Source organism: Centruroides sculpturatus, unplaced genomic scaffold (genome assembly GCF_000671375.1).
Source record: "Centruroides sculpturatus isolate CEXI.00-Female unplaced genomic scaffold, Cexi_2.0 scaffold736, whole genome shotgun sequence".
In the NCBI taxonomy this organism is placed as follows: Eukaryota; Metazoa; Arthropoda; class Arachnida; order Scorpiones; family Buthidae; genus Centruroides; species Centruroides sculpturatus.
The window spans coordinates 661-72,749 of record NW_019385055.1 but is presented as its reverse complement, the minus strand read 5'-3'; the positions used below and the strand labels follow the sequence as shown (position 1 = coordinate 72,749).

Here is a 72,089-nt window from a genome sequence, read left to right as displayed (position 1 = left end):
TTTTCCATTCCTGCTTTTCCAGGATTTCCTAAAAGATTAGGTTTTCTGTGAAGACCTAATCTTTTCAAATGCTGTGATCCATTTTTATCGTTTGTCGATTACTCGAGCATAGTGTTAGTGGGTCTTCATGAGTTTTGCAAAAAGAGTAGAGAAGCTTTCCCTTTGGAAATACTTATAAAATATTCGGAGTGTCCACTGATTTCTACTCGTTATGAAGTAAAATTTTAGTATTTTACTGCATATAAGATGCATCTTCATTTCATTACAGAACATTTTGAAAAAAACTATCTGCAGTGTTAAGTCTATTACGCGCCTTTGATATTCGACCTCAATTTTTTTTTGCCGTATTCTGGTCTTAAAAAATGTTAAATTATAATTCACAGTTATTTATCAGATTTAAAAAAAGAAGTTTTAAATATGTCATTTACAATTAAAATATTCAGCATTAATTCAGCATTAATACATGCAAATAAACTGCTTAGCTATAGCAAAAAATAATAATACGTTCAATTAAACAACATTTTTATTCAACAGTTTAACTTGTTAGAAGTTATCTGTTGCCTAATAAAGGCCGTTTGAAGAATTCACTTGTCTATGGGAGATTGCAGCTTCACATATAAGAAAGCAGGGAGATTTTTGAGCCCGTTTTTTCGGACAAAAGTCACGTATTATATGACGTATAACACAGCATCACTTACGGTAAGAGTCATATCAATATAATTTGGCCAATTACGAAGGTTAATTCACAATAAAATCAGAAGGGGAATAGAAAATGAACTTATGGCCAAAGGCTATCAATAGTTTTTCGTTTAAATATTTTCTAACAAGGCCTAATCGCTTAAAATTTTGTGATTTTATACGGAAGACGGCTACTGTAACTAAAATGCAAGAAATTCTCCGAATTAAAAGAATGAACAGAATTGTTTAAATAGGAAAAAACAGCAGAACAGTTATTAAGTTTGTATTGTTCTGTTTTCCGTTTATGTCAATAAAATTTTTAAATTATATACCGAATTAGGAAAGTCCTAAATGAGGAAAATTTTGTTTTTTTATATTAAACTTATAACCTATGTGTTTATCAATGTGGAAAAACCTAAATACATACATATATATATATATATATATACATTTTTTAAAATGAAATTTTACTTGTTCTACATAATCTAATTTCGAAGCTTTCCTAAATATTCTTTATTAATTAAACTATTTTATTTTTATAGTATTGGTATGTAAACCAGTAATTTTCTTTTGTATGATTTCTTTATGTTATGTAATTATAATTAAGAGTTAAAAATAGTTAAAAGTCATACAATTTTTTTCGAGTAATTATATAATCTACTAGTAGATTATATAATAGTAGATTATATAATCTACTAGTAGATTATATAATAGTAGATTATATAATCTACTAGTAGATTATATAATTACTCGAACACATAGTAACACATACTGGATTATATTGTGGCTACTACGTGTTACTTTATGTGAGTTTTTATAATACTGGTACATTTAATTGCGCTTTTAAACGACTTATTGTTCATTATACATAAATTATACTGTATCTTTATGTAATATTATTAATTTAATGGTCATATAAAACGCAAATTAATAACTTCGCGTTACTGATTACGATTAACAATTGTTAGTAGTATAAAAATATTAATGTTAATTCTTTTAATTACATTTTGAATTAAATTCTTTCATTCGGAAAAAACAAAACTATTAATTTTTTTTATTTATTTTTTTATTTTTATTGCAATTTTCAAATTGCAGATCTTTACATTCCCACTGTCGTCCGTCCGTTGTTCGTCCTTTGTTAATTTCGAAAACGGAGTCAGATAGGTGAAAATCAAGAATTGATATGGAAAGTTTAGTGACTAGAGGTGCCGATTGACTATANATGGCGATGTCGAATGGTGACACTCGGTAAGTAATCCTACAATTTTTTGTTTATAGCGTAGTTTATACGGATTATTCCCAAAAAATATATACGTATTTTGGAAATGTTGAGTCGGATTAGTCTAGAATCGATTAATTTTATGGAAGAAAATCTTTCAAACAGCCGTAGTCCGTAAACTTGACACGTGTCGGGTTGTGATTGGAAGGATTCGTAAGAAATCGGATTCCTAAAGAATGGAACGTATCTCTATCTTATAGGGGGGTCGACTGTATGTAATAGAGGGAAAGTATGGCGATCAGCCAAAAATAACACCAAGATTTTTACATTTTTGGACTCGGAGTACCTTGAAACATCGAGAAATGCAATAATAATAAATAATAATCAGGTATTTTCCTGTACGTATGGATGTTAGTGAGTATGGGAGACACGACTTTTTTCACCTTTTTTGAGGCTTAATAACTGCTGTATTTTTGTAGAAAATTTCTGAAATTATTCAGGGAGGTTTGTGTATTAGGAAGATTGATACTATTAAATTTTGATGGTTAAAGATCGACGGAGGGAGATAGAGGGGGTCGTGTGTCATATCGCGAGTACGGTCGGACTTAATGACAATTTACTCGTTATTAGCATTTATAATTTTTTACAAAACCCATTCCTGCTTTCAGAATTAAGCCTTTTGCCATTTTATAATAATTAAAAATATAAAAATGTTTAAAATAAAATATCATAACAGATGGCGCCACGAAAATTTTAAATGTTGCCGGGTATGTTAAGCAACTGGTCGCTGGATTTTTGTTATTGTTAACCTGAAACCGAGCAGTGAGCATATGACTATTGAAACATGGATCACAGTACTAAAATTTGTAAAAATTTTTTATCGTAAAACAATAAAATTATTTACGATAAAAATAGTATAAAAACGTTTTAAAATGCGCATATGAACTAAAGTGAGTCTTTCCCGAGCGTGCCACAAACCATCCTCCAAGATGGGAGCGTGTCATTTCCCATGCTGTCATTCTGATGCAAATGGGAATTCTAATAATAGTAAAAGTCACAGCAAGGTAATAATTTGTCGTGAAGTGTAAGGTAAAGAATGGATTTTTCCTCTGTTAGAAAGAATATTACAAGTTTTATGAGGTTAATGGAATCCTTATACGTGACACCTGAATATAAATCACGCAAGAGAATAAAGATACAAAATGGTGCAAGAAATTACTTGTTTCTATTCTTTCACGCGTTATAATTTCCATTGTATTCATTCATGTGTATATTTAAATTTTAATTTTCTCGCGTGTTATATAATCCTTCCATGTACTATACAATAAAATACAAAAATCTTAATCAATACAATTAATAAAATAGCATAAAAGCAAAGTTTGCTAATTATTGTAGTTTTATTGTTTTATTTAATAAGTATTATATATTATATAATATATAATAAACAATCGTGTGTATTTAATATGATACTTAACGATTGCTTAAGTTATAAAAATAAAAAATAAAATCTGGCAAGTGCTTCTGCACGACTTTCACCACACTCAAACAGCAGGTTACGGTCAAGGTCTATATAAGAAGGTCAAGACACGCGTGACCTACTTCTTGAGCCGCCATTTTGGGGTTTTCGAGTCGCATGTTTTAAGCAAACTTGCACGAGCAGTCAATTTTATACGACATGATAAACTAAGCTTGCATAAAACTGATGCAATTACGTATATAGGCACTTCGTAAAGTGATGCAATAACATCAGAAAAAAAATTAAAGTATAATAAAGAATATAATAATATAATATAACAAATTTATAATAATTTTTTTAAAGCATGATTGGCTATAAAATTAAGATGACATTCAATAGTATTATTAATAAATGTTGTCAATGTAATACTCATTTTATAATAAGTAATAGATGTGTAGATATATTTTTAATTTATAAATAGCTTTCAAAAAATTCCAAAAATAAAATTTTAAATTAAATTATTTGACAATAAACTGACAAATAATACTTGAATAGAATACAATGTATTCAAACAAAATATGAATATTTGTTGCCATAGCAAAATAATGCTAAAATTTTCTTTTTTACAATTAAGTAGTCAATTTTACTTTAAATAAAACAAAAAATATCAATTCAATGTTGTTTGTGCATAATTGTTTTGTTTACACGTTCTGCATTAATAATAAAATTTAAAGTTTACTACTAAAAACTACTGTAAAAATATTAAGTCTTTTGCATTATATTTGATATATTTAAATGTGAGAAAAACATTAAATCATTACACTTTAAATCCATACCAGAAATATGTATCAAATGCACAATTCGGCTAAATTATTTTTACTAGTACAAGTATTTTGAAAATGGATGTACGAACACAGAAACATTTTAAACGCATCTGATCTTTACATTTTTTCTCTCCAGAAAAAACAATTTATGTTATTCAATTAAAATCTGTTTTTAAATGTTCAGGATAAAAGATATGAATGATCAGTGGCAAATAATTATTGAAATGCAAACGAAAAAATTAAATATAAATAAAATCAATTAAATATTATGGAATCTCTAGATTATAAGAATTGGATATATTTAGATTTCCATCACGTCTTTTAAAATAAAAATTCTAACAATAAAATTAATGTAAATTTTATTTAATATCATAAAGTACTCAGCAAATCACTATACATATAACTAACACCTTATTCTTGCCGAGAAATATAATTTATTTGAAACAAACGTTTTCAGCCTGATTCACAGGCCATCCTCAGGTTTAGAACAAATTTTGAATTAAAAGATTCCATCAATGGAATACAAAATTCAAAATTAAAAAATTAAATAAGATAAAATTAAAATAAATTAAAGTATTAAATAACAGAAATAAAAATAAAAACAAAAAATATAAAAATGTAAAAAATGTACATAGAAGTATTAATAAATGCAATTACTAACACATGCAATAAAACTACTATTTTGATTGGTTAGAGCTCTTATTAAACTTCTTAACTATAAATTTCCATGCAGAGGGAAGACTTTCTGCATCTCTCGCATTTAAACAGCCTTCTTGTATTTTACTCCTATAAATCTGCAACTTTTCCGCTGTCAACGCCAAAGATGGAGAAGATAAAGGTTTTATGATGGCTGCCTCATTCCATTTGACTACAGATCCTGGTGCTTGCGCCATTTGGGATAAAATTGTTGCATTAGACCCCTTTCTGATATTATAACTATGCTCCTTGATTCTAAGCCCTAAACTCCTAGTGGTTACTCCAATATAGTCTTTTTTAACGCCCAATTGCATGTTCTCATATGGAATTCTATAAACCCCTGCTTTCTCTTCCGACATTATATCATCCTTATCATTCCTGAGGATTTTGTATAAATTAGGGGCCCTTTTTATAAGCATCCTCGAACCTTTTCTGTGAGCAATCTCTTTCATGACTCTATTCATACTTTCATTATATGTAAATTTTACGATTCTATTGGGAGCATTTTTAAAAGATTCTTTTTGATGTTCGCTTCATACTTCCTAACCATTCCCAGAATTGCGCTTTTTTGGTAACTTAGGGTCTTGGCCACGTTTATTATTCTATTTACTTCTTTCCTCCTGTCTTGTACTCTTTCCCAATACAAAAATGCCCTTCTTATTAAAGCTCTGAAAGCTGCAAATTTTGTATTTATACGGATCCTTGGATTGGGAGGGAATATACAATGGGCTGTGGGATGGTTTAATAAAAACGCTAGTGGACAGGGGGCCTTTTTTGAATTTAATACCGATGTCTAGAAAATGCAGATCCAAGGAACTCTTCTGCTCCAATCTTACAGTAAGGCCATCATTGTTATCATTGATCTTATCCAAAAAATCCTTAATCCTGCTGTTATTTCTTCATAATATAAGTAGGTCATCAACGTATCTGCTAAAATACATGATATCCTCCTTAAAACCATGAAAAATTCTTCTTTCCAGTCTTCTAACTACCAATTCGCATAGGATCCCTGAGAGCGGGCTTCCCGTAGGGATCCCTCTTCTCTGTCTGTAGATCTGCCCATTAAAAGCGAAACAAGATTCACAGCACACCAAACTAGTCATACTCTCTACTTCCTCGGTATAACTAAGCAACTCCGAGTTATTGCAGTATAAGAAATACAAAAGCGCCTCCTCGCACGATTCTATCTTTACTGATGGATACATGTTCTCATAGTCGAAAACAGTTGCAACTTCATCTTCCATTAATGCTATATTTTGCAGATCTTTAACCACCTTCATAGGATCACGTGCAACTAGAGTATCCGTGTCTAGCTGGGAGGATAAATACTCATGCAACTTCTTTTCTAATACAAACGTGGGACCTCTGCATTTCTCTACAACCGATCTTATTTCTTTACCGGTTTTATGTACCTTAGCGAAAGCAAATAACATAGGTGTTCCAGGTCTAGGGTTCCTGCATTTTTTGAGAAAAGGCAAAGCTCGTAAAATTTACATATAATGAAAGTATGAATAGAGTCATGAAAGAGATTGCTCACAGAAAAGGTTCGAGGATGCTTATAAAAAGGGCCCCTAATTTATACAAAATCCTCAGGAATGATAAGGATGATATAATGTCGGAAGAGAAAGCAGGGGTTTATAGAATTCCATATGAGAACATGCAATTGGACGTTAAAAAAGACTATATTGGAGTAACCACTAGGAGTTTAGGGCTTAGAATCAAGGAGCATAGTTATAATATCAGAAAGGGGTCTAATGCAACAATTTTATCCCAAATGGCGCAAGCACCAGGATCTGTAGTCAAATGGAATGAGGCAGCCATCATAAAACCTTTATCTTCTCCATCTTTGGCGTTGACAGCGGAAAAGTTGCAGATTTATAGGAGTAAAATACAAGAAGGCTGTTTAAATGCGAGAGATGCAGAAAGTCTTCCCTCTGCATGGAAATTTATAGTTAAGAAGTTTAATAAGAGCTCTAACCAATCAAAATAGTAGTTTTATTGCATGTGTTAGTAATTGCATTTATTAATACTTCTATGTACATTTTTTACATTTTTATATTTTTTGTTTTTATTTTTATTTCTGTTATTTAATACTTTAATTTATTTTAATTTTATCTTATTTAATTTTTTAATTTTGAATTTTGTATTCCATTGATGGAATCTTTTAATTCAAAATTTGTTCTAAACCTGAGGATGGCCTGTGAATCAGGCTGAAAACGTTTGTTTCAAATAAATTATATTTCTCGGCAAGAATAAGGTGTTAGTTATATGTATAATTTTATTTAAATTGAATTAAGTATAAATTACTATTAAACTAAATTTTTTTGCAATCTTCACACATATAAACTCTTTGAACTTTATCATGAACTATCCGTTGATGTCTACGCTACATTTTGCTTTCCTCTGCTTATTTGCAGGAAATCTAAACAATCGAACGTCTGTAGATTTACTTTTACAATTTGGTGCCACACAATAAACCATTGTTTAAAGGTTTGAGTACTTATATAGTAATAATAGTCGACTCACGCAGGACCTACGTGTGGAGTGTAGTCTATCGATGAGTCCCAAAATGTCCGCTGCCGCGTAGAATCACGGAAGCATGTCCTGACCTTCTTATATAGATCTTGGTTACGGTGATTGTGCGTGGCTCCATCTGTTGAGAGATTTCATTAAAAAATAATTTTTATGTTACTTATTATAATAGGAAAATGCTTTATTTTTTGAAGTAGGAGAGGGTAACATGTTAAAGTCTGGCCATGTTCGAAATATGACTGATCATCCCCTGTATCTTTCCTCTCTCTTGACTTATAATCTCCAAAATGTAATACCATAAATGTTCCATAAAACATTCCTGCCAAATTTCAAAATTTTAGTCTATGGATCCTGTGATACAAAGCAGATTTTCTTATGAGAAAAATGTGATAATTATTTCAGTTTGACGTAAATAGTGCACACTGTTTAGACCAGCGATCTCCAACTTATTTTTTAATCGCGAAAACCTTTTCAATTTAGTAAAAAATGTTGGAACTCTGACAATTTTAATTTAATTAATATAGATAAAACAGCAAATAGAAACACCAAAAAACAATTTATTGAAAAAAACACCAGAAAGTGAATATTATTACTGTACTTAATTCAAACTGATCATTGATATGAAGAATTAAACTTCTTTTCTTTTAATATTTTAAACAATAAGAAGACTGATACCTCATAAAATTGTAATTATTTCAATACAAATTATCATTATATTTACTTTCCCGTCTCTGTTATATATAACAGAAGGAAAGTATGGCGATAGGTCAAAATATTATGGATTCGGATCATCTTGAAACTTTGAGAAATGTAAAGAAATTCAGGTTTTTTTCTGTATGTATGGATATTAGTGTGGAGACGTGACTTTTTTCACCCTTTTTGAAGCTTAATAACTCCTGTGCTTTTTTTCGAAAATTTAAAAAAATTGCAGGTAGGTTTTTATATTACGGGACTTAATACTATTAAATTTTGGTAGTTAAAGGTCAAGGGAGTGGGGAGATAAAAGATGATCATTTGTCATATCTCGAGTGGAGTAGGCTTTTACTTGTTATTAGCATTTATAATTATTTTATAAAACCCGTCTCTACTCTCAAAATTAAGCTTTTTTTCTATTTTATAATAATAAAAAATATTTTTAAAAATTTTAAAAATAACATATAATAACAGATGGTGCCACATACGCAGTTTTAAATGTTGACGGGATAGTCAGACAACTCGTTGCTGGATTTTTTATTATTATTATTATGTTTCAGACAATAAATGTTACCGTATTTCCACGCAAGTAGCATGCATATGTGAAAATCGCTTGTTTTCCAGGCACAGAAGTTCTGCTTTACTTATAAGAGCATACCGTTTTTATACAGAGTATGAGGCATAAGAACACTGCACTTCTGTATCAAACGTACTGTGCATGTACTGTACTGACACAATAACTATTCAGTCACATTATTAAAAATAAAAAGCCAAAATAAACAATGTTGTATAAAAGCTTAAAATAGTAAATTTTTAAAGTACTTTTCGGAATATAGTCCCAATTTTGGCCTTTGTATAAGTGCATGTCCTTATTTGAGCGAAAATACGGTAACATAATTTGGACAGAAGAAAAACTAACGATAATTTATATTGATATGTAAATAATTGCAATTTTCGCCAACAGATGGGGTAAATAATTGCAATATATCAGTAAATGACTTTTATGTCATAAAGTATCTGAAATTTCATTTCTTTGCTATGTTTTTAATCTTAAATATAATATCTCAATTATATCAATAGCATAGAGACATATTGAAGCCTCTGAACTAATAAAAAAAAATAAAAAATAAAAAAATGGAAAAAATCCCGTGTGTGTTGCCGTCTATTTCGTTTAATATCTGAAGATGGAATAAAGATTAAGAAACGAAATTTGGCAAGAAAACTTTTATATAAGAGAAATTGATGCGATTAAATTTTGAAGTATGTAACTCAAGGGGGTGGAGAGAAAAAGGGGATCATGTGTTACATCTGGCGTGTTGTCCGGATTAATAAAAATTTTATTCGTTATTGGCATTTATAATATTTTAAAAAATGCATCTCTACCCTCAAAATTAAGCCTTTTTATAATAATTAAAAATATACGGTAAGAATTGTTTTAATAATATCTCATAATGGATGATTATTTTTCTACACAATTTTAACTTCGAACTAGAGTCATAGCGTTTTTTAAACTTAAATATTTTTCTAAACTAAGATTTTTATCATAATTCAGCAAAATTTACACCTTTAAGATTGTGTTTATTGCTTAAATTTTATATCCTAGTAGGTTATAATTGAAAATTTATGGAACTTCCTTTAACCTGAGTGCGGAGAAAGTTGCTCAAGATCCTTTACCATTATTTACCTATTTTTAAAAAATATTTATGCTATTATTTTTGTTATTTTTCCGATAGAATATCAAATATGTCATCTCATTATAACTTATATGATATAGTAATGCATATGTTATAACATTTCTATATCCGTTTTTATATAAATCTAAGACGATACTTACACTTCTGATGTCAACGTTGTAGCACTGTGAAATATAAAAAAAAAAAAAAAAAAANACCCGACCACCCGTAACAAGGCGCGCGTAATTAATACAATACATTAATTATCGTTTTGGAAATTGCCGAACGTTACCGGAAACTTCGATATAACGATCGCGACGTAACTCGTATATAAATGCCCTCATCTATTATTTAATTAAAACGAATTAGCTAATTCGCTAATGAAAATAGATAAGCGTGGGAAACCGTTCGATTTATATCGGGGGTAACAAACCTTAAACAAGGACAAATTAGTTATTTATTGTAGCTTAAGTAATCCTTAACGTGCCAAATGACGTAAATTTAAAACCGAATTAATTATGATAATCGGAGTGGGCGAATGATTTTTCCATAGGTGCCGCGCGAGAAGGGAATCAATCCGTTTACGTAACGGCTCGCCGTGTTACGTCAACAAATCGGATTTCAAATACAGACTAGGATTCTGTAATTTTCTACGAGAGGGCATATTTATGATTAATTCATTAAAAATGTAAGGAGAACGTGCCAGAGAAATTGTTTTTTATTTAAAGAAACTGCGCTCGAATCTAACTTAATTTAGTGGTAATACCGTCGACGAGCATATATTCCGTTCGTCACGCACTCGAATTTAAATTCCAAAACTTGGAAAGAGAATTGCGAAGACGGAAATTATTCATTCGATCATATTTCGGGCTTACACAAACGAAAATTCAATGGAAATTTTCGAGTTCTAAGCCGTTACTTCTATTATCTACGTGTTACATCGATCGATTTCGTTCGTCGTTAATCTTTTACATTCGATTTTCGACGCCGATATTTGAATTTAAAATAATAAATATACAAAAATCTACAATATAATCGTGGAGTGTGAAATAATTTAAAAATAACCCGGCACGTAATTAGCAGTTACGATTCATTGTGTGGAAAAAAAACAATACGAGAGAATTTGCAATTAATTTCCACGTGACCACAATTTAAAAGCCATTAGCGGGAAGCGTATACGTCACGTGTTTAGCGTATCTACGGTTAATTCGATAGAAAAATTTTAAATTGGCAGCGGAGTCACGTGACTGCCCGGCATATTCGAATCCGCGAAATGTCGGGGGGGGCGAAGAATCGCGCGGATTACCTCATCCGAAAAGACACAAACCTCGACAAAAGACGGTTAACCGAAGCGTAAGGAAAAGGGAAAAAATTAATTTACGCCGAGTTATTTTTAATCAAAATAAGAGAAGGCGAAATTTAATGGAGAAAATTAATACTTTCTCTACCCTGTAATGTTATTCTTTTTAATATAAACAGAAATTCTCTATTTAAATTATTATCCGGCACGTTCTGCCATCATCTACTTTACACTGGCTTTTACCTTTATTATACCGTAATAGGCAATAATCGAAGGCGAATTAATACGACTTCCGCGCTCCAACACACATTTTTTCGGTGCAGAAGCGTTATTTTGCAATTTTTTTCCTTAAATTACCGACATTCGATCTAAACAATGTAAAAAAATGCATTTAATTTTCGTAACGAAACGGTAATACAGCATCGAACTCCATCGATACCGCGCATTCCGTCACACTCCCGATAAGCATAAATGTATTTTTTAACGAAAAAATCAGAATTAAAGTTAATAACTTCATCGAAAAATCGTCGTCATCGATCGTGGCCACCTCCTAAATATTTTTCCAAGCCAAAATATATATAAAACCTTAAAAAATCGCCTATATGACACACTTAATACCGACGCCCGCTAAGAGATGGCGTTAACGTCATCCGCACACCAAAGGCGATTTTTTAAGGGGGAAAAAATAGAACGGAATGGAAAAATATTCGTTTACGTAAATTGTAAATAATCGAAAATAATGGCGCGTAATTCGCAACGAGGCGAAGAGCGTAAGTTTAAAGCATCCGGTATCGATTAGAGAAGAGGAGCGGGAGGATAGATGCGATCGAAAATCGATGATAAGTGTGGAAGGTGTTAAAAAATGAATTAAAGTTAGAAAGTAATACGTACCGGTAGCCAGTTTCTGCGTGTATTCGCCGTTCTCGACGATGTAATCCAAACCAAGTCGCGAATCCATAACCGCCCGGACGCAATTGACACATTCAATTTGAAGAAGAGCGTTGTGGAAATCCGTGTAGGCACACAAAGAACGCAAAGAATCGAGTAGAATGGCTAGACCATGGTGACGAAGGAAATCCCGTATCCATTCACCATCCGTACAATTCGATAACCACCGGCGGAGTGTGGTGTAGCGACGCACCGATGGCGTCCTTATTGCTGCCGCGCACTCCTCTGCTTCTAAAGACGAAGGCGGTCGATCGACGCTACTGTTCGTACAAGCCAACCTTATAAGGTCCGTCCAACCGCGGCCACGATAGGGCCATGTCCGAACTTTCTTTCCTCCTCCCCTAACGTTAGGCTTAGACTGGCAAACCGTGCCAGACATTCCCTATCCGATTCCCACTTCTAACTCCCTGAAAATATACAAAAAAAACGTTTTTTTATTCGTAAAAATACATAGATTCTAATCGAATTTACAATTCCTACGCGTTTTTAACTCCTACTTTCGTTCGTATCGTACATTAATAAAGTTTAAGGAATAGAAAAAAATAAAGGTTCGAAAAAAATGTCGCTTGGACGAGATTAAAGTTCGTCTGCTTAACGCGCGACGCGCGCGCGTTATGGTTATTATCGTCTGTTTTTTTACTATTTTTTTTAAATTATTCGCGTTTTTGAGTGTTAAAAATATTTTAAATATAAAATATTTTCATTTTATGCACTTAATATATTTTTATATTAAACAAATTGAATAATTAGGGCGAATAATATTTTAAACAAACTTGCACGAGAGTACAGTATTTTGTTTTACACGTCATCGCGCGCGCTTTTATTAATATTATCGTCTGTTTTTTTTACTATTATTTTTAATTATTCGCGTTTTTGGAGTTGTATAAAATTTTTTAATGCAAAAAATTTATTTTATATACATAATATATATTATTTTATTAAATAAATTTACGTTAAAGAAATATCAATGAAAGTAATGTTTCAAACGAGTTTGCTCCAGAGTATTTTTGTTTTATACGTAATCTCACGCGCGGTGATTAATATTATTGTTTGCTTTTTTTTCTATTTTTAAATTAGTCGCGTCGACGAGACAATATAAAAATTTTTAAATACGCTACAAAGTTACGTAAATTTAGATTTATGACGCATTTTTACATTAAAAAAATTCTCGTTTTAAATAAATATTAACGAGAATAATAAATTTTAAACGAAATTGCACGAGAGTAAATTTATTTTATTTAAACTCGACGCGCGCGCAATTATCATTATTAGAATCTTTTTTTAATTATTTTTATAAATTAATTGTATCAATAATTGTATTATTGTAAAAATATAAAAATAGGTAATATTTTTTACACTCGAAAAAATTTGTACGTTGAATAAATATCAATACAATTATTTTTATAACAAAATAACGCTAGAGTAGTTTGCTTTACGCGTCATCGCGCCTCCTATTATCGTTTCTTTTTTAATATATATATATTTTTTTCTTTTAAATTAATCGCGACAACGAGACTGTATAAATACTTCAAATATAATATTACGTAATAATACATTTTTAAAATTTCATTTTAGAAAGTTTGTGTTTTAGGACAAATAATAAATTGCTAACGAAAGAACGCGCGCGCGTGAGAGAAAGTTCGTCTGCTTTTGTTTAATGCGCACGCACGCGATACGAGTTCGTCTGCTTTCTCGAACGTTCCAGAACATCCGCCATTTTTTTTTTAAGGCTAACGAATTGTTTCGTAAATCGTTTAATTTCAAGCTATATCACGAGAAGAAACAAGAGAATTTTGAACGATCTCAAACAAAATTTATAAATATTTGTTGCCAAGTAAGTAAATTGTTTTAAAAATAAGTTTATTCACTTTCTCGATTCCGTCAATAAATTTATATTATGACCTTTAATTTTCACCAAGGGGAGATTTTTATTACTCCATGATTATATGACGCGTACTTTAAAATTGATTTTAGTCAACCGTAAGATAAAAAGAAAGGAAACAAGATGTATAAAATTTTAATATCGTCACATAATTTAAAAAATAATATAAAATTTTACATGTGAAAATCTGAAAAACTTTACATTTTTGTTTATTTTGTACAATTTATTTAACTGTTGTAATGGAATCATATCTTTTAATGTGATCCAAGTTTAATTATTGTATCCTAATAAGAACGACGGTCCATTTCGGAATGAAGTTAACAGATTATGGTCGTATAGAGAATTACAAAGCCCTATTCTTCTTAATAAGTCTACAACAAGATTAGTCGCCGTATGATTTAATAGTATTAAAGCACTAAAAAGCCGAGAAGTGGACGAATTACGTTATTACAATTTTCGGAATAGATAAAAACATGTACGTGGCAAAAATGAATGCCTTAATTTTCATATCTCGGGGGTTTATTGTTTTTATTACATCTAAATATCATCATTTATAAGCAGTAAAATTCTTAACTCCATGCTCGAATTGTGCGCTGTTAGGTTATTTTAAAGACGGACTGACGGCCAGTTAAGGCAGTCTGAAGGATCAGGAATCGAAACCTCGAGCGTGCAGCCCCAGAAATTTTTCCATGGATGATCTGTACCGGATTTGTCAGGCCCTCACTACTCGGACATGCCCATTGTAGGCTTGACCCAACCCGTAATGAGTAAATGTATAATCATACATAATTTGGTCCTATTAGTGTCAACAGGGTGAAGAGTGAAAAATGAAATAATAGATTGAAAAACCCATCTATTTTTTCAGTTATAAGTATTACCTCCATTTGATTTATATTAAAAATATATATTTACTTTCTTAAAATAAACTGCAAATATACTGACAATAATTCCAGAATATTTTAAGTGCATAAGATTGAATAGAACGAATCTTATTGAAATTTTGATGCTTTGATTGCCATTTTTCTATACTGAAGATAGAACAGTCAACAATTCCTTATTACGGTTTTCTTTAGTACTTTTCGAGTAATGTTTAGTTCTGTTTTTGTTTTTACTTTTCAATGAGTACACTATATAATGCATAGAAGATAACATGACTGGAATAATAAACAACCCGTGTAGAAATGAGAATATTACTAAAAGAAATATAATTTTAAAGAAAGATAGAAATATATAAGAAGGTATAAAAACTGTGACCATTACACTGAAAAATGTCGACAGAGTTCCCTGAATGATTGGCATGGCTGAAGCAAATAAACAATGCTTAATTCGATCTTCAATGCTGAATTGTTTTGCTTCTAAATACGAGTAAGAGATATGAGCCGAATAATCTACAGATAAACCGATGGATACTATTAAAATTATAACTGATACAGGGTTTAAAGTTACGTTCCAAAATGCCATATAACCGAGGATACAAACCTGTATGGATACAATGTTAAACATTATGCAAATGACACACGCTAAGTTTGGTATGAAGAGAAAAAACACTAAAACTACAGTTGATGCTGCTATAATTATGGATTGTATAGTTAACTTTTCGGCTACCAACAATTGTTCGTAGTCTATCCACCAAAAGTTATGTACTGTTACTGGTAATGATGCAGCATCTGCTTTTGCTCTAATGTTTGCCATCATATTCTTCTCTGATATGGTATTATTTACATGTTTAGAAGGCAATATAAATCTCGAAGCAGAAATACGAATACCGTCTTCGTCAAAAACGATATCTCTTTCAAACATCTTCGTAACGGGATGGCGAAGGAACACGTTTCGAAGGCAATGAACAAAATCTTCTGGATCACTGAAATTATACGATTTTTTATAAAACCAAAACCGTGGTTCTTTGATGAAGTATAAATAATATGTTAGCCAAGACGTTATGTAATTTTCCTCTATATATGTGCTATTCTGAAACGATTGTATGACATTTAAGACTTTACTTTGCACTTCGGGCTTAGAATAATCCATAGTTTCTCTAATAACAACTTGAAGTGCGTGAGGATATTCAGTAAAATAGCGATTATAGTTGATGGCATACGAAGAAGCATACGAAGTTGTTGGAAATATATCACCGTATTCTATTCCTTCTTTTAATATCGTTATTCCATAAATTGCCGTTGTTAAAGCTGTTATATAAAGAGACAAAATAATGATCTTGGACGATTTCTTGATCATCCAGCCACCTAACTTATCTCGACACCAAATCATCAATTTTGGTGGATTTCCTGCTGAATTTGAAGTGAATCCTTCGGTAAACAACAATTTATATATATACCCTCTATTACCTGGAAAAAAGCATTTAAAAATAGNGATGGTGCCACATACGCAGTTTTAAATGTTGACGGGATAGTCAGACAACTCGTTGCTGGATTTATTATTATTATTATTATGTTTCAGACAATAAATGTTACCGTATTTCCACGCAAGTAGCATGCATATGTGAAAATCGCTTGTTTTCCAGGCACAGAAGTTCTGCTTTACTTATAAGAGCATACCGTTTTTATACAGAGTATGAGGCATAAGAACACTGCACTTCTGTATCAAACGTACTGTGCATGTACTGTACTGACACAATAACTATTCAGTCACATTATTAAAAATAAAAAGCCAAAATAAACAATGTTGTATAAAAGCTTAAAATAGTAAATTTTTAAAGTACTTTTCGGAATATAGTCCCAATTTTGGCCTTTGTATAAGTGCATGTCCTTATTTGAGCGAAAATACGGTAACATAATTTGGACAGAAGAAAAACTAACGATAATTTATATTGATATGTAAATAATTGCAATTTTCGCCAACAGATGGGGTAAATAATTGCAATATATCAGTAAATGACTTTTATGTCATAAAGTATCTGAAATTTCATTTCTTTGCTATGTTTTTAATCTTAAATATAATATCTCAATTATATCAATAGCATAGAGACATATTGAAGCCTCTGAACTAATAAAAAAAAATAAAAAATAAAAAAATGGAAAAAATCCCGTGTGTGTTGCCGTCTATTTCGTTTAATATCTGAAGATGGAATAAAGATTAAGAAACGAAATTTGGCAAGAAAACTTTTATATAAGAGAAATTGATGCGATTAAATTTTGAAGTATGTAACTCAAGGGGGTGGAGAGAAAAAGGGGATCATGTGTTACATCTGGCGTGTTGTCCGGATTAATAAAAATTTTATTCGTTATTGGCATTTATAATATTTTAAAAAATGCATCTCTACCCTCAAAATTAAGCCTTTTTATAATAATTAAAAATATACGGTAAGAATTGTTTTAATAATATCTCATAATGGATGATTATTTTTCTACACAATTTTAACTTCGAACTAGAGTCATAGCGTTTTTTAAACTTAAATATTTTTCTAAACTAAGATTTTTATCATAATTCAGCAAAATTTACACCTTTAAGATTGTGTTTATTGCTTAAATTTTATATCCTAGTAGGTTATAATTGAAAATTTATGGAACTTCCTTTAACCTGAGTGCGGAGAAAGTTGCTCAAGATCCTTTACCATTATTTACCTATTTTTAAAAAATATTTATGCTATTATTTTTGTTATTTTTCCGATAGAATATCAAATATGTCATCTCATTATAACTTATATGATATAGTAATGCATATGTTATAACATTTCTATATCCGTTTTTATATAAATCTAAGACGATACTTACACTTCTGATGTCAACGTTGTAGCACTGTGAAATATAAAAAAAAAAAAAAAAAAAGACAATACTAAACTAAACTCTGTGTTGCAATAGCCCGTGAGAGTAAGAGATTAAGGTTAATAAATATACATGATGAAAAAGGAGGACAAAAGCGAAAAAAATTATGAAAAAAGAAGGGCATGAGAGTTCGCGGGCAAAAGGTCAATTTTTATTATACCGTAGTGGCATTTTTATTATATAAATTATAGGATATAATTTACCCTATTACTATTTTTTTTATAAATCTACTAAAATTTTATTTCTTTCCCCTAACTATTGTGATTCTATAAAACTAAACATCCATTCGGCCGTGGCCCTGTGTGTCTGGATTAGAGAACGTATATATTTTTTAAAAATTGGAAGTATTGTTTGGGGTTATTTACTGACTGAAAAAATACTGAAGTAAAAAATACCACCAAATAAAAACGAAAATAAAACAATCTCTTCTTCTTTACCCCTAAAAAGAAGAGATTGGACCACTCTCTTGAGCCCCACAAATTGCAACACTGAACGAAAACTAAATAAATAGAGTAGGATAGAGAGGCATAAAACATTTAAGGGTGTTTTCTTTTGTAAAAAAAATACACTTTACTAACTTAAAATATATTTTTAATGCATAAATTTAAAAAATTAAAACAATATAACTATTCTTAATCTAATTATTGCATATTAAAAATATAGGCTGTGTTCCACTGTGTGGGGTAGTATAGCAAAGTTTTGTTAATGATGGTAGTGGATGATGAATCAACCATAAACAGCATCGTTAAGGGAAAGCTTTTATTTACTATTAAAAGCGATATGACTATATACAATTTTTTCGGCCGAATGCTCCCATGCAAACTTCATGATACCACATGCGGCGCTTCATGCATGCAAACCGTTTTTTGGCAACAGTTTGATAGATCCGGAGCCTTTCCATCCAATTTTTTTAAATTAAATTTTATAATTACCGATTCTTTCCTTTTTCCATTCTTTATTTAATCTACGTGCTTGCTCACATGTGATGAACACTGTTGGAGTTTACATTGTTTTTGTTAACCAATTTCTTCAAGTCGTCCGCTATCAGTCCTGACTAGAATAAAAAAAGGGTTTTAAATGACTACAACTTGTTTGTGTGAACTTCATTGCTTAAAATCTAAATAATCCTTGGTTTGCGTGAAATTCCTATGTTGCAAAGAGGTCCGTTATACCTTGTTCCATTTGCAGAAATTTAAAATGGTACGTTTTCATGAAAATGTGAGCTTTACGAAACCGATATTCGGGAAACTTCGGTAAACATAGATTTGAAGGGTGTAAAAATCGCTGAAAGATAAAAATGATTCATTTTTAATTAATAATTAGTGACAAGAATGTACAGGCTTCTGAAGTTTTACTGTGTTCTTTTTTTGCAATGGAACGTTATCCTAGAGCAATTGCATGGGGAACTCCACCAACAGGGGCCCAAACCAATATACAAGAAAATATTTCCCCAAGACATTCCCTCAAAGAAAAATGTCAATACTATACGTGGGGACTCCTAATTCAAATTCTCCTGGGTCCCATGAAGCTATAATTTGCGCCACACTCTTTTTGCACAATTTTTTAAATCAGTGGTTCTTAACCTTTTAGTGATGAGGGACCATTTATCAAAATTTTTGTCTTGCCATGGACCACGAGCTGTTTGGCAGTAATATACGTTCTTATAAGGTTGTTCTATAAATTAAACAATTATTCGGAACCAAGAGTATTATATTATTTGAGAAAGTGTTGCATTAATTATATTATTTTAGTGCGATTTTTGTGACTGCATACTGTTTACCAACTGTTGAATTCTTGGTTCAGTGCTACTTAAAGCAAACGCATGTCGGCACTGGCATCCAACTGATTTCGATGTTTATTTTTAATTATCAAAAGCACTGAGAATCCTTGCTCGCATAAATATGTGGTTGAAAATAAAGTTAGGTACTGTAAAGCAATTTCTCTAATTTTAGGGAAAGCAAAACCAAAAATCTTTAAGTTGCTTTATACAGACACACTACAACACGGTTTCATCAGAATAAAAAAAAATCTTTAAGATTAATTCCTGTCTCGAATGTATCCTTACAGTTACTATCATGTTGCATTTCAATTAACTCTTCTTGTATTTCATCCGGCACCTCAGAAATGTTGACTATGAAAGGATTGCAAATCAGTTTCCGAATACCTTTGTCCTTGCAGTCAGGAAATAGCGATTAAACTTTGCAAATGGAATGTAATGTTCTTTTGTATTTCTCCTTTAATCTCGGCACACTATCAATCAATAATTGGGTTCAATGTATCAAACGCAGAAAAATTCTCTCTTTCGACTTTGCTGATCCATAGGTCGATTTTAGCGATAAACGCACTGATTTTATCTTCAAATGCAAATTTATTGCTAGTGCCTTCCAATTTCATATTTCCTGACCACACACCATACCTCAGCCCAGTCCGCTATTGGCTCTAACCTTGACATACTGCGCATTGTCATCAACTCGTCGTCATTTATTTAATAATTTTGGGATAACTTCACGGACCACTTCGGGTGCTTTCAGTGGTCCATGGTTAAGAACCACAGTTTAAATAGATTTCTTTTAATTTAACTTATGCTATGTTACTATGCTAAAATTCAAACTTTTAATTGTTTTCTTAGTGTTTTTACGTAAGAATAATTATTAAATCATACGTCATAAATGACCTATAATTGGATAATTCACGCATTAGTGTGATGTAATATGACGTATGATATTTCACACTATAATTATTAAATCATGCATCATTTATGTCGTGCTGAATTCCACAGTTTTAGTGTCATTTCCAATCATACTTCAATTATGAAATAAATCGATTCGCCGATCACAATTTTCTGTTTATAATTTGCATTAAAATCATTAAATACGTCCTTCAAATTTTTTAAAAAATAATTTATAAAGAAATTCTACTTCTATAAGGTAGTTAATAAAAAAAATTAATTACACCTTTATTCTTTTACGCTAATTCTCGGAAGAAAATTTATTTAAAACATTTCAAAATAACCTTGGATTAAAATAAAAAAAATACTTGAAAATATTGTTTTTAATACTATTTTTCGCATTTAATGGAATTATAAAAATGTAATACAAGAAAAATAAAATGAAGAATTGTATTTATTTTTTCCTCCACGCAAATAAGTTTTTTTTTTTAATGTAATAATTTAAGCTTTTCTTACAATAATATTTGAAGAATTTTAAAAGCTATTAAGGAGAGTTGAGGAAATTGTCGTAGTAATAAATTAGACGAATTATTTTAATACAAGAGTAGATCAATAAATAACCAGACAAAAGCAACAGTAGGACTGGTTGTCCCGGCTGGTTATTTATCGTTCTCCCTTTATATAAATACGAATTTCTGAATAAAGTTCTTTGTTCTATTGTACATGAGAGTCCACATAGTAAAATATTTAATAAAATTATAATCGTAAAAGTGATTAAGATACCTCTTATTCCCTCGACCACGGGAACCTTTTATGCAATCCTGTCTTCTATAATCCACTTGTGAAAAAATCTCCAAAAATTAAATAATTACATAAAGATTTATTGATGTAATTGTCTCCAAGCTCTGCTCCCTCCTGGAAAATTTTCTGTGAACGCCCATGCTACTGTATCAAACCTAGTACTGTTTAGTGCGTAGGAACCTCATTATCTATATCGAATTTTTTTCTCGTTTCCGTGAAATTCGAGATAGGCAGGTTCGACTGTAAATGATTTTTGGAACAATATTGTATATCGATCAAGACTCTCCTTAATTTTTTTGAGAACAAACCCTATTCCACGCTCGTGCTAGCCGACTGTATCCTTTAAGAGTAGGCATGATCATTTCATGCCACATCTGCTCGTAAACCGTATACATTAATGTGAAAAGTAATTACTCATGTTAATCAATTAACCAGAATCAAATTTATTTTACTATTTTAATTTAAATGTTCTTATTTTTATTCTCTATCGATTACATAAATTTGATAAAAATTTATATACTGTATTCCTTTTCCAAAAGTATATTTTCTTCTGCTCATATTTATTCAAGTAAAATTTCATTTTAAATTCTAGTAAAGTAATAGATTCACGTACAAAAATATACGACGATTCACTAGAAGTGATCAATAATGATGACTTTGTCTTCATTTTATGCTTGGGATGTGATGTACTGTACTTTTAACAGGCACCAAGTATGGTTTTTAAATGGATCTAGTATTAAAAACATTAAAAAGTATTAAAACATTAAAAAATAAACAAACATATACGAAATAATATAAAAAAATTCGAACCTAGAAATTCATACGCATTTTCTAAATGGAAACTTTCTTTTCTTCTTAATGACAATTTAGTAGTTTTAAAATGACGATCAAATTCATAATGAATATCGAAGTATATGGATAATATGTTCTCGCTATTCTGTAATTAAACCAGAGGTAGTTGGGCCACATGCGTCTATTAAGCAGACTAACGAATGCTAAATAATAAAATATCTGAAGAAGAAATATTATTGTAAAATGGTAATATAAAAATAAAGAATACCTTTATATCAAAAAATAAATAAATACTCACTCGAAATATATAGCGCAATCCGAGATAATTAATTATTGGAATAAATAAATGTATTAAATATTCAGGTTTAAAATGCTTACGAAAGATATGAATACATATAATGAAAAATTGAACTTTTGTTAGCAGATAGAGAGGAGATTTTGGAAAATTATGTGGAAAGCCACCTTCGAACATGATCCAGGGATAAGGTTGATTTGAAATAAACAGAAACTCCAAAATAGTATTTTGCTGAATATTTCTATTTTCGATGAAGCTGTCCATTCTTTCTATCTAAACATTGTTCCGATGTTTGAAAACGTTCGATTTACAACGTTCGATTTGTAATGATAGCGTGCAGATTTGAAAACGTCCGTGAAAAATTATTATTCTTTTTTCTTTAGCAAATAAGATGTTGGAGAATTTACTATTTTCGTGCTGAGGATGATTTCCGATGCTACCCATTCTTTTAATAGTTAATAATACTAGTTTAAACAATGCTGCTAAAAATAATGTTTTATCTATTGTTTACTGCACGCTATTAGGGATTTTCTCTTTATTTTTAATATGCTGAGCACTATATTATATATTATTAATAATGTGAATCGTGGATTCTCATTTCAATGTATTATCATTAGAGTGTTGGCATGAAATTGCCTCATGTTGTTAATTTATTTACTCTTCGCCCTGTAGGCAATGACAGGGCGTTTATTTCAAATCCGTAATGGAATGAACGTCTTCGGGTGAGGAATGGGATATGTCTCAAGTAAATTTTCGGAGGTTTCCATTTAAACTCGAACCCATGTTCTCCAGAGCAGTGTTTCCTAACGTATTTGGATTAGAAATACACTTTGAATTTAACGCCTTGGCTCTGTGAGGAATTATGGAATTCAAAATTCCAACAAGAAACTGTTTTGTTTGGGTCCTTCTATCAGGAAAAAAGTTAAACATATGTTTTAATTCGTACAGAAATTAATTTAATTGTGTAAATATTTGCAGAATTCTCTTCCATTTCTATTGTACTACAAAAGTATAGAGACCACAAAAGTAATAATCTATGTTTAGTATAATGCTATTTAAATATGATAAACGTAAAAAGAATTAATAAATAATTTTTTGAGTGTATAAATCAAATAACGTAACCAACACCTTGTTGCTTGCTGAGGGAGTTTTATTAAAATCGAACGTTTTCGATCCACTTAACGGATCATCATCAGGCAAGAATATACGAAAATGGAATACATCATAAATGGAATAATAAGTTCAAAAATTCAAAATATCAATAAACTGATAACATATCAATTAATAAAAATAAAAAATAAAAAAATAATAAATAAAAAATAATAAATTGTAAACGATACCAAATAATAAATAATATACTACAACGACTACACATTAATACTAAGTTTCCTTTAAATCAAATAATTATCATATTTCAGTTGTTGCGCTACTTGTAAGCTTCTTAACGGCAAATTTCCAAGCCGAGGGAAGACCCTCCGCATCCCTAGCATTAATGCAACTGTCCTTAAGTTTGCTCCTATATATCTCCATTTTTTCGGCCGTCTTCGCCAAAGTTGGTGAGTGTACTTGTCTCACGACTTCCGCTTCCTCCCATCCAATCAGGGATCCTTGGGCCTGCGCCATCTGGGCCAAAATTGTTGTATTAGACCCTTTTCTAGCATCATACTTATGTTCTCTAATCCGTACCCCGAGGCTTCTGGTGGTAACTCCTATGTAATCTTTTTTTATTCCTAATAGCTGGTTCTCGTAGGGAATCTTGTAAACACCTGCCTTATCTTCTTTTTTAACAACCCCTTTATAATACAACAATTTTGGCCCAGATGGCGCAGGCCCAAGGATCCCTGATTGGATGGGAGGAAGCGGAAGTCGTGAGACAAGTACACTCACCAACTTTGGCGAAGACGGCCGAAAAAATGGAGATATATAGGAGCAAACTTAAGGACAGTTGCATTAATGCTAGGGATGCGGAGGGTCTTCCCTCGGCTTGGAAATTTGCCGTTAAGAAGCTTACAAGTAGCGCAACAACTGAAATATGATAATTATTTGATTTAAAGGAAACTTAGTATTAATGTGTAGTCGTTGTAGTATATTATTTATTATTTGGTATCGTTTACAATTTATTATTTTTTATTTATTTTTTTTATTTTTTATTTTTATTAATTGATATGTTATCAGTTTATTGATATTTTGAATTTTTGAACTTATTATTCCATTTATGATGTATTCCATTTTCGTATATTCTTGCCTGATGATGATCCGTTAAGTGGATCGAAAACGTTCGATTTTAATAAAACTCCCTCAGCAAGCAACAAGGTGTTGGTTACGTTATTTGTTTATTTTTGCTGGGTACGATTGTATTCAGTATAAATCAATATTTATTTACAAATATTACAAATTTAATGGTTACGTTAAATAAGTACTGTACATCTGACATAATACAGTAGTTATAATAATATAAAAAATTAAATGTAGACTCTTTAGATAAATTTATATAATAGAATGTGATAGATTTATTTCCTTCCATTGAATTATATTTATCCACACATAATTTAAAAAATAATATAAAATTTTACATGTGAAAATCTGAAAAACTTTACATTTTTGTTTATTTTGTACAATTTATTTAACTGTTGTAATGGAATCATATCTTTTAATGTGATCCAAGTTTAATTATTGTATCCTAATAAGAACGACGGTCCATTTCGGAATGAAGTTAACAGATTATGGTCGTATAGAGAATTACAAAGCCCTATTCTTCTTAATAAGTCTACAACAAGATTAGTCGCCGTATGATTTAATAGTATTAAAGCACTAAAAAGCCGAGAAGTGGACGAATTACGTTATTACAATTTTCGGAATAGATAAAAACATGTACGTGGCAAAAATGAATGCCTTAATTTTCATATCTCGGGGGTTTATTGTTTTTATTACATCTAAATATCATCATTTATAAGCAGTAAAATTCTTAACTCCATGCTCGAATTGTGCGCTGTTAGGTTATTTTAAAGACGGACTGACGGCCAGTTAAGGCAGTCTGAAGGATCAGGAATCGAAACCTCGAGCGTGCAGCCCCAGAAATTTTTCCATGGATGATCTGTACCGGATTTGTCAGGCCCTCACTACTCGGACATGCCCATTGTAGGCTTGACCCAACCCGTAATGAGTAAATGTATAATCATACATAATTTGGTCCTATTAGTGTCAACAGGGTGAAGAGTGAAAAATGAAATAATAGATTGAAAAACCCATCTATTTTTTCAGTTATAAGTATTACCTCCATTTGATTTATATTAAAAATATATATTTACTTTCTTAAAATAAACTGCAAATATACTGACAATAATTCCAGAATATTTTAAGTGCATAAGATTGAATAGAACGAATCTTATTGAAATTTTGATGCTTTGATTGCCATTTTTCTATACTGAAGATAGAACAGTCAACAATTCCTTATTACGGTTTTCTTTAGTACTTTTCGAGTAATGTTTAGTTCTGTTTTTGTTTTTACTTTTCAATGAGTACACTATATAATGCATAGAAGATAACATGACTGGAATAATAAACAACCCGTGTAGAAATGAGAATATTACTAAAAGAAATATAATTTTAAAGAAAGATAGAAATATATAAGAAGGTATAAAAACTGTGACCATTACACTGAAAAATGTCGACAGAGTTCCCTGAATGATTGGCATGGCTGAAGCAAATAAACAATGCTTAATTCGATCTTCAATGCTGAATTGTTTTGCTTCTAAATACGAGTAAGAGATATGAGCCGAATAATCTACAGATAAACCGATGGATACTATTAAAATTATAACTGATACAGGGTTTAAAGTTACGTTCCAAAATGCCATATAACCGAGGATACAAACCTGTATGGATACAATGTTAAACATTATGCAAATGACACACGCTAAGTTTGGTATGAAGAGAAAAAACACTAAAACTACAGTTGATGCTGCTATAATTATGGATTGTATAGTTAACTTTTCGGCTACTAACAATTGTTCGTAGTCTATCCACCAAAAGTTGTGTACTGTTACTGGTAATGATGCAGCATCTGCTTTTGCTCTAATGTTTGCCATCATATTCTTCTCTGATATGGTATTATTTACATGTTTAGAAGGCAATATAAATCTCGAAGCAGAAATACGAATACCGTCTTCGTCAAAAACGATATCTCTTTCAAACATCTTCGTAACGGGATGGCGAAGGAACACGTTTCGAAGGCAATGAACAAAATCTTCTGGATCACTGAAATTATACGATTTTTTATAAAACCAAAACCGTGGTTCTTTGATGAAGTATAAATAATATGTTAGCCAAGACGTTATGTAATTTTCCTCTATATATGTGCTATTCTGAAACGATTGTATGACATTTAAGACTTTACTTTGCACTTCGGGCTTAGAATAATCCATAGTTTCTCTAATAACAACTTGAAGTGCGTGAGGATATTCAGTAAAATAGCGATTATAGTTGATGGCATACGAAGAAGCATACGAAGTTGTTGGAAATATATCACCGTATTCTATTCCTTCTTTTAATATCGTTATTCCATAAATTGCCGTTGTTAAAGCTGTTATATAAAGAGACAAAATAATGATCTTGGACGATTTCTTGATCATCCAGCCACCTAACTTATCTCGACACCAAATCATCAATTTTGGTGGATTTCCTGCTGAATTTGAAGTGAATCCTTCGGTAAACAACAATTTATATATATACCCTCTATTACCTGGAAAAAAGCATTTAAAAATAAAATTGTTTTGTTATAATATATTAATAAATTATTCTTAGATAAATTACCTGCTTCTCTCATAGGAATTACTTTCTTAAAAGTAATTGGGTGAAGCTTCTTTTCTTCTCTGTAGCCACTCAAAGCCATGCAACCACCAAAGAAAGTGATCTGGTAGATGTAGGTGAAGATGATCGCGCTGGTAGCAAAAGTACAAACATTACGAACTATTGGAAAGGGAGTGATCAAACCGATCATGAAAGAAAGACAATTCGTTAGTGAAGTAATTGTGACGGACATAGCTGCTTCAGAATAAGTCTCTCCCATCCTAATTTGAACGTTGTCTTTTGGATTAGTTCTTCTCCATGCTGCAATTAACACGAACGTATCGTCCACACCAATACCTAAAAGATTTGTATATTTTAATAATTTTCAAAAATATGTATTATTTTAAACTGTATTATTGAAATCTTACCTAAAATCAAAAATGGAACGATAATATTGACAGGAGTGCATTTAAATCCACAAAATATTACAAATCCAAAAGAAGGTAGTGTAGCTAATGGAACTAATAGGCATCCGGCTAATCCCAGCCAAGGTTTGCTCCTTACAAATTCCATACTAATACTCGAAAGAACACTGAAAGTAACTATTATGCACACAGGAATTGGGCTTAGTTTTAAAGCTTTGATTGAAAATTGCCAGATTTCTTCATTAAAAGACGACGAAACAAATTTTGTTATAGTTAAATCATCAGATGTATGTTGTGCCATGGCCTTTAAGAATTCTTTTTCGAATAAAACATCCAAATGATCTTTAAATGGATCGCTGTTATCAAGAAAATAAAATAAACGAAAGGCCTTAGCGTCCAAAACGAAGCCATTTTTATCTACTTTAACACCTCCTAAATTAATGGCGGAAAGATTATAGTCCATTAACTGTAAATTTATCTCAGCTGGAAATTTCATATAAAATTTATTTACAGAAAAATGATGGATATTTTTTTCGTATTCTAACAAATTATTATCTTGACAAACTCCATAATTTTTGGCACATAAATGGTTAAAACTATACGTGACATTTTTCCAAGTAACATTAATTGATTGTATCAATCCGTCAAGTTTCAATATTTCTTGAAATATTTCTTCTCTTAATATACTGCCTCCATCTTTTGGAATTACTATGGCTGAAGCAAATCTTCCTTGATCGGTCATTCGAAGAAAATCAAAATAAACGGATCTATTTGGTGGGAATAATTTTTCTACAATTTCTCTTTCTTTGTAAGCTCGTGCATTAATTGGACTAAATAAATAATGAAATTCAGTTTCGAATTTAATCCAAATGTTTCCTAAAGAAATAATAGAACTAGAGATAACTGAAAGAACGATAAACCATTTTGGATATTTGCCAATAAATCTTCCAAGGTGTTTAAACGAAGAAGACAAACCACGTTGGATGCAATACAAATCCATTAATCTTAATTCTGTAAGTAAAGAATTCGTATTACTAAATAACGGCATTAAATAAAAATTCTTTGCAAATATTAATCACTTATATTATTAATTTATTTATTACATAATAAATCATATTTTTAGCTGATTTTTTATTTAGTCCAGTGTAATAGTAGTGTTTTGAAAGAACTTACAATGGCTATCCCATTACAAGAAGTTCCAATAATAGTAGTGAAATATAATAAGAATAAACGTTTCATGAAGAATAAAATATTTTTTGCAGTATGTTTTAAAGTATCAATCCTATAATCAATCCTATAATCATGGTATAACTGATGTTCAATGAATTTGGAGGGGAAATCTTTGTATAATATTGAGCGCAATGAATGACGTACAGTACTTTACATATGCCACTACTCAGATTGCGCTAATTAAAAAGGCGTAATTATGCAATTCAGATTACACAATTAAAATAAGATTTAGTTTAAACTATCGTTAAAATATTTATAAAATAATGTCGAAGTAATAAATGCAATAGAGCAGATGAGGGAGACCAAGGAGCTCACATGCAAACCTGCTATTTTCAGTATAAAGGAGGTAACAAAGTTTTTAATTAAAAGATATGTTTTGTTAAAAGCACAAATTGCAGCCTGGCATTGTGACATCGTCACAATGCCAGGATGCAATTTTTAATCAAATTTTTAATTTATTTAATTTAAAATATATGCTTTCCTCTTTAAATTAGTAGTTATTTGTCCCTATACATCATACTTTTCCTTTAATAATAAAGTTGTGTCGGTCATCTATCTAACCTTTCGGGGGGAGACATTTTTGAATTGAAATAACGTTACTTCCGGTTTGTAACGAAAGTTCCTGTATAGTTCCTTGTAAATAAATAGGTTTAGATCAGACATATACATATATATTTATAGAATATAAATATAGTTTAGAAATAGATAAAATAATATATATAATATTAAAAACTCCTTTTTCTAATTAAGATTATTTGAAAACATGTCTCAGATGGTTCCAAGTAACCATGAGTTCCATGGGAGAAGTTGAAAACTGGAAAAAGCCATAGAAGCAATTAGAAATAAGATATTGGAATAGGAAAAAGGCTTCTAAGGAGTTTGGTGTACCTCAAACTATATTAATTTATAAAATTGCTGTTTATTTTCAATTAGAAATATACACGTGATTTCTCCTTCGATAAAGATGGGATTGATGAGATAAGATGACATGATCTGCCAAAAGGATATTTCGGGGAAAGACTTTCTATAAGAAGTTGGGCCGTATTTAGATATTATACGCGTAAAGAAAAACCAGAAAACCACGTGATAGTACGTTTGTCAAGTGTATTTATAATCAATTTAATAATTACGATTCAATAAACAAGTTTAAAAAATGTAAATAATTTTTTAATTCAATACTTGTTTTTCTATACATTAACTATAAATGCCAAAATGTATCTGATATTATTAGCAGTAAAATCTTTTTAATTTTTTATTACAGATAATTCAATCTGATATTTAAAATCTGTTTAATGTATATTCGGTAATTAATTTCCTTAATTTTTTTCATCGTATAATACAATAAATCTACCTAATTAGCACTTAAATTACATTAAAAAACAAGGTTAAAACCTAATCTAAACCTATTTATTTCAGATTTTGTTTAGAAACAAAGCCACCTAACTTATCTCGACACCAAATCATCAANTGTTTTGACAACAGTTGTAAGAAATCGCTTTAAAATTATCATTCATATTACTAAAAAGAACAAAAATAAATTTTATAACTAAAATTATGTATGGGGGGACATGATGATTTTAGAAATGTTAAAGTGGGGCATGGCCTAAAAAAGTTTGGGAAACACTGCTTTAGATAGATAAACGGCACGATTCTGTTGCTAACAGGAAAAGTATGATGTACAGGGGCAAGACACCAAAAAAAATTGAAAATATTGTGAGGAAAAGTTACAGCTCGGTATTGTGACGATGTAACAATAACTAATAGCTCGTTAAAATTAGTTTGGTTTATTCGGTTATCGTAACGCGATAACTGAGCAATCTGCTAAAGGAGATACATCCCAGGAAGACTTTTATGGGAAACTGGACCCTATTTAAGTATTACTATTGTGAAGAAAACCCGGAAAACTCCACGTGGCCCAATCCCACGACTAACTACCAGAGTTCGATGGTTTTATCCACTCCGTTACTGGAGGGAACTTATTAGAATGAAGCACAGTTCGAAAATAAAAACACCCGAGTCGTTAGATGTAGAAAATTAAATACAGTACTTATAGACTTTTCGCAGGGTAACACTTTCGATTACACGCATGCAAGTGCTATGTGTTACCTGTCGTAATAATAATTTAGCGTGTCTACTTCGCGCAATATCATATTCACTCAATTGCCATAGTAATTGAATGAATATAATACATATAAATTTACATTTTGCTTTCTGATATTTTTCCAACCGTTATGTATAGATAACAAAATAGAGTATTGTAGTCGTGTCAAATTTGATATTTTAATCTTTTTGCAAATCTCCATGTCTTAAGACCTCTCGAATAAAAAACAGCAAAGAAATTCCGTGGATATGTATCTATTGGCGTCCATTTCGATAAATATCTCAAAATGGGGTAACGATTAAGAAACAAAANATGAATATAATACATATAAATTTAAATTATATCTATTTTAAGAATTAAATTTAGTTTATTATTTTCTTAAATAATTTACCAATAGATGGCACTACGTGTAAGCCCAGCAAATGGAAGGTAAACAAATTAATTGATATATAAAATAACCAATAAATATTTTGGGGTGATATTTATAACATTAACTAAGTTAGAATAATACGTGAACGTAACTGCTGAGTTCGTAGCAATTGGTCGAACGGCCTAGGAATGTATAGCTAACAAACAAACAAACATACTCATTTATATATATGAAGGTATTTGTTCGCTATACACACTGTTCGTTTTAATTAGGTTTTTATATAATATTGTAAAAATATACACTGTAAAAATAGAACTTTTAATGGGTTGGAGAAAAATTAAGATGGTGTAATTATTTAAATATAAAAATACAGAAAAAAATATGAATTATAAAATAAAATGTAATCAATATCAAATCATATTTTAATTTTCCTTTTTATACTATAGAAACAATGGTCGTTTATAAGGAAGAGGAAGTTCGGGGACAAATCCCGCTTCATATGAAAAATAATATCAAAATATGAAAACAAAATGACAATTATTTTTGTTAAAATGCGGGGATCTCCTCATCCCTCGCCGTCCTTAAGAAATTTGCTTTAAAATACTATAACTTATATACTAACGATAAGTTTATATATGATATAACTTATAAATATCTTATGTTTGGCGAAGGGATCTGAAAAGTAGTTTGCACAAAGGCGCCCTACACGTTAGCACCGGTCCTGAATCTTACAACGTACAGCATGTACTGTATTAAATTACAGTAAAACCTCCATTTAACGAACAAAATTTCCGGTCCATATGTCATGTCCATAAAATTAACATCCTGTTAATTTTAAAATGCTTTTTATATGTAATTAAATTAACAAGTTATTTATTTATTTTTGCTCTTAACTTCACAACGAGAGTGTTTCCATACATCATCATCCGAAGACGAATTATTCATTAAATCGAAGTTTTACTGTATTATTATAATGTATAAATAAAATATTATTATATTATATTATAATGTACATTGAGTATATTATATAATTCATCTGCGAATAAAATGAGGTTTTAAATTTTTCCTTTAAGATAGAAATCTTTTTGTGAGTTAAATCGAGAGTCTAATAACTTAAAATATTTCACAACTTATTGAGAAATGTTATAAACGAAAAAAGTAATATGATTTTTTTTCCTGTTACCATATTACTTTCCTCAAATTACATCATTTTATAATCTTATCACGTGAAGATTTTTCCAGATACAATAGTGTAACATGATAACTTTTTCAATTTAACTTATTGATACTTGGAAAAAATATTATTATGTATACATACAATACTATTTAAAATCATTCAGCATTTATACGGTAGATAGTGAATGAAAATAACTATAGTAAACGTAAGTCGAAAACTCGACCTATTAACAGTTTTGTATGTTACTAGGCCAATCATGACTGACTTATGGCTTCTTCGTGTGACATGCGACGTGAAAAGAGAAAGTAATCTTGCCACATGTTTACCTTGATACTTACACAAGGTGTTCCTTGCGTCTTCTTTCCACTTCCATGTACTGTATGCTTGGTATTGCCATCTTAAAGCTTCACGGGGACTAAGCGAATTTGAATTAGGGAGTTCCATGTACTCTACAGACATTTTTCTTCGGAGGAATTGTTTTGGGCAAATATTTTCTTATAAAAGGTTGCTTTGGTGCTCTTGTTGACGAGGGCCCTGGCAATTATTCTTTTCCTCCATAGGATAACACGCCATTGTCTCTCGAAAACTCCGTGTCTTTGTCGTATTATTTATCTCAGAAACGGTCGTCATCAACTTATGTTTACTCAATATGGCGTATATTATCTACTATATAAATGCCGAATGTCTTTTTTAACACCCAATTTATAAAGGTGTTCATATACATTTTTTAAAGTATAAATAATTAAAATTTAACAATTAAATTAAAAAAGGAGAAAAACAAATTCATGTAAAAATATTCAAAAAATCGAACGAAATTTATTATACTTCACAGATTTGTTTACAATAAATTGTCATTTACGTAGAAAAAAGAAACAAAGGCTGAACTGAACTACAATGGAAATTCGATTATCCGAACTTTACTAGAGGTTTTTCGGATAATCCAGAAACTCGTTTGTTTCTGTGTTTTCGGTCATCAAGCACCGCGTATTTAAAGTTTCGTGAACTATAAATAGGATACTGTAATTCAATTACTGTATTTGAAAGTAAATTAATTTACTCAAACTCTAACGTAATGTTAAGTATATGACCCAGTTTCGCTATAATCGAAAAATAACGTAATAATTTCCACTTACATGAAGAGTTCGGTCTCTGTGTATTATACTTTGTGGCATATACAAAGTTACACATTCTAGTTTTTTTTTTTTTTGGTATTTTTACAGATAATCGAGTTTTTGCTGAGTGTCTATTGAATAAACAGTAAAAGATTACTGTAAAAAGGTGTTATTAATATAGAAATCAGTAAGATTGACGTGATTTAATAGGGAGAGTTAGTCAACTTTATTTATTTAGTTTTTAAACTAAAAATCTAACATGTCCTAATAATTAAGATAGATAAAAGATAAAATTTTTATTTTTTATGGGACTTTTGATTAGATTTAACACAACGTACCAAACTAGTATAGCCGATAGTAATCCGAAGAAAAATTTGAACTAATCCGTTAAGTAACCTGAAAACAAACATGTTATAAAAGACCTTGAACCGGTTATGTCATACGAACAGACAGGAAAGATTGTTAAAGATTCAGTGAACCAAGTGGATCGTTTAAAAGCAAATTATAAGTTTTCATCATAATTTAAATCAAACAAACAAACAGACATTCCTTTGTTCTTTCTTCTCATGTTTAATATTCAAGATGTAAGCTTTATTATTACTCGAAATTTTTAATTATAAAATTATTTATTAAATTTTATAATTATTAAAAAATATTCAAATATATTCACTTTATATTAAATAATATTTCATTAATTGAATCATAGTTTGATTGTCTATTTCTTACTTATTATTATAGAAATTTATTCAATGAAGTAATGCATATAGGCCTGTATGCATCACTCATTAGTTATTAAATTCTACTTACATTGTTTTATTATAGTTTACTTCAATTAATAGACTACATATTGAAGACATAATTTCATCATTAAATTTTTATTTAATTATTTAACTTTTTGGGTTTTTCACAAGCAGATTATAGAATACAGTATTGTATCAAAGCACCCCACGGTCGAGGGTGAAAGGTTACGTATCTCGATCACTTTTACGATTGTAATTTGTGGCATTTTTATTCGATTCTAGGGCGCAATTGCCCCATTTACTCATTTGCGGATACGAAAGTCTATACCTGTAACTAGAAATACATATTTTAACTACTGTCATAATGCATTATTTTTTTGCTACAATTCGATTATATATAATTGTATACCAATTAACTATATTTACTAATCTAATATGCACTTTTTAATGCCGCACGTCTGTATCAAAATTGAGATTTAAAAACAATAAAATACTTTAGCCTCTATAAGCTTTATGCCAAAATAAAACACAATTAATATATTAAAAACTCAGCAACAAGTTGCGTAACTTTCCCGGCAAGAGTTAAAATTGTGTGTGGCGTCATCTATTATGATACTTTATTTAAAAAAAACTTTTTAAATTATTATTATAAAATGGCATGAAGTTTAATTGTGAGGATAGAGATGACTTTTATTAAAAACCAAAATAATAATAATAAGGAATAAAATCTTCATTAAGTCCACTCACTCGAGATTTGACACATTGCCCCCTCTATCTCCCTACCCCCTTAATCTTTAACCACCGAAATTTAATAGCATCAATTTTCCTAATACACAAACCTTCCTGAAAAGTTTCAGAAATTTTCGACAGAAAGCATAGGATTTATTAAGCTTCAAACAGGGTGAACAAAATCGTGTTACAAACACAAATACACACTAACATCCATACATACAGGGGGAAAAAACTCGGAAATTCTAAATAATTTATCATAAATATAAACTTAAAAACGTAATTCAATGAATATTTTTTATTTATTAAGTTCTTGTCTTTAGCAAAATAATTTACTTTAATAAATAAATTTATGGAAAGCCTTGCTTGTCATCATTGTTAGTCGCTACTGTTGCTCAGTAATAATAACATCAATAAAGTAAAACTTTGATGATAAAATACTAATCAGTAAAACTAGATTTAATAAAAATCAAAAATTATTAACTATAAAATTTCATTCTTCTATTACTTTTCCTCTGAAAACCGGCTCTTCTACTAGAAATATAATGCTTTGTGTCATGAATATACGTGATAGGTCAAATATAAGGCGTCTACTTTAAATTAATGTAATTCTTAGAAAACATTTTAACTAGAATAATATTTTATGTATTAATTAACAAGCAAATGTAATACGATTATTTTTATACGTTAAGTTATAATTCCTTCATAAACACATGTTTCCTGTCATACCATTAACTTTATTGTTATCAATGAGCCATGTCAACTCTTGTATTAAACACACACTCTTACTTTTCTGTCTAAATGCTTGATTGTTTAATTAGACCTTTAAGACCTTTTAGATTGTTTAATTAATTAATAAACTAGATAATTTGTTATATTTTATACGAGCTTCCGAAAATTTGTTATAGTATACGGTATATCCGGTATAAATACGACCGTTTAGTTATACGTCTACATAGTACAATAAGTGTATATTTATCACAATGCTTGAAGTTATTTTGTATGATATATTTCTGGTTTTGATTTTAATGTTCTTGTAAATTTTATTTAAAATTATATACACTACAATACATATTAATATATAGTATATGAAATCTAACAGTTTTAAGCTTGAGAAAAAAGTTTATTTTTGATAAAAATCATTGTAACCAGTTAAAAATTTTTTAGCTATAAATAATATAAATATTTTATATACTTATATTATACTTCAATTCTTGAATATTAATATAAAGAGCTTAATAAAAATCTATTGTTTTAATCAACTGTATTTATCAGCCATTAATTATTTCTATTAATTTTACTTAGATAATTTTAAATTATGTATTAATAAATATTAAATAAATTTTCTAACCTTATATATTAATTTACGAGTAAAATGATAAAAATATTGTTTAACTGACTCACCAGTATTTAAAATATCAATAAATGTTACAATAGATTCAAATGGCAAATTTTATAGACACAAATTATCATTTATATATACTAATTTTAATGCCTTTAACCATTATAAATTAATACAAATCACTGAAACTCTTCAATCATCGAAGAGAATTCTTTCTATATAAAGTAACACAACACTCTGTTTAAAATACTACTTATATCCTCGCCATCTGGTGTCGCTTTCTCGTATTAATGTCAATGTCATTACAATAAGTTTTACAAGGTCAGTGATTCTAATGGAATACGTTTTTTTTTTTATCATTTTCCATAAAAACTAAGGCTTTCGGCTCTAACAACTTGACACGTGTCTCTTTATAATTAAACTAGAAACAATTTTATAATAAACACTAAATATTTCTCTATAGAAAAACTACAGAACTTTATATGGAAGGGCAGAACAAGTAAAATACTGTATATATATACTGTACAGTAAAACCGCTCGTAATAAACACTTTCTCCGTGTTATAGAGATGTTTGTAAGAAGAAAAGTCTATATTTGTATACCTGTTAAAATGCTGAGGTAACCAAACTTCTTTGGAAACGACCTCGCAGACAGTTTTCTAATGAATTGTGATGGAGACATTTCAACAGTGTTTTAAAAAGTTTATTTATGGTTTATAGATGCCCGTTGTATGAAGCTCAACGGGTTTTTATCACTCGTTTATAATGATTTTTTGGTATTTTCTAATTGTATCCTGTGTCTGTATATATATAATACCTTTCACGAGAAACAAATAAAATTATTTTGCAGGCCAGTGGACCGTTATAACTTCATGGAGTCCTGGTAAATTTAAATAAGGGGTCCCACTTCAGATATTTTTCTTCGAGGGAATTTCTTGGAAGAAATATTTTCTTATAAAAGATTGGTTTGGGATATAGTGGGGATCTAGGCAATTGCCCCTTTTGCACACGCACCACTGTTGAAGGCCAGCTAAGGCCCTAGAGCCGTGGTTTGGGATCCCCATAAAAATATAATACGATATACCTCGATTTTTTCGATTTAATTGGTACTGGAAATCGTCGTTAAGCCAGCCCTCCTGTTTTCCCTTAGTTCGATGTCGTAAAATAATACTACGTTCTTAGAAAAAAAGAGATTTAAATAATAAAATACCACACAAAGAGGCCTAACTAAACACACCACATCTATGTTTTAAAAATGTTTTACGTTGTAGAAGTTCGTTAATTCGGCACAAAAGGACCACAGATTATCTGACGTCTGTGTATTTTCATGACATTCAATAATTTTTATGGAATTTGAACGTTGCAGACATTGTTGTACACTTTGTTTCAGGTACTCACTGTATGCTTCCGATTTGTTTAAGCAAGCTCTTTAATAAGATGATACGGTGCTTAACTATGCTGTATAATTGAAAACCCTCTAAAAACGGTAATGAGCATGTTTAAAAGCCGGATGGCCAAGCAGTTAAGATGTCAGCCTGCCGCTCTAGGGGACCCTGGAACGAATATAGTCGGATTGAAAAATCCCAATAATTTTTGGGAGTGCTACATCATCACTCGGCCTCCTATCGTAGGCAAGGTCGAACCCAGGATATCCTTGATTAAAAGGCCCTCTTAGTGCCACAGAAAGGAAAAAGTAAACAAATGAACACGTTATTTCACAAAATCAATATTCAAATGTCCTACTGACTACTATATCTTCTGAAACTGGTTTATTGAACTGCAATTTGAAAAATTGGAGACCTATAAATTCTCACTGTCATTCTCTATCTGTCTTTCCTTAATCTCGAGAACGGAGTCAGATCGATAAATTTCGAGACCAGATATGGAAACACCAGGAGCAGGAGAACCCGATTAACTATACAGGAACTTCCGGTGCAAACCGGAAGTTACGTTATTTCAATTCGAAAATTTTCCCCTGAAAGGATTTAGATAGGTGACCTGCGCGACTCTATTGCTAACGGAAAGGTATGATGTACAGGGGCTTATTAGTTGTCACAATAAATAATTGCTGATTCACATAATACATATAAATTTCGAGGCGTTGGTAAAATATCAATGACTCATCCTTACCTACAGACGAATAAACAATATTAATTTAGAACAATAAAATAATCAATAACGATTGTTTTCTCATTATATAAGGACATTCGATAAGATTACTTGCTCTAATAATGATATCATATAGATTATAATCTATAATATAATCGAGACGGGTTGATGATAATGATAATAATAATAAGTGCAGAGCCCAAACGGTTAGGAGTTAAAAGTTGAAATTTGATACATAGATAGGGTACGTCACGAAAACGCACACTAAGAAGGGATTTTTCGAAATTCTTCCCGGGGGGAGAGAAAGACAGGATTAAGGCTTAACACTTCCATCAACAATGGAAGTGTTAAGTAACAATGGCGGTGTTAGGTAACAATGGAAGTGTTAAGTAACAATGGAAGTTTTAAGTAACAATGGAAGTGTTACGTAACAATGGTATTGTTAAGAGAAAGCGACGTGCAAGATTTACAGGCGCAGATGCAGTTCTTTCGTTTTTGCGGGAAATCGAACATATTTTTAGAACCATCTAAAAGTTCTCTAATTAGTCTGGAAACAAGGGGACTCAATTCTTGCATTCTGTGAAAACGGGTAAGGTTGACTGTAACGTAATAATCTTTATCTTAGTTATCGTTACTTTTGCCCGAGCAACGCCGGGCCCACCTGCTAGTTTAAAACATATCTTCCTTGTACACTACAACTAAAATAAACTCTTGTTGGACAGTATTTTAAATTAATTAAATATCAAATAGCTGACACAGTACATCTACTTAGGGGAAGGAATGGCAAGATGGAAAGGGTGGGCAAGATGGAAACTACCGGTACTTACCCACCCCGAACCGCGCGACATAGTACCCGAATCTCCATGCACACAGAGACACCCGGATATCTTGTATTTACGAATGGCGACTCAGACAGGTTGGTGCCACCAAGTGACGTGTTCAAGTATTTCTTATTTCGCAGCAGATTATTACGCAATCATTAGACTTTTGCAGTGTTATTATTTATATCTACAAGGTAAGTATTGCTATTTTGTTTTTATACAAAATACCTATTAGGAATAGATTGAATGAATTGATATTTAAAGAGGAAAAAAATTCAAGGATTTTTAAAGCGTTGATATTATTATTGGTAAAGGGGATTTGGGCAAGATGAAAAATTGCATTTTAGGGCAAGATGGAATAGTTTCCATGTTGCCCGCGCGCAATTATTTTGATTTATGTTTTCAATTTATCTAACTAGTTGAGGATGTAATTGTTTTTAGATGATGAACAAGTATATAAGAAAGAGCAACAGAAGTTCTTGGACTGAAGAAACTGCAGGTTGCGATGGATGAAGGTTTTGTGTATTATGTGGAGAACCATATGTGGAACCGCCCACATAGGACTGGGTACAGTGTCCAGTGTGTTGTGGTTGGGCACATGAACTATGTTCAGACACAAAAGATGGATGATTTTTATGTGTCAATTGTAAAATGTAGGGATATCCTATGTATTCCATCTTGCCTTCAGGGTGAGGGCAAGATGGAATTTTTGACATTTTTACTTCATGATTCCTAACATATTTTATACTTAATATTAATTATTTTTAATTACACAATTTTTTAACCATCTAAGATCTCTGTCGAGACTGATTAAAATGAAAGCTTTATATTATGTTGTTTTATGTTTTTTACATCATAAAGTTAAATNAGCTGCAGTAGGTAGATGAAGGGGATTGTGTGTCGTATTTCGAGTAGGGTCGGACTCAACGTCGTTTTTCCTCGTTATTAGCATTCACAACTTTTTAAAATAAAATCCGTCTCTACCTTCGAAGTTAAGCTTTTTGTCGTTTTATAATAATTAAAAATATAAAAAGTTTTTAAATAAAATGCCGCGGCAGATGGCGCCACATACGCGGTTTTAAATCGTTATTAGCATATACAACTTTTTAAAATAAAATCTTATAACAGATGGATATTAACTAGTGATGTAACGAATATTCGGTTACTATTTGGTATTCGGCCTACTCGGCCTATTTTTCGCTATTCGGCCGAATACCGTATATTTAATCACTATTCGGCCGAATACCGAATACCTAAAAACAGGAGTAAGAAATAACAAAAACATAGTAAATTAATCATTTTGGTATTTAGATTTAATGTTATCGGGTTAGTGTTGTTTGTTTATATTTATTTATAACTTATAACATGCACAAAATAAAGAAAATAATATTAGTCACATGTATTCGCAATTTCAGCACACGTACACACCTATTCGTTCGAGAATCGTCGCACATCTGAGGTCTGACCCTGACTATCCTTCTTTTTTAGCGCTCTTTCCTTTCTCTTTCCTCTATCGCTATAGGCCACGTATGCATACATCATAATAGCGCTCACGATACTTTCGACTCCTCACTTTTCCGTCGTAGATTTCCAATTAAGTGACTCATAGCCTGGTGATAAGGGAGAAAAGAGACAGATAGGACGTAGGTATAAGTCACAGTTATGATTTCACAGATTCGAAACAGCTTGGTAGCCCGAACGACCCCAGGCTTTCGCCCGTGCATGCTAAGCGTCTTTCATTACAAGCATTTAGCTTTCCGAAGTCTATGACAACAATTGTTTGACATTGACAGCCGCGAATTTCGCGCCAATAAGCTGCCTCGACTTGTTCGATTATGTTATCAACTCAATTTCATATTTATTTTCACATTTTCACTTCGCGGTCCTTCTCTGTTCTTTTTCCGTTATTTACATGTGTAGGTCATTTCATTGTTATCCACATTTGATATCATCACTTATCACATACGGCCATGACGGTCTTGTCTGTCCACTACAACTGTAAGAATTAACGCGATTGGAGAAGCGTAGTGACAGTGGGCCAATGGAGAGCGGGGTCCTTACCATAATGCGGTTTGCGCCCCAATTTTCGTACATGCGTTAATCAAGCCGAATAGTTTGGCCGAATATACTATTCGTTGCAACACTAATATTAACTCTTGTCGAGAAAGTTACGAAATTCGTTGCTGGATTTTTACATTTCTGAATAGCGTAATGTTATAACAAAACGTCGTCTCGTAAATATGTTCGTTTTAAATAATTTTAAGTGAATATCTGTTAATACTGCGACAATATTGTGCAGTACGTGTATACACTAGTGAATCTTTATAACTTAATCTAATTGATGCCTGATGTTCTTTAAATTTTATTTTCGATTGCCTGTTTCTCCGATTTAAGGTACGAGCACTCAAAAGCATATACAGTACCGATTTGTTCTAAAATATTAATCTTAATATTTGGTTTCGATGTAGGTTTGAAGCGAGGGCAAGATGGCCGACCGGTTAAGGTGTCAGCTTACCTCTTGGGGGGGCCGGGTTCGGATACGAACCCGGTCCCGCGAAAAATTCCTGGGGAAAACCCCAGGAATTTTTCGCGAGTGATCTATCCGGATATGTTGTCGTGGTTATAATTTGGCTATGGGAGGGCGGGAGGATTAGAAGATATTTCAATTGTTTACAATATTTTCAATAAAATAATTACAAATGTATCAAGTAATTTACAATTTTAAGTACAGTACTTAACTCACGTAAACTGCTCATACTATATTTTGTGTTATTACAGCACCCCGGTTGAAACAACTGATTTAGAGGTTTTAGTACGAAATTTTATTTTATAAATAACAACTGTAATTTAATACAATTTAATGTTTTACTTAGAAATATTTTGAAACACGCAGTAAATATTTTTATCTACATCATGTTAACGATTCCTTGAAATTGAATTCAACGGGAATCAAGGGAATAATTATGTAATTAGCGTTTCGTTTTATCTCATTTTGTTTTTCTTTAACTCCAATATTTCGTGTTGGTGAATGAAACTAATGTTGATTTATTATATTAGGTTTTATGAAATTTATAAACACTTTTTATTTAGAGATATTTTGACTTTTGAATTTGTAGAAATTAATATATATACATTTATTTATCATAAAAAGGAAAACACAAATATAACTCTTGCAAAACAGGTTTTACTTTCTTAGCTGTTATATGTAACAGAAGGAAAGTATGGCGATCGGCCAAAAAAAATTAACCCCTCTCCCCATGTTTATATTTTTGGACTCGGGAGACATTTGGAACGTTGAGAAATGCAAACAATTTGGATATTTTTTAAATGTAATTATAAAATTTTATGAATAGTTTATGAAATAAATTCAGTGTTTTCCCAGTTTTGATTTAGATCACTTTCATAATCATCGGCAAATATACGTATGTATAAAGAATTATGTATATTCAGTGATGCATTATAACTTCATAGATCCAGGCAAATATGAATTAAGAAACCTCCATGTAGTGTTGACTTCAGGCATTTTTCTTCCAGGAAATTTTTTGAGGGAAATATTTTCATATAAAAGATTGGTTTGGGGCCCATTGTTAGCGAGGATTTCCTAGGCAATTTCCTATTTTTTTCCATAGGATAACGTGCGACTGTGTATATTAAGTTATTAAATATGCATATAGGGGAGATCGGGGCAAGATCGGCATGTTAAGCTTTACTTAAATTTTGTGTAATAAATACTGCTGTAAACTGAAAAAAAAGCTTTGCATATTGTCTATTGGAATGTTACCTTACTATAGAACTGGTTAAAATCAGTTTGGAAATAAAAATAATTAAAATAATTACAACTTTACAAGAAGAGAGAAATTGACGAAGTTGCCCCGGGTATAGGGGCAAGATCGGCAACTTCTCTCTTTTTGTAAAGTTGTAATTATTTTAATTATTTTTATTAAAGTTGCCCCTGGTATAGGGGCAACAGTAATGGGGCAAGATAGGCACGTATATAAAATTATGTTATTAACAATGTATAAGTTGGAATTCACTATTAAAACAAAGAAATACAAATCCAACACCCATTTAATATTATTACAACGAAATGCAAGTTCAAAGACATATATACATGAATAACAAATGCAAACATGTTTTCATTTATCATCTGTTTGATTTTTATCCTTTGCTTCTAATGTGGCTTTATGTTGCCGATCTTACCCCGCTAGTCATGATTTCGAAACATTAAGTACAACCCTGAGAACAGAATGCCAAGCCACGATCTGGCCACGTGAATAAGTTGAAGTTACATCCTTCTAACAGGAAAAGTAACTTTCGTTATCATGGAATTATAACAAAACCTGCCAATTCAATATAAATGGAAAAAAAATATTATATGGAATTGAACGAAAATGAAAATTTGCTTGATAATTCAACTACGCTTGTTGGAGAACAATAAAAACACTACACTCAACAAGCCACTAATAAAACTCAACTGCCTAACCTATAACCAAAGTCTCCTTTTAATTTGTTTTTTTAAAAATGCGCTTGACAAACTTGCCCCGCATGCCGAAGTTGCCCCGATCTCCCCTATTAAATTTTAATTTTAATAATTATATGATTTTTAAATTTTTTATTGCTTGATTTTTACATAATTTTGCATTTCAAAATATTTTTAAAATTTTAAGTTCATTTTGATTATTATGAGAAGTAAGTTTTACAATTAGCCTATGGCAAAAAATTCCTATAATATTTAGCCTGTAGCTACGATAAGAAATGATAGTAGGCACGCTATTTCCGGTAATTAAAATCCTTGAAGCTGAATAAATAAAACAAAATCGTATCAAGGTTACATAATTAAATTAATTGCCACCTGTTTTCCGATCCGCACTTTTATTTGGATGTTTTTGGACTCAAAAATTGCAGTACGCATTAGAATCGAGCAAAAAGTCCACTTAATGCATCCTTTTCGCTTCGTTTGCTCTTCCTTCTGCTGGCAATTCGCATTTACAGTATTATGATGTTGGTATAGACAAGGTACAGTACAGTATCTAGTAAATTTCATGCTTGTATTTATAAGTACACATCGAAGTAAAATCTCGCTGTGAAAACGTAGTGTGCGTGTGTAATTGTTTAATATGTATTTTGGTTGCGATTTTGTAAGGGTCCTCAGATCCTCTACCTAATAATAGAGTCATAAATAAATACTGTACATTCGAAAATCATAGAGCATTATAAACTTAGCTAAAACGGCTTTTTAAAAATGCATTTACAGGTATACCTCGCCTTACGTCGTTAATTGGTTCCAGGAAAACGACTTAAGTCGAAAAACGACGTAAGTCGAGGTATGCCTGTATTACTGTTTATATGCTTTAAGTTTTACTTTTCCGGCTGTTGTATATAAAAGAGAAAAAGTATGGCGATCGATCAAAAAATGACTTCCCCTCCAAGATTTTTACATTTCTAGACTATGAACATCTTGAAACGTCGAGAAATGCAAAAACATTGGGGAGAAGAGTAATTTCTGTATGTATTTATGTTAGTGTATATGCTTGTGGGTGGGTGTGGCACGATTTTGTTCACTCTTGTTGAAGCTTAATAACTCCTGTGCTATTTGTCCAAAATTTCTGATATTTTTCTCGGTGGTTTTTTTTATTATGGGAATGATACTATTAAATTTTGGTAGTTAAAGGTCGAGGGGTGAGAAAATAATGGGGGTCGTGTGTATCTCCAGTAGGATCGGACTTAATGACGATTTTACTTATTAAACAACTCTTTGCTGGTTTGTTTTAATGTATTTTTAATATAAGGCGCGCATTATATTCTCAAGTTCGATTTTTTACGTCTCGAAAATCAGGTACGCATTGAAATCAAGAAAACATGATCTAATTTAACGTCACCATCAATCTGACACACAAATTACACGTTACACATTCTGAGTAAATTCAAAAATTAAATTTTTTACTAACTAAATGTAATAAATTAAAAAGTTTAAAAGTTTATAATTTAATCACAATTTATAAAATATTTCCAGTTAAAGTTTTTCCTTGAGGCACTTTGCCTTGGCTTATTGCCTAAGTGACTCGTCAATTAATCAATCATATTTTTTTTTACATAACACGTACTTTAAAACTAAAATATCTATATTAAAAATTTAAATATATTTAAATGAAATGATTGCATCTTAGAAAATTCTCTAAAATTACAAAGAATTTATATAGTTATACTGTATTTACAAATTTTGTATAAGTTTAAACGTCTTAAACCAGTTTTTAATTGTTAAACTTAATGAATCTTAATATTGATTTTTAAAAAGTTGGCTAACGATTAATTTTTAATTATAATTAAATGGAAAAAATTAAAAATCGTTATTATTATTATTATTATTATTATTATTATTATTATTATTATTTTAATTCAATTATATTATCGATTATTTACAAGCAAAAAACTTAAAAAAAAATTCCAGCAACGAGTTGCTTAACTTTCTCGGCAACATTTAGTAGAGTCATCTGTCATCATATTGTATTTAAAAACTTTTTATATTTTTAACTATAATAAAACGGCAAATAGCTTAATTTTGAGGGTAGAAATGCGTTTTATAAAAATTTGTAAATGCTAATAACAAGTAAAATCCATTAAGTCCGACCCTACTGGATATATACACGACCCTCATTATCTCCCCACCTCCTCGACCTTTAACCATCAAAATTTAATAGCATCAATCACCCTAATAATCAAATCTTTCTGAAAAAATTCAGAAATTTTCGACAAAAACCACAGGAGTTATTAAGCTTCAAACAGGGTAAACAACGTCGTGGCCTCCCCACAAACACACACTAACATTCGTACATATAGATAAAACCTCCGATTTTTTGCATTTCTCGACGTTTCAAGATTCCTGAGTCCAAAAATGTAAAAATCTTGGGAGGAGGTCATTTTTTTGACCGATCGTCACTGTTAACTGATTTACTGGCCACAATTCTCGAGCATTTATAATTAGTTAAAACATAAAAAATGACAACTTCTCTCTCTTTTTCCTATTATAAGATAAGGATAAGGACCGCGATTATTAAGCTATTATTGTAGAAAAGTTTAGTTCATTTTTGTATATTAAATGTTTTTTTAAGAAATACTTAAGCTATCACCTGGATCTAGGTTACTTCATTTGCTATGATTTATAACTCATATATCTTTATGAAAATATTAACTTTAAATTATCATTTATGGGGTTTGATTTTGGTTACGATCAGTGCCAGATTTATATTTGTTTAGGCCCTAAGCTAACAAAAAATTGAGACCTCATCCCTAATTTTTTTAATTGTATGAAAAAGCATATATGTCTGTTTATACAGGTTATTAATATAAAGCGGTCTTTATTAAATTATTTAACTTTAAAACGTGTACAGTATAAATTAAACAAAATATAATATAAAATAGAGGCCACTTGCTGAAGCCTCAAGCTTTAGCTTAATGGTGAATCCGGCACTGGTTACGACAACGTGATGTCTCCTGGAAGGTCTTATATGAGAAACGGGTCCCTATTTAGTGTTATAATCGTCAAGAAAACAGAGAAAACTTCTTGGCCCAACTTGTTGTAGAGGCGCAAACCCATGGCCAACTATCAGTGCTCAGTGGTTTCATCCACTTGGCTACTGGTGGGCATTCATTCATGGGGATCTCCTTAATTACAGCACATTATATTTGTCATAGATGTATTAAACCGTGTCTAATAATCCTAGATAAGTCACAAAAATCTTAAAATTCTTAAACTTTCTGATTGAGTTCGTATTGAGAGATTGTACTTGTATTGAGAGATTGTACTTGTATTGAGAGATTGAGACTTGTAATTAAAAAAGAAAACAATAAAATATCGATTAGAAGATAAAACAGTCTTCCATAAATCAGAGCATTCAACTTACTCATACAAAGCATTATCTTATAATTATAATTAAAATCCTTCAATAATAAGAACCGTAGTGACCGAGTGGAAAGAACCACTGAACACTAGTCGCAGGCTGGCTGCTTTGAGTTTTTCGGGTTTTCTTCCCCTACCTAACATCTAAATAGGAAACAGTGTCCAATCAAAAATCTTTCCAGTAGACATCTCCCTTCGCAGATGGCTCATAAGGTATTCCATCAAACAACCAGAACAAAATTTCAAAAAAACAGTTTTAAAATTTCATAGATTTCTATTAAAATTAGTTTGGCATTTATTATGTTCATTTTATTAACTGAAAAATCAATTTAATATAGTATTTTTCAACCTTTTCTGAATAGTTGCACCCCTATTCTTTATTAATGTAGAGTTTTAGTAATACACGTTATGATACTGCATTAAATAATAATGTGATGAATTACCCGTATAAGTGTAAAAATTAATTTTAGGNCAGATATGGAAAGCCTAGGGGCAGGAGGCTCCAATTAACTATATAAGAACTTCCGATGCAAACATGAAATAATGTTATTTCAATTCAAAAATGTTCACCTAAAAGATGTTAGATAGATGATCAGTACGACTCTATTGTTAAAGGGAAAACTATGGTGTACAAGGGCAAGCCACTGCTAATTTGAGATGGAGAGCATATATTTTAAATTAAATAAATTAAAAATATGATTAAAAATTGCAACCCGGCATTGTCACCATGCTACAAGAAATAATTGCACGTCATACTTATTACCTTATAGTTTTCAATCTTATAAATCAAGTGAATAATTTTATTTCTACGAATAATATTTCAAAAAAAAAAACTAGACTTAAAAATTGTTTTGAATTATTATTTTGTATATCAACTTTTTATTCGTACTTAGATTTCCGTGCAAATGATATTCATATATTAAACCCTAGCGATGGTCGGAAAATTTAATATTGCATCCTTGACATAATAAAATATGTGAGTAAATTTAGGTCACAGAAAATAATTCATATTCTAATAAATTTTATATTTCTTTTAAATCTGTTTTATATTCGCTCACATTCTTTCATATTCAATAAAAAATAGAGGTTGACCTCCTCCTGATGGTCCTTTAAAAGGCTTTTACATATTACGTGTACAAACATGTATATGCATAAACACGTGTTTTACTTGTAATTTGAGTAATGTAACACTTGAAAATATTATTAAACTTTTATAATTTCGGAAATTTATAAAATATTTCTTGTTTAATTACTGCCAATTAGAATAAAAGAGTATTTGAAGAAACTAAATATGTATATTTGCTGCACCATGTCATCACAATACATGGGAAATATGCCAAGGAAAAGTGCCTCCAGGAAGGACTTTTTGTAGAAACTGGTCCCTATTTATATGTTAGACACGTGAAACTCCACGTGGCAGTCTTTTGGCATGCAACCACTATCAGTATTCAGCCCACTTTATCTATTCCACTAGTGAGGCTGAATATGTATACGTATATTCACTTCTTACCACACAAATTTTTTCACATAACATGAGAATTATTAATATTAGTAATATAACCTTGCAATACAGGAATTAATTACGAAACTTTATGATTGTCTTGTGGATGAATAGGATTGATCTTATTTCTCATCCATCGTGGCATTATGCTCATTACGATTCTCATTCAAGCCAACCTCATCTACTTAACTTCTGTGTGCCGTTGCCACTCGGTTTTAAAATTAAATTTAGAAATCACTCTTCACTTTTTTTATTCATTTTAATAGTTGAATTATTTATTTACTAGTTTTTATTTTTGGATTTAATTTGTGTTTTTTCATTCATTCTATACAACAAGGTAGTCATGCAATATGCTAATTTATAAAACCGCTTATTAAGTGCGATTTTGTTTTCTTATTTTGAAATTGTTGCGAAAGTTCTTTCAAGGATTTACTTTTATAAATGCTCAAAAATTGATAATATATTTAATAAGATACTTTTCGCGTGATAAAGCGAAAACCTGCTTCTCGTAGCGTAAAATGCGTGGATCGAATATGAATTCGAATACAAAATTAACGAATAAGAAAATAATCTGGACATATCTATTCATCATATTCTTATCATATTTCCCAATTTTTTACGAGAATAAACTTTGAATGAAAATTTAAAGAAAGACTTTCCCAAAAAAATTTCTCCGAAAAAAATTACCTTAAGTCAGCATTGTACATGGTATCCCCTAATTCGAATTTGCTCTGGCCTTAAGAAGCAATAACGCGCTATTAATTGACTATTGAACACAAGACTGTGTTATTAATTAAACACTTGGCGTTTTCCTCTTTATTCAGTTGATAGGGGCACTTTTACACGTTTCGGGCTCTTTGCCCCTCATCAGTCAACTGATAAGAAAGAACATATACAATATTGGATTATTACATTTTCCAAATTAAATAGTACAGACTCAATTCAAAAACATGTATATTTTAAAAACGTACCATTAAACACGCAATGTATGCAATAACACTTATACAGCACAAGTTCACGTTTTCCTTACTGGGAGGATAAGTTGACTACATCAACGTTATAAAATCTACGTACATCTGATTAATGGTTGTATTAATGGAACAAGACTTTTTAAAAGATTCGAATTCTAGGCTATTTACATTCCTTTTAATAGCAATATCTAAATAATTTATACTATTGCTGACAATATCTTTTTCTTCTATCTTAAACTTGATTCCTTTATGTATATTATTTACAATTATTTCTATCTGTTTAATTGTAATTTCAGTATTGTCCTATATGATCAGAATGTCGTCAACGTATCGTTTATAAAATTTTATTCCTTGTATTTTGTTAATCTTTTCGTCTATATCTATCATCACTATTTCAGCAAGTTTTGGTCCTATGACAGATCCCATACTGATACCTTCATTTTGAGTATAATAGTTTCCATCAATTTCGAAATAGTTACTTCTATAAGAAAACTCTATTAGGTCTATTATTTCTGGTTCTATATTAATATGTTTTAGTGTTTCTTCAACTATTTCCCATGACACAAAGGGGTACATATCAATAATGTCTAAACTGGCAGTTCTAAAACTTTTTTCTATTTTTATATCTGTGATGTCTTGTAGAAGCTCGTCTGCATTAGATATGGCAAATCTGGAATTTTGATTACATTTAAGTAAGACCCGAAATTTATTCTAAAATGGTAATTCAAAGTGCCATTTTAGAATAAATTTTTCCATGCTCCTTTAAACACATATTATTAAGTCTTACATTTGTCAAGTTGAGAGATTTAGGAAGTACAACAATTGAGTAAGACAAGAAGCTTTGAGCACTTCATGAAAGTATGATTATTGTCTCAATGTACATAATTAATTGTATTAAATGTATTATTTGTTCACGTAAGTTACTTAATTAGTAAAAATCAATTAATATAAAAAAGTTTAATATTTTACTTCCTTTGAAAACTACACTGCTAGCCATTAAAATTGCAACACCAGGAAGGAATGATCGTATGAACGTCAAAATCATATGAAAATAAGAAGAGGTTGGGATATGCAAATGATTAGTATTTCAGTGCATTTAGACAATGCAGGAGGGACAAACGACATCTGAAGCACTGCATAAAAGAAAAGTTGTGCAGTGGATTTCAGAAATCGCTTTGTAAGGTCGGGGTTTCATCAGAATATCGTGTTATGCCTCGAATAAGAAGAAGAAATGCTTACCAGCAAGTGTTGGAATTCGATAGAGGCAGGATCATTGCCTATTGAGAGTGTGGATTATCGTTCCGTGATATTGCCACTCGCACTGGTCGAAATCCAACCACTGTCATGCGAATATGGAATTGATGGATTGCTGAGGGTCTTACTGAACAGCATGCAGGATCTCAATGCCCTCCCATGACTAATGCCTAAGAGGACAGACATATTGTGATGACTAATGCCTAAGAGGACAAACATATTGACAGACATATTATACAAAACCGTACAACCACATCACGGACCATTAGTCAGGAAATGAGCTTGTTTGCAGCACGTTCAGTATCCGCTCGTACGGTGCGACGACGTTTGCAACAGCATGGACTGTCAGCACGGCGACCATTACTTCGGCTTTCCTTGACAATGCAGCATAGAGAGAGACGGCGACTCTGGTGTGCCCAACGACAAAGCTAGATACAGGAGTGGCACAATGTCGTCTTTTCAGACGTGTCCCAGTTCTGCGTGTAGCATTCTGATGGTCGTATACGTGTCTAGGCTCCGAGCAGATCGCTCGTCGCCTGCTTGCATTTGATATTGGCTTAGGGGCCCTGCACTTGGTGTGATGATATGGGCAGCCATTGGGTACGCGACACGCACATCTCTAGTTAAGATCGATGGTAATTTGAATGCAGATTGATACATTTCTGACATCTTACATCCAGTGGTTGTGGCCTATCTTCGAGGCCTGCAAAATGCCATCTTCCAACAAGATAATGCAAGACCTCATGTTGCACGTCGTGTTCTAACCTTCTTTGATACAGAGGATATTCAATTGTTGCCAGGCCTGCACGGTCGCCAGATCTCTCACCAATTGAAAACATCTGGTCATGGGTTGTTGAGAGACTGGCCCGCCACCCCTCTCCTGCTAATACAGTTGATGAAGTGTAGCATAGACTTGAAGCAGCATGGAATGAGTTGCCTGTTTCTGTCATCCAAGTCCAGTTCGACCCCATGCTTAAACGGATAAAGGCTGTTTTAGCCACCAGGGATGGCAACTGTGTCTACTAATTTCACGCCCCTATAAACCCCAAACTGCTTATAAATTTAATCATTTTGTCTTTATGCCATACTGTTTATGTACAGTACAATAAATATCTTTTTTTATTTGCTTTCCTTTTTGGTGTTGCAATTTTAATGGCCAGCAGTGTATAAAAACTGAAGAGAGAACAGAATCTATGATTAAATCCATGCTTCAATCCATGGATATTATAGACTCGTCCATAAATTACGTAACGCTATTCTTATACTTTTCAACTATCATCCACCCCCTGTAACGCTCCGTAATGCTATGATATATAACCATTTCCGAAATTATGTAACCATATCCACGATCAACCTTCTTATAAAGAATACACACAGCACGAGAATTACCGAAGGTTACATTATTTTAATCGTATAAAGCAGTAACGTTAAACAATACGGTTCGCTACAAAACTGAATTATTCCGTTACTGAAAGGATGAGAATCGTAACATCACGTAACGTTTTTGTAAACATCTACTCCTTTCTAACGCATCGTAAACAATTAACTGCATACCATGGGTACTTACACCCTCAAACGAGTTAATGGGTCAAATGGGTACTTACACCCTCACTGGGCTCGAGTAAAAATTTTCATAAATTATATTCGTAAAATCGATTGAGATACGTAACCTTACATTCTCGACAATGGGAAGCTGTGATGCAACACTGTATCTATAAACTACTCGTAAAAAACCCCGGAAAAATTAAATAAAAATTTATTAATGTAATTAATTATTTGATTTAAAAAAAATTTTCTGCAGACGCCCATGCTGCATACCAATCCCATTCATACCTACTTTACGTAGTTTACTAACAGTACAATATAAATATATTAAACTACCATATCGAGATATCGTGATTTTTATTAAAATTACTCTGTTATAAATAAACAAATATAATTTTACTGGCACGTACGAATGAGGGAATATACTTACAGCGACGTTTCTATCTAAAACTATAAGTAGAATAATATATATATTTTTTTCCTCGTGTATATAGTATATATAACAGAGGGAAAAGTTTTACATTTTTCGACTCAAGACCTTGAAAATCCTGAGTCCAAAAATGTAAAACGTCGAGAAATGCAAAAAATTTGTGTTTTTTTTTCCTGTATGTGTGAGTGGCACGATTTTGTTCACCCTGTTTGAAACTTAATAACTTCTGTCTTTTGTGTATTAAGGGAATTGGTGCTATTAAATTTTGCTAGTTAAAGTTCGAGGGAATGAGGAGATAGAGAGGGTCGAGTGTATCTGGAGTGTGGACAAACTTAATAAAGATTTTACTCGCTATTAGCATTTACAGTTATTTATTTATTTTAATTTGATTTATTTATATGGTACAAGGAAGTCCTGTATGCACCGGCATACAACATAAAATTACCAATTATTAAAACAATTCTAACACCGAACATAAATGATGTTAATAATTCTGTGTAGAATAATATACCTGTTATAAACAATACAAAATAACAATAGTAGTAAATACAGTAAGAATAATATTTAAATTAATAAGTTAATAAAATTAATAAACAGAAAATAATATTTATATTTACAAAAATATTTTAAAAACTTCCTTGTAATGAATGTCGTAACTATTAATATATTTATTTTATTGCAATTTAAATTCGATTCGGAAATTGTCAAGATACTAATAGCCTATTGTTCGAAATTTTAAAAAGCACGAGACTGTGAAAATACACTTTTAACGATGTGTTTTGTTAACTGTTAAAATTTAATGTTAAATTGTGTTAACTATATACTACTAATTCATACCAGCTGAGAAAGTAACAATTGATAGTGATGAAAGTGTTTTACACTGTGCTTATGCACCCCTGCCCTGCGCCACAAGGTAATCGAGGGTCTCTAGATATAGCCAGAATTTAAATTTCGATAATTTTACTACAGTAATGAGTTGATAAGAGATTGCTTTAATCCCATATGTTAGTGGGATCCTCCCTTTTGTCCTTGGGATAACGCGCCACTGAACACTTTAAAGCTGAATAACGCCTGTGCATTTTATAGAAAATATCTGAAATTTTGCAGGGAGGTTGGTGTATTAAAGGGATTGATGCTGTTAAATTTTGGTGGTTAAAGGTCAAGGTGATGGGAAAATGGAAGAGGTCGTGTGCCATATCTCGAATATGGACGAACTTAATAAATATTTTATTCGTTATTATCATTTACTATTTTTTACGAAACTCGTCTGTAATCTCAAAGTTAAGCTGTTTTCCTTTTAAAATAATTAATAATATAAAAAGTCTTTAATAAAAGCTCAAAACAGATGGCACCACGCACAATTTTTAATTCTCGCCGGGAAAGTTACGCAACTCGTTAGTGGATTTTTTTCGTTTTAGTTTTGTATTATAATACTGTAAATTTTTAATAATTCTTTAAATTTATTATTTTTTTGAAATAATACATTTGGATTTCAATAAAGTATTTTTGTTGTGTTTATATTATTTTGAATTTCGAAATTGAGTATTGTTTTCTAGTTTGATTTGACATTTTCTTTTATATATATAAGGGAAACAATAACAATAATAGAAATTACCACAGAATTATAAATTGACGACATTTTACGTTTGTTATCGTAGCCTTATCACAAACTGATGATACATTATTGGGAATTAGACAAATTATACATCACTCAACAATAGAACAATGCACAAAAATAATAATTTAAAATATTTTCTCTGTAATACAGCAATTTATTATGACAATTTCCGAGAGAGTTTTTAAAAGGCAAAATATTATTATAAGATATTATCAAACGAATTTTTTGTTACGAAAGTAAATAAATATATAACTTTACCTTATTTCTCTTAAATGGACACTTAGATTAAATGCACATATATCTTTAACAGAAAAATGTAAACTTTTATTATTATTAAAACTATTTTTACAAGTTAATGCCTAACTTTTTGAGAAATCACTACTGTAATGTTAGTGCAGAATACATTTAATGGTAATTAAAAAGCTGGCACCTCTTTATAACGAACAGTTTTTTAGTTTCTCAAGTGCCCGTTAGAAAGAGTTTCCATTGTATATATCTAAAAATATAAAAAAAATAAAAATAATCTAGTGTCATTCGCTATGCCCTAAATCTGAAACACATCATAAATAAAGGATAAGTATGATGTAATGTGTCATAATCTGTTAAGGTTGAATTGTAAAGTTAACAACTATAAATATGTGGCTATGTGAAAACATAGTAAATGTTAAAAACTGATACAGATGACTCCCGATAACTGTTAATGGAAAAGGCAAAGAAGAATTTTTTAGGTTAGAAAAATTACCATTATTTTAATTAATGAGATGGTAAGTACTCAATACAAACAACACAGAAACGCAGACTTAAATATGTTTAATAATAAGTTAATAATAATTTCTTATGTATACATATAAACAAAATTTAAAAAATATATATATATAAATAAACCAGTAAAGAGTTGCTCAACTTTTCCGGCAATGTTTAAAATATGAGTGGCGTTATCTGTTATCATGTTTTATTAAAATCTTTTTTTTATCTTTAAATTAATTATTACAAATGGCAAAAATGCTTAATTTTGATGAAACAGATTAGTTTTATTTATAAAAAAAATTATAAAATGCTACTAACGATTAAAATCTTCATTAAGTCCGAATTCTTGTCCTCTCTATCTCTTCACCCCCTCGATCTTTAACCGTTAAAATTTTGTAGTGTCAATGTACCTAATACACAAACCTCCCTGCAAAATTTCAGAAATTTTCGACAAAAAGCACAGCTGTTATTAAACTTCAAACATGATAAACATAATCGTGCCCCTCCACACGGATCAATACATACAGAAATTATTCCCGAATTTATTTGCATTTCTCGACGTTTCAAGATCTTCTGAGTTCAAAAAAAAATATATAAAATCTTGGGGGTCATTTTTTGAACGATCACCGTACGTCTTTTCGTTATACAACGAGGAAAGTAAAATTTAAGAAAAGAGCGCTATCTACAGATTAATTAGCAATTTTCGTTCAAGAATAAATTGATACTTCAGGCACGAAATGTCCTTAGAGTTTTTGCAATTTTACATCGTGACCTCGTAAGCGTTAACGTTTCAGATAAAACTTGTATATAGTTTTAAATGCGCATAATTATATTTATTGTAAGTTCGTGTTAATGTGATTCGCCCATTTGAAAATGTAATAGAAAACATTCAAAATTAGATACGAAATATATTTACTGGCATCGTAACACCATATGTTTTATACAGTCCAGTCTGTGTTTCATTTTAACAACTCTTATATAATGAATTTCTTACAAAACGGCTTAATTTTTTAAAAATTAATATCTTAATAATGATTTTCCAAATTATTAAATTTGAGAAATAATAGATTCAAAGGTAAATCTTTTACCGTGTGTACTTTAACAATATAAAATACAGTCAAATTACTGAACAATGTCTACTGACACGTTTTGGGTGCTCCTGACTAAAGTGACCGTTGTTTGAAGGTTGTTTTGTGTGCAATTTTTACGTGTGAAATTATCGGAAGTTCCACTGTATATGTATTTACATTTATATCCAAATATTGTTATAAATATGATATAATTTAATTTGTAATTAGTTTTCTTAGATGTATTCTATCGTTAGCTGCTTATTTTTATCGAAAAATGCTGCTAATTAATACCTTGGTTTTTTACAGACACACTACGGTGACATTATTCAACACAATTGTGTCTGTAAAAAAGCAAGGTAAACTACAACACGGTTTCATCAGAATCAAACGAAATTACTAGTATAGAAACGGTAGTTAACATCTGAAAAAGAAAGAAACATGTGCACAGTTTAACATCAAGAAAAGATACAAGGTGAGATAGATAAACTTCTAGTAGATTTACATTACCTAAAGGTGCACCTTAAAGAGAACAGACAGTTAAAAACACTTTCTCTCCCAAAGTCTATCATTGAAAACATTCCAACGCTCGATAGGAACTATATAAACCAAAAAATATTAAGATCTGCTATAAAATTTAAATATATAAAAATTAGAAGATTAAAACGTAATCTACAAAAATATAACAAACAGAAGAAGAACGTTCATTTTGAAGAACCAACTGAATAAAGTGGTAAATAATCTGCCAAGTGTTGAATAATGTCACCGTAGTGTGTCTGTAAAAAAGCATAAAATACAAGTAACATAACGAGTTCCGGTTCTAATTACTCTTACATTAAAAACGATTAAAAACATTTATAATCATTTTTCGTTAATTTACACCTCTTAATTAACATATATTACAGTAAAACCTGCGTAAACTGCAATATTTTCCTGGTTTGACAGGTTTCCGTTTTGAACAGGTTTATTTTTAACACAGAAAAGCGCCCCGTTTCGAAGAATTTTTACCGTCTAGGAAGGTTTTCTTTTTACTCATGTTCTGTTTTGGACAGGTTTTTCTGTAGTACATTTACATGCATTTTACATAGAACATGCACAGTTTTTAGCATACATTTTTAATAAAAAGTACAAGTCTTTGAGACTTTAATTTATATTCATTGTTAGCAGTCAATTCAAATTTCTAAGTTAACAAAAGCACGTTTAAGGTTTATCCTTGATTTTATCGCATGATTTGAAGTATAACCTTGAATAAACTTGTTACTTGAAATCATATATGCCTTACGTAATATATGTCACTTAATACTGTATTATAATTCAAGCGTTAATCATTGCAATTACATATTAAATAATAACGTTAAAGTTTAATTTTGAGAGTAGAAACGAGTTTTATTATTATTATTATTTAATTATAAATATAAATAACGATTAAAATCTACACTAAAACCGAACCAACTTGAGATGACAAATGTCCTCTATCTCTTCACTCTCTCGACTTTTGACCGTCAAAATTTAGTAGCATCAATGCTCCTAATACAATAACCTCCTTGCAAAATTTCAGAAATTTTCGACAAAATGTACAGGAGTTATTAAGCTTCAAATTGGATGAACAAACTCGTGCCCCTCCCAAACACACACACTAACATTCACACATACAAAAAAACCAAAACTTTTTTTTTAATTTCTCGACGTTTCAAGGTCCCCTGAGTTTAAAAATGTTAAAATCTTGAGGAGGGAGTGATTTTTTGACTGAGGCAACACTTTCCCTCTAAGAGGGAAAGTAAAAGGAACATTCCTGAAAAATTGGCCGTTGTTTACAGGTGGCCTTTATTGTAGGTTCGACAGTATATGCAATCTATTTACAGATACATTATTTAAACTTGCATCTTTTCCGGCACGCTCTATAAAATAATCTTAATCTGTTGAGGATAAATTCTTTAAACGGAGATTTAAACGGTTAAATACATTTATTATTCTATAAACGATACATTAATATGAAATAATATAAACTTCAAATACTCATGAAAATGGTTAATTATTAAACGATAAGCCCTCTATTATATGTGAATTCGTTTTGTCCGAATAATGTACGGTACAGTACATATATTATTACGTCAATTTGATGTCATTCATACAGTTTTCTTATGATAAATTGTGACAAATGACGTCAATTTGATCTAAAAGTGTGTACACTATTCGGATAAAATACAAGTTATAACCGCGTCATTTTAAATTCAAGAGCAGTTTTCTTTTCATATTTTCAAACTTAATGTTTCTTAATTTTTATATATTTTCTATTAATTATACCTTATTTTAAATACCTTGCTAACACTATTATTCATTAATAAAATATTTAACCTATATTTACTTCTATTATTATGCAAATTTTTCTGAAAACTCCTTTTTAAAAGCAGAGATTTGTTGTAAATTCGAAACAATGCATTTATTATTATTAATGTCATTTATCTTCTAATCATACTTTTTTCCTGTAATAAAAGGATATAAAACTAAATACAAAACTGATTCTATTAGATTATATAATTATATAACCTTTATATATATATTTATAGAATTAAATGTAACAAGAATACAGTGTGTAAAATTATTCAAAAACCTATATTTGATTACATAGGACCTTCATAATTCAAATCATACCTTTATATATAGGGAACTTCCAACAAGAATTGTATCATTTTAAATTATTATATTTATGTTAATTATGAGAAAGTTTAAAACAATGACATGATATTTGCCCATAACAATTTCGAACTGTAGAATATAAAATGCTTTCTCTGTTGAGGAGTCGCCATTTTAATTTATGGCTCTTTATAGAGGTGTTAGACAAAAAGACAATTGAATGCGATTAGTCGCATACTCCTCATATAATAATTAACATATTTACAGTAGTGTAAAAACAGTAGCATTCCTACTAGAAGACCTTATATATAGTATAACCTTCATATATTTTAGAGAGTATATTTTTGTTCTTTTAATTCAAAGAATAGATTTCTTTAAAGCATACACTGTATACTTGTTTAATAAAATAAATTACATATACGACGACTTTATTATAAATAAATATCATAGAAAATTATCCAATTAGGGGGACAAAGCTTTCAGAAAAAAAATTACATCAATAAATTTTGTTTAATTATTTACTTTTTTTGTTTTTTAAATACATATAAAGCATCACACAATCGAGAATGTAATATCTCAACCATTTTTACGATTATAATTTTGGGAATTTTTTACACAAATTGAGAGAGGGGCAAGAACCCCATTTGCACCCTCTAAAGACACCCATGATCATAGATTTTAATATAAATACACATATTCTAGATAAACTAAAATTAATTCAAGTTAAATATAAGATTAAAGTGTAAAATTATAAACATTTATAATAAGAAATTTCCATGTAATTATATCAGCTTGACTTTTAATAAGTATGGATTAAACGTGTGGAACTAATAAGAAAAAAGGAATACTTAATATATAAATTTTAAATAATAAAGATTTAGCTTCATATTTTTATAATAAAATTAATCATGACACTTACCTAAAGTGAAATAAGACAAAAAACGATGTTTTTAAGAAAGAGAAATTGCCTTTTCCGAATTGAAAATTACTTACCTTAATTATCTATTGATACTTGTTTGTTGAGTTAGAATATGCAAGACTATTCTGTAAGAATCTATAATTACGATACTTTGTGTGGGGAGTGAGAAAAAAATGATCATGAAAGAAACCAGTTCTTGTCTTTCTGTCAACAGGTTACGCTCTACTTCTGTTTACTCACTTCATTATATATAGCTGTAACTAAATAAATGCATGAAATAGATTTATTATGATTGGGTAATTCTATTCTATTCCCTTAATTAAATACAAATTTACCATTTGATTTATTTTATATCTAACGAAAATATCTTTTATAGTGTCAAGAAAGCGAAATTGTTTCATAAACAAATTAATTTATTTTAGATTATTTTATTTATGTTGTAATATAATTCTCACTAACTTGATGAGAATTATGCACTTGTTTTACGATAAATCAAGTGATATACAGTAAAAGTCGTGCAAAAACGGAACCCGAATAAAGTTCACAGTAATGCAGAGATTTTCTGTGTATTTTTTTTAAACAACCTGGTTTTACACTGTAAATGTAGTTAAGATATAATTGGTTTCAATGCTAAAAATATATTTTTATACAAAAATTCGTTTATTATAATTCGCAAATAATTATTAAAAATTATTTGAGAGCAATAATTACTCAAAAATGTTAAATTTCATTTTCGTTTATTGAATAAAATCAAATACAAAAAAAAAACTATAAAGTATTTCTACAATGCACTTTCCCTTTACAAAATTTCCTTACAAAAGATTTGGTTACAATTTCCCTAAAAAATATTCCAATAAAACCTGTAAAAGAGGGTAATAGACGAATATAAAAAGTACTTTTAATAAAATATAACAGATGGCGCCACCAAATGTTACCGGGAAAGTTGAGCAACTCATTGAAATTTTTACAACTTACATACGTTTATTGAAATTGCATTTGCTAACGAAGTCATACATTATAATGGTTTTACGTACAATAAACAATCTGATGTCAATGGGCCTCAGACAAAATTGTGGATATAGTTATTATACAAGTACAGTTTCTACCTTTTGACAATCTTATAAAAATCTAAATTCGGTTAATTTAACTTTATTACTTTCCCGACTGTTATATATAACAGAGGGAAAGTACGGCAATAAAAAAATTATCCCCTCCCAAGATTTTTATATTTTTGGACTCGGGGAACCTTCAAAATGCAAAAATAAGTTGAAGGTTTTTACCATAGGCTATATATGTATGGATGGATGTGTGTGAAGGGCACGATTCATCCAATTTAAAGTTTAATAATTCCTGTGCCTTTCGTTGAAAATTTTTGAAAGTTTGCATAGAGGTTTGTGTATTAGAGGGATTAATGCTATTAAATTTTGGTGGTTAAAGTTCGAGGGGGTGAGGAGATAGAAGGGATTGTGTGTCATATCTCAAGTGCAGTCGGACTTGATGACGATTTTAATTGTTATTAGCATTTAAAATATTTTATAAAATTCATTCCTATTCTCAAAATTAAGCTTTTTTCCAATTACAGTATACAACAATTAATAATATAAAAAAACTTTAAAATAAAATCTCATAACAGATGGGGTCACAAATAATTTTAACTTTCTTCTGAGAAAGTTATGCAACTCGTTTCTGGATTTTTTATTCGTGTAGCTTTCCTCTTAGATTTTTTGTTCTTTTCTTTCTTCTTATACTCACTTTTGTAATTTTTAAATGAAAAAATATTCTACTATATTTTTCTATAAGCTGAGGGTGACCTAAATCAAAATCGAAAACGTTTGTAGTTAGTTTTCCGAATTCCTTCAAGTTTTTGTAAATTTGTGTTTGATTTAAAGGCTCGGCCTCTTCTATTAGCTAATCTTTATCTTCTTCTTCATCATCATCGTCATCTTCCTCTTTAGTTTAAAGGTTTACAATTTCGTATAATTCACAAGCACAAAAGTAAAAGCTCAAAATAACGATGCAAAATGATGAGAAAATACAAAACACGAATTTTTGGCTTTCATAGAACATTTCTTGGCTAACGTAATCGTTTCTCTGAAAAATATTTGAACCTTCTACTTCTAGGAGGTTTCCGTCTTATACAGATTCCAGCTTTTGCAAGTTTACTGTAAAAGTATATTATTTTTATAAATTGTAAACTATTTAACTGACTGAAAAGAATAAAAATACAAGAACCAGAATTTACAGAAATAAATGGACCATAATAAAATAGTTTAGGTTTATCTTTTTTGTTATTAAGAATGAAAGCTGATGTTTTTGTTCAGTGTCATAAAGTTTTTAATTTTTTTTTTTTTTACATACGTTAAGCTATAAATTTACTAAATTTAACATTTGTTACCTTTTTTATAATCTAGAAATTATACCACTTTCGCTTCAATTTAGATAATAAAAACTCCACTTCATTTTTTACAATAGTCTCGGTAGTTGCATGCAACCTTAGATTTATGAAACTTAAAATTTTATATACTAATATTATAATTTAAAATATATTATTTTTAAGTTTATTAAAATAAATAAATCGCAAAAAAGGGTATAACTTACGCTGTCAAACAGTAGCGATAGTCAATGTGTTTTCTCTTGAAAATGTTTCGCATTAGCGCAACAATTCTCACTTGACATAAAATCCTCACCCGAAATTACGCACTCGACACTGTTTGTTTGACAATATTATTGTTGAAATATTCTGTATTGAGGTATTCTAAAATTTCTCAATAGCCTATACATTTCTAGAGTAATTGTCCGACGATATTCTATGAATAATTCTTAATGTTCTTTACGACGGACGTACTTTATGGGATTTTGATCAACATATGATGAAGTTTCATGGGTCAATGGACAAATATCGTTCAGTAGTTACTTTTACATATGCAGGATAGGCTAGAACTCACGAATTTTCTGTTGTTCTTGGCCGCCTTAGAAATTAGAAAAAGGGGGAGAATGAGAATCGAGACAGATATGGAAAGCCTAGGGGCAGGAGGCTCCAATTAACTATATAAGAACTTCCGATGCAAACATGAAATAATGTTATTTCAATTCAAAAATGTTCACCTAAAAGATGTTAGATAGATGATCAGTACGACTCTATTGTTAAAGGGAAAACTATGGTGTACAAGGGCAAGCCACTGCTAATTTGAGATGGAGAGCATATATTTTAAATTAAATAAATTAAAAATATGATTAAAAATTGCAACCCGGCATTGTCACCATGCTACAAGAAATAATTGCACGTCATACTTATTACCTTATAGTTTTCAATCTTATAAATCAAGTGAATAATTTTATTTCTACGAATAATATTTCAAAAAAAAAAACTAGACTTAAAAATTGTTTTGAATTATTATTTTGTATATCAACTTTTTATTCGTACTTAGATTTCCGTGCAAATGATATTCATATATTAAACCCTAGCGATGGTCGGAAAATTTAATATTGCATCCTTGACATAATAAAATATGTGAGTAAATTTAGGTCACAGAAAATAATTCATATTCTAATAAATTTTATATTTCTTTTAAATCTGTTTTATATTCGCTCACATTCTTTCATATTCAATAAAAAATAGAGGTTGACCTCCTCCTGATGGTCCTTTAAAAGGCTTTTACATATTACGTGTACAAACATGTATATGCATAAACACGTGTTTTACTTGTAATTTGATTAATGTAACACTTGAAAATATTATTAAGATCTGATTAGTGTATAAACAAATCTGTCCTAAATTGAATTTTATTTGATAAAAGTCAGAATTTATAATAATGTTTAGATTTTAATAAATTAATTTACAAGAAAGATAATTCTTTCCTGTCGATTAATGTAAGTGTAATTTCAATCAAAACAAATTCAATTTTATGATAGTTGTGAGAGATGATGATGATAAGCACGCTTTTTTTAAAGGAGTAAAAATGTGATGGTGAAATATATATTATAAAAACATTTTTCAATGATTTTACAGCAAATGAAGTTTATTCTTTATTGTTACTCGATGTTATAATAATTTTCTTATCCTTAATGTAAACTAATATCTGTGTAAGTTAATTTGACCGAGTTGTAAAGGGTCTGATCCCTCCAGTGGATGAGTAGATAAAACCATTAAACGTTGGAAGTTGGTCGCGTGCCTGACCAACATAGATGAGCTTGCCGGATTTTTTTCGTGTGTCTGACACCTAAATAAGAGCCAGTTTCCAATAAAATATCTTCCCAGAACCATTGACAGATAACCTAATTCCGCTGCGTCATTTCATTAATCCAATCAATCCCCTTTTTATGATTTAATTCCTTATATGTTTTTAGACATTTAGATGACTGGAAAATTAGCGTGAGACGACTTAAAACGAACTCCATAAATTGAAATTAAGTTTTCAAAACAACAGTTTTAAATACAGAGATGATCAGTAAAATATAAAATACTTAACTACAATATTTTATAGCCTACAGTTCAAACAGAATATTCATTAATATTACAATAGATATAAGATAATATTAACAATAATAAAGTATGAATATTAATTAATATAAAAACGGGGTCTACTGTATACGGGGACGATAACCATCAAGTTTTGAATATAGTTAAAGTGGAGATTATAAGAGTACAGCATTGTGTGATAATTTAAAAGTAGATAACTTATTACTGTATTAATGAATCTATTGTTTTACATTCTAATCACAATACGATCAATCAATCTTGTTCTTTGATATTCAATTTTAATCAAATATCGTTCATTATTTAATATTTTCTATTGTAGGGAATAAGAAAATGGAACATAGATTTTAACATGTATCAATTGAATTGTTATGACCTATATTGTGTCTTTGTATACTATTTAAAAAATTTTTCTTTAGTATTTTTACGTAAATTAATAAGATTACTATGTATGTAATAATTAAATAACTTATTTTAATTAAGTATTATTATGTCTAAATGATGTAATAACTCTTAATAGCAAAAACTTTTAATAAAATTCCTATTAGTGGCTGTGTGAATAACACCATTGAATGTAGTTGGTTGAGGGTTCGAACCTGACCTAACGTGGAGTTTCTCAGGACGTCTTTCAAGAGAATTTTCTATGGGAAACTGGTACATAGAAATGGTTACAAAGTGAAGAAAACCCGGAAAGCTCCACGTGACCAGCAATTTGACAAGGTGCAAATCCATGATCAATTACTACCAGTTACCAGTGTTTAATGGTTCAGTTTTCGTCACTCGGCCAATGGTGAGCTCAATAACTTTTAATATTGAAAGAAAATAGTTTAGAAGATAATATTTTCAATATATTTATAAGACGAAGATTCGTAATAAGATCTTAAATATAGTTTTTACCATCGAATTTATAAGAATTAAAGTAAAAATTTCAAATGCTATATTTGGTAAGCAATGAGGTGATGAATAATTGAATAGCATCAAGTACTAAAAACTACTTTTTAGTAGCAAATTCAATAGCAAAATTTAGTAAAGAACATTGAACTATGGTTTAGTTATTAAATAGAAAATTAGAATAAATAATCTTAAATCTTAAAGTAGCTGGCACAATTATTATAATATCAATAAGACTATTCTTAGTTTATAAATAAAATTAACGGTTTTAAAATGAATGTTAATCTATAAATGTTTACAACACACTCCACCAAAGCTAATGACCTGCAAATAAAAACTTGAATTTTTGAATAAAAGACTTGGCAATTATTCATCTGATTATCATGATTAAAATGTCACAGATTATTTATTTTTTGTACACAAAATCAAGATTTTCAAAACAAAAAAAAATAATCATTTGTAATTTAGGGTTGACATTTCATATAATAAATAATAGTTATCATATGTTAATTATAATTAAAAAAATCATGTGATTTCCAGTCTAGGTGGGAAGTTTGTATATACTTAATCGAGGCCTCTTATCACCTAAGCTTTTCATATCTGGGTTTCGATCTTCATCTACTGTAATTCTGTTCTCGAGATTAACAAAGGACTGACAGACGGACAGACTACAGTGCCAATGTATAGGTCTGCAAATTGTAACCCAATTAGCAAGCAAAGTAACACGTTTTATCTCTCTCTTACTTTATATTTTTCCTGACTTAAAGTTTTAAATTACGTCTACAATAATTGTATCACACCAATATACGATAGTAAGTGAAGTTAGGCATGATTTAAAACATCGGAGTCTTAAGAATTAATAATAAATCTGTTCCCTGATAGTAAAAATTGATCCTGCGTTTGATATAAGCCGATATTTTTATATATTACTGGGAATTACGTGGCTTGGCTAAGAAATGGTGGATGGGGTAATGTTTCGAAAGAGCCATTTTGAGGTGTAGATGATGACTTCTGACTTTTGGATTAAGATGCCACATTATATATCGATATAAATATGATTGGATTGAATGCATCATGTGTAAAAAATGGTTTAATGACGTTTGTAATGAATTGTAAAGGAAAACGTGCGTGTAAAGACATTATGTTCTGTTGAAGTGTTTCCTAAAGTTTACAGAAAATGTAATAAATGTCATGCCAAAGGATTTAATAAAGCGCTGTAAAAGCGTTATATGTTTACAATAATGTCATGAAGTTAATGAACTTGGTATTAATTAACGCACATGTAACGCTATAAAAATATCCTTTATTGTTGACTACTTCATATTCCGTACAACTGGCATCTTCCTCCAATACCACAGGCATCTTTCCCGTATCTCCAGAAAAATAAAAAATTTTAATTGATTACTACATTATCAGTAAACATCTGATGTTTCCAATGAAGCAAAATTAATTAATAACGGGTAGTTTCTCGTATATAGTATTACGATATATTCTTTAGCTTGGTACCTTCCCAAACTTATCTTAACTTTTTAATTAAAATTTGTAAATTTTTTCCTAAATATCTTTACCGCAAAGTCAGACAACTCCATTAATTTAAAACAATTGTTTATTTTGAATTAAACAGGTTATATTTCACAATTAAAAAATGTATAGAAGAAAACTAAAACGTCTTCCAGCTACTGTCCTTTCCAATTATCAGTCTTTACTTCGCAGAAATAATTTGAATTAAAAAAAATGTATAGTTTTAAGTGAATTTGGCGAACTTTTAATCGTTTTACATAATTGTGCAGGGGCTTAAGCCCCTGAACAATTATGAAAAACGGTTAAAAGATTGTCTCTTCCTGTGTCTAAAAAATACTTGAATAAAATATAACATTTAGGATCATGTATTATTAAAAAAAACAATTTAAAAAGTAAAATTTCTTACTATTAAAAAAGTGAAAAATAATTATGAAAACGCTTTAAAAACTCTGAAATTATTAATGTAATGCAGTTGACGTTGATGTATGGGCCTACACTTAATACATGTTTAACAGAAATTTTTTACTACTTAAGAATTATTGTTTAGGTTATCTAATTTTAGTTTGTCCATTGCCGAAAGCTAAAAGTAACACGAATTTTAAGAATTTACATTTGACACGTTTATTTTAAACCACTAAAAAAATATATAACTATTTATCACCCATTGCTTTGAAATCTGATGTTTTGGTTATTTTAGGTGTCCCAATTTTTGAAGCGTTGTTAATTCGAAATTATTCTTATTTTCTTTCAGAAAAGTTTCTAAAAATTGTTTTGAAATTTATATTCATTTTATTTCAGTCTTAGGTTCTTGTACGTGAAAAAAAGTTCTTTCACATTCGGTTACGTAATTCTTTAATATTAAATATAACATTTAATTTATTAAATTCTTCGTCATTTAAAAATATATAATGTAAAATGTAAAGTGCTAAGTTATGTTTCACTTTTAATTCTGAAAATTTTTTAATAAACCAATGATCAGTTCAGTTTAAATCACGAAAGACAGTAGGATTGGCTCGCTTAATGAGATAAGGCAATGCAACACATAGAAGATGCCACCCAGAAGGATTTTCTTTGGGAAACTGCACTTACTTAGAGATTAGACTTATAAAGAAAACCCGAAAAACTCAGTTCCGTTAGTCATGTACTGTATAAATCTGCGGCCAATGTTCAATAGTTTTTATCTACTTGATCACTAGTGGACAGTGCATAATCGGGGACTTATAAAACCTTATTTATATAAGTTTACAGAATGTAAAGTTCATAACTCCCAATACTTAATACTTAATATTTTGAAAGATTTAGAATTATACTTAGGAGTAAATGTCGAATATTACAGCAAGACGAGCCTGTATGGTAGTTTAACATTTAGTTCCCATAAATGATGACTTATTGCAAAGAGCAATACTACTGGAAGCCATTACTGGATTCCTATTTATTATAACCGTATTTATTGAGCTAATTAATTTACGTTGAGGGCTAGAAGCGTTATTTAATAATAGAATTTATTTGTTTAAACCCCTGATTTTTTTGTTAAAACAGATTTGAAGAAGAAAATAATGAACTGTATCGTAATTAACAGTATAAACTTGATACACTAAAAGTCTGTTTAGCAATGCAGTATCTTAATTCTCAGTCACGCTATTCTAAATGGGTTTAACCAGATCGTTATTGATATCGAATTGTTATTACCGAAACAAGTTTTATGCATAATTCTTCTCTTATGCAATACCCATAAATGTATTTCAAATGAATTTAAATATTTCGTTTTACTCAAAATGTTTGCTCTTAATGCTAATAAATAGTGAGGACTCGATTAATGAAGTGGTATTTATTGTGAATTAATTTCAAATATTAATTTTCTCGGAGAGTAAGATACTGCTTTCATAAAAAAGAAGAAAAAGGTAAAAATGAACTATTTAAGGTTACAAAATCGAATTTAATCCAATTCTATATTTTGACAGTTTATTTATCAATATAGTTATTTCTAATTAGAGGGCATTAGGCAAAGTTTGGCATGCAGTCTACTGTACATGTACTGTACACCTCGAGCCATTTACGGAAAAAAAAAACACTTAATAAACTACTAAATAAATGAATGCTTTCATCGCTTTTGAAAATATGAACGTAGGGTAATATAAATATTAAAAATTTCTTATAAGAAACTTAAATGAATTATACTATTTTTAATATTTCAAATTTTCCGTTAGACATCGAAAAATATTAGCCTAAATACGAGTCCAACGTCTTATACGGCTCTTGAGGGAGCCCAGTTGAATGGATAAAAAATGTTAATGCGAATTTAATAAAATTTCAACCTTATGTAACCACTAATTCATAAATAATATAGAAAATGCTGCACGATATAAATAAAAAAATGAATTTTAATTAGGAAAAGATTTTTGGAAAATTTACTAGTGGGATGTGCCTGGACTCGGTTAGTGCCATCTAGGGACATTAAAAGAAACTAATGTCGAAGTTAAAGGAGAGACATGTCACAAATTTTAATTTCATCTTATACTTTTAACATACAGTATTATAGGGAATTGTAAAAATAATATTAAAAATTTGTTAAATTGGTAGAAGATATATGAAGTTTTTAACTTACTACATTAAAAATTTATACTCTACCGAGCATATTAAAAAATACATATTGAAAATTTTTGTTTTGATGTTGTATACCTTAAAACGAAAGAATAAATAGTCAAACCTCGGGTTACGAACGCCCCTGTTTACGAAACAAAATTTTGAACGCTATATTTGCTCCAGTTTCCGTACGATAACTCGATTTCCGAACAAGCTTCTCGGCAGAACCGACCAATCAACGACGGAACTACCGATTCAGAAGTTAGTGGCGCCGAGATCGCCTGGAGTCATTAGAAGTCACGACACGAATCATCGATGACGTTATTTAAATTACATTTCAATATAAGGAAAAGGTACTATTTCCATTTTCCGGTACGGGCCACAGTTGAATTTAAATCAGATTAATTAATAATAACCACGTTAATTGACATTCGCGTAATATAAATGACATTCGAGAATTCGTGTTTAAATATGATTAAGTTAAAATAAATGACAAAAATTTATTAATATAATATGTATTATATATTATAATATTAATATTTAATTTTAAAGTTTTCGCAACAGAGTATATCATGACCTTCCGCAGAAAAATGGGAACTTGTCCCTCTCTGGAATCGGGTAAGAATTCCAAGAGCTATAATCGTAACAGTAATTGAGATATGTAAGTCCCCACCTCGAATTTACCTGTTTTAAAATTTTATTACCGGTTTCGGTCCTCGGCATCTAAAAATTTAATAATTAAATATAAGTTTATTAATTGAGCTTTGCCCCTAGGAAATTTTCTGCAAAATATCCATGGAGTACAGTACATATAACTGTGATTTAGACAACAGAAGTTTTATTGGTTTATTTTAAATTATACTCATTGCCATAAAAATTAGCGCATCAAGAAGTTGTCGTATTGCTTCGAAACTTGGCATGCAGATAAGTCTCGAGGTGATGTGAAAATGATTAGAGTTATAGCGTGATGGCTCATTACGTAATAATAGCAGAGGACATTAAAGTGCATCTCCTTGGCCTATAAAAAATGCATGCAAGATAGCCTGTCTATAGTTTATGCTGCTGCAGAGTTGCCTTCACGTCGCAATCGAAGATCATATGAACAACCAACAAAGCTTGAGAGGGGAAAGATCATCGAGTTGAGAGAAACCAAACGGTCATCTCACCGAATAGTTCGCCACCTGCGCCGTTCTGACAACACTGTGAGGAGGTGTTGGGACCAGTGGACGTGAGAGAGCTCACACACACGACGCCCAGGCTCGAGACGTCCTCGGTAGACCACTGGCAAAGAGGACCACCTGGCCTCCGACAAGCACGCACACAGCCGACCTATCGCTGTCCGCAATCCGGACACAGTTAACACCCTCATTGCAAGCCCTGTGTCTGAGCCATTTTGAAGCGCCTGGGTGAGAAACGTTTGGTATCGCGACGGCCATTATGTGTGCTGCCATTAACAGCCACTCACCGTCGCCTCCGTTTGGAGTGGTATAACTCCCGACAGGATTGGACCACAACAGAATGAAACCAGGACGAATTCAAATTCAGTTTGGGCACTGACGACCATTGTATTCGTGTCTGGAAAGCCCGTAGTGAACGCCTTAACCCTGCCCATGCTCGCTCTAGAGCATAGACAGGCTTGAGCATAGGCAGGGTTTAGAGCAACCCTGCCTATGCTCTATACCGCCCCCCACAGCTGGTGTAATGACTGAGGTGTCATACGATCTGAGACATCACTTACGATAGCCAGTCACCTCTATCCAAGGAACCATGCCAGCCCAGTAATATGTTAATGACACCATGCAGCCACATGTGTTGGAAAATGGCAGGGTTCCCAAGAGCCATTTTCCAACAGGACAACCAGGGGCAGATCTACATATGGACTGATAGGGCTTAAGCCCTGGCTCCCGGATATGTCGGGCCCTGTCCCTCACCACCCGGTCGCCCATTGTGGGCCAGGCCGAACCCATAATGGGCCTGTTATAAGAGGCCCTCTTATTGCCCACAGGGCGGAAAGAATATTAAAAAAAATATTCAGGACCCACCAGTGCCAGACGATTCCGGTCTCCGAACACTGGTAGTTCGGTCGTGGGTTCACACCTCCCCGGACGGGTGGCCACGTGGAGTTTTTCGGTGTGGGTTTTCTCCACGTCTAACGCCTGAATATGGGCCGGTTACCCTTAAAAAGTGCCCTAGGCAAAAGGCCGAAGTATTGCGTTGCCGTAACTTAAGTAAAACAAACATTTATAGTTATTCCTGCAATACAGGGCCGTGCCGTGGTATGATGCAGAGATGCGGCCGCATCAGGCGGCACCGTGAGGGGGCGGCATAAAAAACATTTAAGGGGCAGAATTTCAAAGACTTGCATCATACTTAGAAAATCTACCGCATGGCCTCTGCTGCAATAAATAATCTTTTTGCTTTCATTTTGTAATCACTTATATCATAGTTACACGAACACATTTATCAATACAATTTCGTTCGATTCCGGCAACTCCTCGGTGCGCTAAATTTTATAGCAATGAGTGTATAAAATATAGCCAAATAGAGAAATTGTCTGGTTAAAATTTCAATTGCGTCTAACGCATAATTTTAATTTGTACTCGATTACCACCATATGGGGACATTCGGAGCCATAAGGTAGCCGTTCTACAAGAAAGATCATAGTTAGGATATCGAGTTTGTAGATGCACCGGGAACACTATAAAACATTTGTCTGGCGGATATATAAGGGATGCTTAATTTTTCTTCATCTTAATTGCACTTTTTAGATCATCCTCCAAGTCACACAATTTACACAATCGGACTTTTTGGATCATCATTTAAGGCGGCAATCGGCTTCAGCCGATTCTTTG

The 72,089-nt window shown here is 30.8% G+C and overlaps 2 protein-coding genes and 1 long non-coding RNA gene across 4 annotated transcripts; all 3 read right to left on the bottom strand.

Moving 5' to 3' along the window:
• Positions 1–14,924: 14,924 nt before the first annotated feature.
• LOC111634009 (patched domain-containing protein 3-like) lies at positions 14,925–16,169 on the bottom strand. Its single transcript, XM_023378683.1, has one exon. The coding sequence runs from the start codon at positions 16,167–16,169 to the stop codon at positions 14,925–14,927; it is 1,245 nt and encodes a 414-aa protein (XP_023234451.1).
• A 5,452-nt stretch (positions 16,170–21,621) lies between these two features.
• LOC111634010 lies at positions 21,622–24,611 on the bottom strand. The gene is made up of 3 exons (XR_002758131.1): positions 22,243–24,611; positions 21,963–22,163; positions 21,622–21,882 (listed from the first exon to the last, which is right to left on the bottom strand). It is a non-coding gene; the product is annotated as an uncharacterized LOC111634010 (long non-coding RNA).
• Positions 24,612–24,678: 67 nt separating this feature from the next.
• On the bottom strand, positions 24,679–59,956 carry LOC111634015 (patched domain-containing protein 3-like). 2 transcript variants are annotated; one of them, XM_023378693.1, is made up of 4 exons: positions 59,840–59,956; positions 27,456–28,463; positions 27,052–27,384; positions 24,679–26,980 (listed from the first exon to the last, which is right to left on the bottom strand). In XM_023378693.1, the coding sequence occupies exons 2-4, from the start codon at positions 28,450–28,452 to the stop codon at positions 25,659–25,661; spliced, it is 2,652 nt and encodes an 883-aa protein (XP_023234461.1). In that variant the 5' UTR covers positions 28,453–28,463; positions 59,840–59,956; the 3' UTR covers positions 24,679–25,658. The 2 variants fall into 2 exon arrangements, with proteins under 2 accessions (XP_023234461.1, XP_023234460.1); XM_023378692.1 differs by lacking the exon at positions 59,840–59,956 and adding an exon at positions 36,316–36,476.
• Positions 59,957–72,089: the final 12,133 nt, after the last annotated feature.

Coding starts and splice junctions, on each gene's coding strand:
- LOC111634009 (XM_023378683.1), bottom strand. CDS start 16,169: ATGATTTGGTGTCGAGATAAGTTAGGTGGCTGGATGATCAAGAAATCG.
- LOC111634015 (XM_023378693.1), bottom strand. CDS start 28,452: ATGGATTTGTATTGCATCCAACGTGGTTTGTCTTCTTCGTTTAAACAC. Junction 27,385..27,455: donor CGTTCCATTTTTGATTTTAG/GTAAGATTTCAA, acceptor CAAATCTTTTAG/GTATTGGTGTGGACGATACG. Junction 26,981..27,051: donor AATTCCTATGAGAGAAGCAG/GTAATTTATCTA, acceptor GCTTTTTTCCAG/GTAATAGAGGGTATATATAT.